Source organism: Suncus etruscus, chromosome 2 (genome assembly GCF_024139225.1).
Source record: "Suncus etruscus isolate mSunEtr1 chromosome 2, mSunEtr1.pri.cur, whole genome shotgun sequence".
Taxonomy (NCBI): Eukaryota; Metazoa; Chordata; class Mammalia; order Eulipotyphla; family Soricidae; genus Suncus; species Suncus etruscus.
This window is the reverse complement of record NC_064849.1, coordinates 70,074,121-70,135,068: the sequence shown is the minus strand read 5'-3', so window position 1 is coordinate 70,135,068 and position 60,948 is coordinate 70,074,121. Positions and strand designations below refer to the sequence as shown.

Here is a 60,948-nt window from a genome sequence, read left to right as displayed (position 1 = left end):
CCATTGCACTCCACAATTACTCATAGGAAAAAAAAAAAAGACACTACAAGCATGACAATAGGGAAACAATGCGGGCCAAGTCTATGCATAGAGAATGAAGAGGGCAGTTCTGAGGACCCAAGAAGAGCCAAACATCTTGTTAGACTCTCAGATAAGGAGTTTAGAGAAGAAATATAGAAGATGTTCATAGGTATCAAAGAAAGCATACTTTGAACACAAATAAGAATCAAGAGGATATAAAGATATGGGATGCCAGGGAGGGATAGAAACTGAATCAGCCACATGCAAACCAGACATGTGACCCACTGTGCTATAGCTCTGGCCATACAAAAGATATTGTCAGGGAGCAAAGAATTAGTACAGCAGATAAGACAATTGTCTTGCATATGACCAACTGGAATTCGATTCCCCACACTACCTGAGTGACCCTTGAGCACAGAACCAGAAGTAGACCCTGAACACCAAGGGTGGTACAAAATAAAAACATAACAAATGAAAGTTTTTCAAAGAATCTTAATTTAAGAAAGAAACTACTTAGTGATTTTAGTATATTGCTTTAGGAATGATGTGACAACCTAAGAAATATAAGAACTGGTGACATAATCTAAGATTCTATTCTTTCTGTTCTGTATTTACCAAATTTATTCATCAAGGTCTTATGATTAAAGACTATGATAAAAAAATACAATAGTAACATATACGTTCATTACAAACATAATAAAAGGAGTAAAGATTTGTGTTACCTTCTAAGAGTAGTCTAAAAGTCCAGCTTAGAACCCACATGTCGGTTCCTTAGTTTTCTCATGGCTTCTTTTACATCTTTATTCCTCAGTGTGTAAATCATAGGGTTGAGGAAAGGAGTAAAAACAGTAAAAAACACAGAGATAAATTTGTCAATTGGGAAGCTTTCAAAGGGCCAAATATAGATGAAGATCAAGGGTCCAAAGAACAGAATCACAACAGTGACATGGGCCGACAAAGTGGAAAGTGCCTTGGATGTCCCACCAGAGGCTTGTCTATGGACAGTAGCAAGGATGATAGTGTATGAAATAAGTAAAAGAAGGAAACATATTAGTGAAAGCAATCCACTGTTGGTGAGCACCAGGATCTCTAAAATGTAAGTATCCAAGCAAGCCAGCTTGATTACAAGAGGAAGGTCACAAAAAAAATTGTCTACTTTGTTGGGTCCACAAAAAGGTAGGTTGACTGTGAATACCAGATGACTGGCTGAATGCAGAATGCCAATGGCCCAGGAGAGACCCACTAGAACTGCACATACCTTTCGACTCATTATAGTCATATAGTGCAAAGGTTTGCATATGGCAATGTATCTGTCATAAGCCATGGCAACAAGAAGTACCATCTCACTCCCCCCAAAAACATGCAAGAAAAATATTTGAGACATGCATCCCTGGAAGCTGATGGTCTTGTGAGAGCTGAGAAAATCTGCAATCATTTTGGGAGTAGCAAATGTAGCCTGACACACATCAATAAAGGAGAGATTGCTAAGTAGGAAGTACATTGGGGAGTGCAAGCGAGAGTCTGTTATTACTGTCAAAATGATAAGAATGTTTCCCAGCACTGCAGCTCCATAAAACACAGAAAAGATGAAGAAAAGGAATAGTTGTAATTCCTGGGAACTGGATAGGCCCAACAAAATGAATTCAGTAACCACTGACTTATTGCTCCATTCTTTAATTGAATCTGGACTGCTGGAGTTGTCTAGAGAGAAAAAGAGAGAAAAAGAATTGAAATGGATATGTATTAGTCCTCTATTTTTCAGGTAAAATAGATCTTTATATTATAATTAATATAAATAAAGTCTAGTACATATGTATATTTATAAATATATAAAGTAATGCATACTTGAGCCAGAGAGATAGCACAGCTGTAGGGCATTTGTCTTGCACAAAGCTGACCCAGGACTGACCTGGGTTCAATGCCTGGCATCCCATATGGTCCCCTAAACCAGCCAGAAGCGATTTCCTGAGCACAGAGCCAGGAGTAATTCCCTGAGCACTACTGGGTCTAGCCCCAAAACCAAAAAAAAAAAAAAAAAGACAATGAATACTAAGTCAGAGAAATAGAACAGCATGTAGAGAACTTGCCTTTAAGGCAGCTAATTCAAATTAATTTTGGGCACCACATATGATCTCCCATGCCCTGCCATGAGTTATCCCTGAGTACAGAGCCAAGAATAAGTCCCGAGCACTGACAGGTTTGGTCCCAAGAAACAAAAGTCATTTTGTATATTATGAATATACAATCTCTATTATTTATATAACTATACTGAATTATCTAAGATTGCTTTGAAATTTTATTTCTAAAACAATATTAAATTATTTAGAATTTTTCTAACACATTCAAAATTGAATAAAAAATAGCTTAATACTTTTTATGTATTCAAATGTGTTTATAAAAATATACAAGATACAGAATAGGAAGATAACTCATGCAGTAGGGCACAAGTTTGGTATGTGCAAAGCTTTTTACTTATCCCCAAAGCTGAATGGTTCCCTGAACACTGCCCCTATAAAAAAAATACATGATCTCAATAAGGCTTACTATTATATACCATACTTACACATTTAGATTAAATATAGATGAAAATGAGCAAATAATACTGGCACCTTTCTTAGGTCAATTGGGAAGATAGAAATAAACCAGTTAAATGGCATTTGAAAAAGAAGTGAGATATGGCCATGTATTTGAGATATCTGCAGTAATAAGACAAGAGAAAAATAATATTTTAACAAATTAAATAATCGTGAGAAACAAATTGCATTTTCCTTTCCATCTTAAAAAAATTATAGGACTGTTAGGTCATTTAGCAGCAAATGTATCTTCATAAAAAATTAAAGCATACCTACTTTAAAATCCAAAATTCTTCCTTTAACATCACATTTTTCTTTTAATTTTTTAAACAATTTTTATATAAGTTGGTTTGATACTATTTATTTTGACCAGCTACCATTTCTTCAAAGATAGGACATTTTATAATCTAGTTAAAATTTATATATATAAGTTTAATTTATTATTATACTTGGTGATTTATTCATCTTTTTACCAATTAGGTTAATATGATTATAACAAAAGTAATTTTCCAAGTCTACAAAACTGCACATTTTATTTAATTGAATAATTCATCAAGTAATATTGAATGTACACAACAAAATTCTAAATCTGGAGAAAAAGAAAGAAAAGAGAAAGAAGGAAATGCTATTGGCCCCCTTTATGTAGCTTAAATATGAGAAAGAGCATTAAAGCTGACAGATATCTTTATTATTAATTTGAAAAGAGAAATAAATATAAATTAAAGGTAAGTGTTATAAAGGAAGCCAATTAGAGGATAGAGAAATGAACCAGGTAGTCAAAAAAAGTCTCAACAGGCAGGCTATAATTCAGCAAAGATTATGAGAAATTAAGAGCAAGTCTGACACAAAAAAGATAGTAAAACATGTGCAATAATTTATTTAGATTAAATAGGCACTCTCTTGGGAAATGGAAGAATTATTTTTGTTTATCAGAAATAAAATGAATGTTTAACATTGTTATTGAATTTACACATGTTTTATTCAGCTTTTTGGAATGATATTCTACTTCATATAAATGTATCTTTAAAGTAAGAAAGTAAATTAAAAACTAGTAATTTAGTTTTCTAGAATATAGATATAACATGTCCATTCCAGATCCTATTCCCCAACTCCATGTGGTCTCCCAAGCACTGTAGGAGTAATCCCTGAGGGAAAATCCAGGGGTAAGCCCTTAGCACCATTGGGTGTGGCCCAAAAACCAAAACCAAAAAACTATCTTCCAGTTTCTAGACTTTTTATATACATCTATGTGTAATTTTGAAAAGCATATTTATAACTATAAATTTACATATTTATAAATGCATGATGGATATTTTATTATTAAAAATAAAATTAGGGGCCAGAGTGATAGCATAGTAGATAAAAAGTGTTTGTCTTGCACGTAACTGATTTCATCATGAACAAATCATATAGTGCCCTGAGCCTGCTAGGAATAATTTCTGAGCCCAGAGTCACGAGTAATGCCTGAACATTGTCTGCCAGGTGTTCCTCCTCAAATAACAAAACAAAAATAGAAATATATAAATAAAAGCAAAATTTAAATAAGTCATTTCCAGAAAAATCTATAAAATACAACTTACGTTATAGCTCACATTATTGTCTTCTTATGAAAACCGGCTGATCTTAAACAATGAATAGCCATATGATTATTGGCACCTGGTTGGTGCCAGGGTGGCAATTGGGCCTCCCCAGGAGGGAGTTGGATTCCTGGTGTTGGTGCCATAAACTGTGCCTAGGCAATTCATTGATGATGGGGATAAATTTTGCTATATAAATTATTAGATTGTGCATGGAGCATTCTTTGAACAATCATACTTTTCCCATCAAGGGTACTAAGTAATATGATAGTGATATCTGTAAGAGGAATCTACCCCATGGCATGTGGTATACCATGTCTCCAGTATCCAGATTCCTTTCTCAGAATCAAACTGACAATGTGGACCTTGCCGTTTAATAGTAAACTAGCTTAGTTTAAAAACAGAAACAAAACCAAAGTTTATGGTGTGCAGTTGCTTATTTCAACAGTCTCTGTGGACATAAGGGCCCGAGCGATGGCGCAGTGGTAGGGCGTTTGCCTTATACGTAGCTGACCAGGACAGACCACAGTCTTTTTCTCTGTCTTTCTGTCTTTCTGTCTTTTTGTTTGTTTTGATTTGGGGCTACATCTGGGGATACTCAGGTGATAACATCCTGCTCTGCATTCAAAGATCATTCCTGGTGGTTTTGGGAAACCAGATGGGATGAGGGAATCAAATCCGGGGAGTCTGCTACATGTGAGACAAACTCCCTAATCACTTGTGTGCCCCTAGTCAGCCTTAATGGAAAAATATACACTTCTAAGATGATCAATGAGATACTTAAAAATAAAATTAAGATTAGAATAAAATAATTAGAATTAAGTAGATTGTAAAATACTAAAATGATGCCAAGCAAGATTCTTTATTGTTATCTTTATCCTTACCCTTGATTACCTTTAGTCTTTTTATTCTTTAGTTCTTACCTCTAAAGAAAAGGAAGTAGGGTGAAGCAGAGAGCAATTTAATTATCTCATGCTAGCTTCTGTAGGTCCTTCAAATTGCTCAGTTTTGACTCACAGACAAAATAATTTACAGGTTTGGTTTATAAAGATGCAAGGCTTGAAAAAGAGTCTATCAAGAAAAAGAAGCAGGATGGCAATAAGTAAATATTTTTATGAGAGGCTGGCTTTTTGTCTCTGTGTCAATTAGTCTGAGTGATGTAACAGCAGCTCTGGTCCCAACCTTGGGTGCAAATGAAGGGATAAGTTGTATTTGTTTATTTTAAAATGTTAGATTTCCATGGTGGGCACTGAATCCTTTTTTTTTTTCTGGAGGGGGACTAGAGTTGGCTAAATAAGTTTGAGGACTTTTAGATGATTAGTCAATGTGGATAAAAGTTTTGGGAAAGTAAAATCTTGATTTTTGTTGCCTTGCTTGTTATGTCACCAATAAATACAAAGATACATTTGTAATTCTGATGCAAGGACATAGAAAATAATAGGAGCTACACAAATATGCTCAAGAGGGAAATAAAAAAGATAAAATTATATTTGATCATTCAGTGTTTATAAAATGCTTAAACAATGATTAGTCATAGAAGAAAGAGCTTCTGCTACTATAATTATACCAACCAATATTTTACAAGCCAATTTCATATGCATTCACACATATAAACATAAATTTAGGCTTAGAGCAGTACCATAAATTAAATATAATTATTATACTATAATAGAGGAAACTTAATCTCAACAGTAAAGTAAGAATCACAAGTAAATCAGCACCAGTGCCTGAATAGCAGTTTAATACATATTTAGCCACATTGTAATGTATAATTAAGGACCTGGTCCTACTTTAAAAATCATATTTTAAAACGGCCTGGTCATAAGACTAAAATTCATAGCCCATTTTTTCTTTAGTTGTTTCTTATTTTTCAGAACTAAATATTACCATGTTTACCTTTATCCCTAATTGGATTTCCTTATCTATCACCTGTGTTATAACTGACAGTAATATACTTCGTTCGAATTTTAAAAATTCACATACAAATTCCAAGTTCTCAGGTTAAAGAACCCACGCTGTCTAAATTATGGTAGTAACTTTAAGCTAGAATGTCTTTAACTTTTTGAGTGATAACATATAGATTCAATTTTTATTTGATTTATTTCAGATTAAATTCTCTTACCAAGTTTGAGAAGAAACCCAGAGGAGCAAGAATAAGTGTAAGAAGAGAAACCTTCAAAATCCTTTCTAAACACACAAACAACTTAGTGAGTCATAGAGTTCATAAAATAAATATATTAAAAGCTATGCCACATATCACCAAATCTTAAATAACCAATCAATATCTTGTGATAGCCAATTAAAAAATACCCTTTGTGAAGTGAAGTCATTTTGCCAGGGGATTTATTAATACAATTCTGATTGCTTTTTCCAAAAACAAGATGGCAACAACTTCTAATTTGCTCCCCTATAATTGTGAGGCATATATCACAGAGGGGACTTGAAAAATAGTTTTCCAAATGCTCACATGAGTACATTTGCTCTCCCAAAATAATTTCTCTCCCTCCGTGATCCATCATTATTGTTTTAAGTTATGGTGCCCATAACAAGAAGCATATATGTTCAGGTCCTGAAGGAGATTATATCAGAATAAAACAAATCTGTTAGCAGGCCTAAGACAATTAGAATTTTGTTTTCTCTAATCTTTCATTTCATCCTTTTCAGGGAAATATTTATTTTTTCAAAAGTTATATCTTGGGGACCTGGAGAGATAGCGGTGTTTGCCTTGCAAGCAGCCGATCCAGGACCTAAGGTGGTTGGTTCAAATCCCGGTGTCCCATATGGTCCCCCATGCCTGCCAGGAGCTATTTCTGAGCAGAGAGCCAGGAGTAACCCCTGAGCACCGCCGGGTGTGGCCCAAAAAACAAAAACAAAAACAAAAGTTATATCTTAATATGCTACATAAATTGAGTAGTTTAATATCATTTATCAATAATAAAATATAATTAACACATTAAAATTATAAAAATATTAGTTAGTTATAACTGGGTAAAATTGCTAAAATACATGCACATCTAATGTTTCTATGTTGTGGAGATATACCTCCAAGTTGTAGTAGGACTGACAAGCCCTACAGAGAAGATCAATAAAAGAGAGAGAAATGCTAATATTGAAACAGTGAGTTTGCAAGAAATTTTGCTGAGTCAATTAAAGAATCCCAGGCTTTGCTGGTATTTTTGTTGGAATAATTAAGTTTATTTTTGACATCTCTTTGTTATTTTAGAGGTATTTAAATTCTTTTGCTTCAAAATCTTTTTTCTTTCTGTCCTTTACTAAGTAATCATATTTCTAATAGCCCAGTGATTTAGTCAGACAACTATCTCCCATCATTTTTCCTCATTTTATTATTTAGTACAATTTGTCTTCTAAAATATCTTGTAATAAATTTAAGAATTTATTAAATATGTTTACTCTAACTTTCTTGTCTAAATCTTTGTTATATTTATCCTTAAATGTTTCAAATTTACTCTCAATATTAGATCTCAAACCTAATAGTAAATTTCTGCACAAAATTTCTCTTGTATGATTTTTAAAGATAAAATAAAATCAGACTTATTCAGGTAACATGAAAATGGTGAATTATTTCATTGTTCTAGGAATAAAATAGAATCAATTTGGACTCATTATTTTACGTTTTATGTCGTAGCTTTCAACCTCATCTCTATTCACTCTGCTCAGTCACTAAATTTTTTAATCATTAAATATCTTATTCACTAAACTTCTAAAATTCTTCTTCACACTACTCCTTTCCAATTTTGTGTAGTTTATTTTCTTTTTGCTATCTGAACTTTTTTCTCCCCTTTGGATCTTCAAAAGTTATGGCCTTCTCATATTTCAGATATTATGTAAGAGATTATTATACCAAACAAAATATTTGGAAAATTCTTCCCACTTCTTTACTTCTAATTTTTCCCGTTCACAGCTTATTTTCTCCTTTTGTAACACTCATCATAATTTTATTTTATTTTATAGTATTTTTTCTTCTCTTATCTACTCCATTACTGGAAGATTTTCATGGGTAAGAACTGAATCTCTCTGGATTATATTGCATTTCTAGTACCTGAAACATAATCTAGGAAGTAGTAGCCTATCAAATAATAATTGTAATTAATTAAATTGAAAACATATATGTGACTATGAGATCTTAAAATGTCGTATAGATGGGATCATGTGTTCTCTTTATACTGAGTTTCTTATTGACTAATGTAGAAGGGGTTATTTTGCCATTTTCATTCAAGCTATTGCTTTAATATTTATTGACTTAATATCTGATTCCTTTTCAAGATATTTTTATTTAAAGCGTTGTGATTTACAAAGTCATTCATAATTGAGTTTTAGACATACAATGCTTCAGCACCAATCCCACCTCTAGTGTAAACCTCGCTTCATCATGTTTCCAGAGTCCATCACACGCTCCCATCATCTTCCCTAGATTGCCATCATAACAGGTCTGTTTTAAAGTTTAGTTGGTAAAGTTCGGTTCTAATAATTTAATTGTTGTTGACTCAGTAGCTTGGATATTTAGTTCTGTCCTTTCTTTTTTGTTTTGCTTTAGTTTGGTTTTTAGGCCACACCCAGTGATACTAAGGGTTACTCTTGGCTCTGCACTCAGAAATTGCTCCAGGCAGGTTCAGGGGATCATATGGGATGCCTGGTATTGAACCCCGGTTCATGCCTGGTCTGCCACTTGCCAAGTAAACACCCCACCAATGTGCTATAGCTCCAGCCCCAGTTCTGTCCTTTCTTAACACCACCAGTGCACCTGAGTTCTTTGACCCTTGTACCCCATTATTTCATATTAGACAAATGTATTTTTATTTCATTTATATTTTATTATTTATTTAAAAGTCAATTTTATTTGAAATAACTGTTCAATATTTTACTGTTAATATGTTAATATGTTTAATATTTATGTGCTAGTATTTAAGCATTTGACACTGAAAATTATTATACACCACCACCAAAGTGTCAAAAACTCCACACAACTATCTCTAAGTTATTCCAAATTCACCTCATCACTTTCATTCAGCTCTCCATACTTGTAATGTCAGTTGTCTTGTCAGCATTCAAGGGTTTGTTTTTACTAGACATTGTCCATTCCCTTTCTTTTTCTTTCTTTCTTTCTTTCTTTCTTTCTTTCTTTCTTTCTTTCTTTCTTCTTTCTTTCTTTCTTTCTTTCTCTCTCTCTTTCTCTCTCTCTTTCTCTCTTTCTTTCTCTTTCTTTCTTTCTTTCTTCCTTTCTTTCTTTCTTCCTTTCTTTCTTTCTTTCTTTCTTTCTTTCCTTTCCTTTCTTTCCTTTCTTTCTTTTCTTTTCTTTCTTTATTTCTTTATTTCTTTCTTTCTTTCTTTCTTTCTTTCTTTCTTTCTTTCTTTATTTCTTTCTTTCTTTCTTTCTTTCTTTCTTTCTTTCTTTCTTTCTTTCTTTCTTTCTTTCTTTCTTTCTTTCTTTCTTTCTTTCTTTCTTTCTTCTTTCTTTCTTTCTTTCTTTCTTTCAATATCACATCCAAATGAATAGATGTTGTATTTATCCTTTCTATACAGGGATATATTCTTGCATATGGCCCTGGGTAGATATACCTGTTTTTTGTTTGCTTTTTTGGGGGGTGTTTGGTTTTGGGGACACAACCGGTGATGCTTAGGGGTTATTTGCCGCAGATCGCTCAGTCATCGGAGGGCAGCACCAGGGTCCTCCTCTGAAGACAGGTGGGCCAGGGCTCAGTATAACAAAAGACTGTAAGTATTGGGTACTGAAAAGTGGCTAAGAGCTTTGACCTGAGCCTCTGCTACAGAGCAACTGCATTTATTTCTCTAGGTTATTTATACATCTATCAGCAGAATATTGGCAAAAAATTAAAATACATCAAATTGCAGGTTCCTCATTTTGACATATATTTAACACATATTAGCAATTTTCTAGGCATGCTAACTTTATCAAGAATTAGATCTAATCTTATGATTTCTAAGCAATGGCACTCTGGTGGTTGTCCTTATTTACTATATGACCTAAGACTAGTGGTTAATCTTTGCTTGATTTTAGAAGCCTGGCCAGCCTGAGCTGTGAGTAAGATTTTTGTTATATTTTAATATATTATAGATCCACCATTTTAAATATATGTCTGGGGGATCCAAGTTTAGGTTTCCAATCATGCACTACCTTGGTCCAAGCCTTCCACATCCTTCTTTATTTGCTTTTTTTTTTTTAAAAAAGCTCCTGTGTAAGATTACCATAAAGAGCCCTTGCTCTTTTTAATATAATAGGACACTCTTTTTCCTTCATGTGCCACTCATCTTACACTCCTGTATAAGGTAAGGGATCAGATGTACTTAATTCTATGGTAAGTGGGCCATAGTTTAGACATATAGGTGGTTCCCATCATTCACCCTGTATTAGATATAATCATTGTGTGCCTTGCTTTTTCTTAGGAACATAAGAAATCTTGTTTTCTTTTACTTATCTATTTCTGCCTTATTATAGGAATATCCATATGAATCAGTCACAGTCCTTAAAGTGTCTATGAGAGATTCTTCTACTTGTAACTGATTCAAATCTAAATGATTCTTACTTTTATTATTCTTAAAAAATATTAGTGATAGCTTTTAAACAAAATTCCTTTATTTTTTTCTATAGGTTTTTTTTTTTTTTTTTTTTTTGGTTTTTGGGCCACACCCGTTGACGCTCAGGGGTTACTCCTGGCTATGTGCTCAGAAGTTGCTCCTGGCTTGGGGGACCATATGGGACACCGGGGGATCGAACCGCGGTCCGTCCAAGGCTAGCGCAGGCAAGGCAGGCACCTTACCTTTAGCGTCACTGCCCGGCCCCTAAGTTTTTTTTTTTCTAAGAAATCACTTTTAGGTGCTTCTGTGATTCATAAGATTATTAACGAGCTTTCGAATGGTTATATTATGAGTTTCTATAGAACCCAGTATTCCCAGTTTACTGTAGCATGGAATAAGAACAATCATCATCATTGTTCCCAGAAGCAGTTAATGACGTGGGGAATATTTTCTTGTTCCAGGACCGCCTATGACTGCTCCAGGAGACTAACTTTCTTGAAGCTTTTGCCTCAGGTTCGAGAGCATGACTTCCACCACGTCACATGGACTCCACTGGAGCTGCTGTGGCAGTTACTCCTGACTATGCACTCAGAAAATGCTCCTGGTTTGGAGGACCATATAGGATGCTGTGGGACCGAACCGCAGTCCTTCCTATGTCAGCCACGTGAAAGGCAAATGTCTTACTGCTGTGCCACTGCTCCAGACCCAGATCTACCTGTTATATTATCTTTCTGGCCCCGATTTTGCTCTTTTTATACTTGCACTTTCTTATCAGATTTTATGCTTATTTATAGTTCTAGTGTCACTTGCATTATATTAACAGAAAATATATTCATATGCTTTGTTCAGTTTTCTTCCAGCTTATTAGTCATTTACTAATTAGCTTGAAATAATTCTCTTCCAGAGAAAGATTTTTAAAACATTATTTTTTACCTAGTTTGACTTTTCACTCTATTAGTTGTAAGATTTTTTAAAAAATGTTTTTATAATTTATTTTTATGGAACACTTCATGAATTTGCTTGTCATCCTTGCACAGGAGCCATGCTAATCTTCTCTGTATCGTTCCATATACTAAAATAGTATACGTGCTGCCGAAGCAAGCACTACAATTTATTTTCAAAGTTAGTTATATGTTAGAGCCATGCAGGGAGATTAAAAGTAAATATATATCCAATGGTGTAGAGAGAATTAAAATGTAGTTAAAAACTGGAAGACTCTGTAGTGCTATGAACAATTGACTAAATAAAACTTTAAAAATTTATAAATTTGGGGCCAGAGAAGTGGCGCAAGTGGTAGGGCATCTGTCTTGCATGCGCTAACCTAGGATGGACCCCGGCCTCCCATATGGTCCCCTAAGCCAGAAGTAATTTCTGAACACATAGCCAGGAGTAACCCCTAAGTGTCACCAGGTGTGGCCCCAAAACAAACAAAATTTAAAATTTTTAACTTTTCTTCTCTTCCTTTCTTTTCATTCTCTTTTGTTTGTTTTGACCCACATATGGGCTTATTCTTTTCTTTGCACTCAGGGAATCAAATCTGGATTAGCCATATGCAAGGCAAGTGTCCTTCCTATATATAACCCATCCAAAATATTTTTATTCCCCTCTAACTAAACCTTTCTCTCATAGACCATTCATTTAGCATACAATTACTGAATCAGAAAGTATTACTTGATATTCATGGGTATTATCAAAACCTTTCCATTTTTACAGCGAAAAAATTTTAAAAGAAAATTTAAAACCTACTAGCAATATAGGGTCTGGAGCAATAGCGCAGTGGTAGGGTGTTTGCCTTGCACGTGGCTGATCCAGGACAGACTGAGGTTCTATCCCCCAGCCTTCCATATGGACCCCCAAGCCAGGAATGATTTCTGAGCACATAGTCAGGAGTTAATACCTGAGTGTCACTGGGTGTGGCCCAAAAACCAAAACCAAAACAAACAAACACCCTACTACCAATATAATGACTTTCTTAATGTTTATTGTACATATAAAATGCTTTTGTCACTTTATGAAAGTAAAAATATTAGTAAAGCTAAAAAAATTAAACAAGCTAAAAGTGAAATTTCAGCAAGAGTTAGACAAATAAAATTATAGCTCAAAAATGGTATGTGTATATTTAAAATGCAGCTCATATAATATTTTCATGGCTTAGCATATAGAGACAATATCTATATGTCTATATATATACACATATAAACAGTACTGAAATATTATAATATAGTTGTAATACTGAGTTTGATATATTTTTACTATTTTGGGGACACAAATCTTTTCTTGTAGTTTATAATGCATTTATTTTTGTCAGAATAAAATTTCCAAAATGCAATTTATAGGGAAGATACATAAGAAAAAATTGGCTAGATAGTGAAAAAATAAATGGTAGGCATAGAAATTTTACTACAAAAAATTATAAAAATGTTACATTTTATTCATGGCTTAAGAAAATACAGATAAACAAATTTTAGATTTGTTTTGAGCTGTAAATAACAATAGCCAATTTATTTCAATTTAATCTTAATGTAGAGATGAAATTAATTTTTATATAAACTTAATGTGCAGACTGAGATAAGATTGGCATGACTTTATTTGTTGTTTTTGGTTTTCTTTTTCTTTTTTAAAAAATAAAATCTCTTAAATTATTTATTCAAAACATGATGCCTTGCAAAGAATTTCACAGGTGTAGATTTCAGTAACTGATCCAAATACTTTCAACCAATTTATCCTACTTAAAAACAAGTAGAATCCAAAAATAGATGCATATACTGCTGTTATCATTTAAAAGTCTTGATAAAGAATCATAATGAATATAAATATATGTCAAGTTATATAAAAGAAAACAGAAAAGTTCTAAAACATAGTACCATACAGTATTACAATTAAGAACATGACAAAATATTAAGACAATGTAACAATTGTATATTAATGAGGTAAAATTCCATGTTTATAACATGACTTTTCCAAAGAAGTCAACATTTGAAACATATGAATGACAAGATAAAAATACCACAGACTTAACTTGATTGTTCATTTTAATAGCAAATCACAAAAATATTATGTATTTAATTAATGAGAACCAAGTTTGGTAGCACATAACAATGTTGATTGGAATCTAAATTATTTTAGTGCTTTTAGATTTTAATTCATATTTTTAATTTACAACTTTGAATTATAAATAAAGATGAATAAATTAAATGTATAAAATAAAACAAAATTGAATTGTTATAAATTTATTAAGACAAAAATACAATTGAACAACTCAATACCCATATCATTGGCAAAATATTGCCATAAGTAGGCACCAGTAGAGGTACTTCATTCCTATTTAGGATCATGGATCTTCAGTGAAAATCTTAACTTTTCCAGGAACTCACATGGCGATTCCTCAACTTTCGCATGGCAGATTTAACATCTTCATTCCTCAGAGAGTAGATTATAGGGTTCAACAAGGGTGTACAAACAGTGTAGAAAACAGAAAGGTACTTGTCCACAGGAAGTCTGCTAAAAGGCCATATGTAGAAATAAATACAAGGCCCAAAAAAAAGAATAACCACTGTGATGTGGGCAGTTAGTGTAGAAAGTGCCTTGGAAGAGCCACTGGAGGATCTGCGCCTGACAGTTACCAAGATAATGGTGTATGAAACAATTAAAGCCAGAAAACAACTGAGTGATATTAGGCCACTGTTAGTTAGGGTCAAAATTTCCATTTCATATGTATCCATGCAAGCCAACTCTATCACCAGAGGGAGGTCACAAAAAAAGCTATCTACCTCATTGGGACCACAGAAAGGTAGGTCAACTGTAAAAACCAAGTGACTCACAGAATGAAGAATACCCACAGACCAGGAAATAATCACAAAAATTATACAGAGTTTTTGAGTCATAATTGTGCTATAGTGCAGGGGCTTACAGATGGCTATAAAATCTGTCATATGCCATACCTACAAGCAGCATCATCTCACTTCCAACAAAACTATGAAGAAGGAAGATCTGGGCCATGCATCCTTCGAAGGAGATTGTTTTGTGTTCCACAAAGAAGTCTATAAGCATCTTAGGTGTGGCGAAATTGGATTGGCAGATATCAATGAAAGAAAGATTACTGAGCAGGAAGTACATAGGAGAGTTCAAGTGGGAGTCAGACAAAATAATAACAATAATCAGAATATTTCCCAGAACTGATGCCACATACACTATAAAGAAAATGAAAAACAAAAAAATCTGAAGTTCCCATGAATTAGAGAGTCCCAGAAGCACAAACTCAGATACCACTGATTCATTTGTATGAGCCATGAATCCAAGCTAATCACCTAAATAAAAAAAATGAGTAAAATATCACAATTATTTGTACTGGATATAATATACAACATAAACATACATACAACATAAACATGATAAAATTTGGATTAAAATTTAAATATTATGTATGTATATAGTTAACTACATCCTAATTAATAGTTTTAGTTTCTATGGAATGTGTCAGAAGAATAAAAAGAGAAAACTGATTATGGATTCTATCATAATGTAGAAGATAGAAATCCCATATTTAAAAATAAAATTATTAAAATAGAAACAACCCAAATACTAGACGAAGTAATATCCTCTTTATTACTGAGAAGAAATAACTATGCCAAATTGATAATAAAAATTAAGGTATCACTGACTTGGTAATAGTTAAGCTAAAAATTTACAAAAAGTTGGAGTTTTTTAGAGAAATACTAAAGCTGAAAAATATTTCAGGAATAACAGGAATAAAGTAAAAATTTGAAAGACTTTCACAGATGTAACCTGAATGGAGGAGAGAGTACACTAAGGATCAATAAAATGCAATTTCAAAAGCAGTTCAGGAGGAAATCATGTATGCAATTGGCTTGTAGTACAGCATAGAGTGGACTAGATATTCTTGAAGCATCAGGCCATATTACTGAAGGAGATAAATAGATGCTTAAATTTCTTGATGATAACTCTAATTTGTTATGTATCTCTTCATGACAATTAAACAAAATCCACCTTTTGTCATATAACACCAATTAAAAATAATCCACCAATGCTGTTTCCCTGATCTTTCCTTTACTCTTATTCTAAGCATACTTGACACATCTAGATATACCAAAATCAATGTTTTTACAAGGACTACATTTTTCAGTATAATAATATTGATTCTAACTCTATTGCAGGGAACTAACATAATGTATTTTGAGTATATAATAGATTCTCAAAGAGTTACTTGAAGTGCTGTTTAAACTTTATCTTTTTAATTTTAGGGCATTTTTCTTATTATTTTGCCCTAAACAAAGGCCCTACTCAAATGTAATGGCTTAAGAAACATTTTAAACTCTGTACTATATACCACAGTAATCATTTGTTATTTAATTAGACATACTATAATAAATATTTAAACATTTAAAATAAATTTTCCTATAGGTAATAATATTAACTTACCTAAAATGCCTAAAATATTTTTCGTTATTCAGTTTTTCTTCAGATATTGAAACACCAAATCTTATTTTTTCAAGTTTTCCATGTTTGCATTAGAGTTATAATATCTATTTTTAAAGTAGATTTAAACATAAACAACATAAGTTAATTTACTCAATTATATAACTTTTCAATGAAGAATGATATCTACCATCACAAGATTATCTTTTGAGAAAATTTTGGGCCAATCTTGGCATGTATTTATTTGGTAAGGTGAGAGAAGAAGGTAAACATTAGAAAAGAAGAGAGTTTCATTCTGAGATTTCCCAAAGGGGGGTTATGTTTGTTTTAATATAAAATTTAACAGCCGAGACCCAAACAATACTGCAGCAGGTAAGATATTTGCCTTGCACATGCTTGACCCAGGTTTGATCTCCCACATCCCATATGGTCGGTGCCCCTTAGCACCACAAGAGAAATTCCTAGTGCCAGAACCAGGAGCACTCCTGAGAACACAGAGTGTGACTGAAACCAAAATCAATTTTTTGACATACATAAGTTGCTTATTATAATAACCAACCCAAGGTAAAGCAATGTTGTACTTTACTTTTCTCTTAATAATTATAATAATAATTTATGAGGTGTCCTTCATAAAGATATATAATATTCCACTTAGTAGCTATGTGCCTTTCCATTAATAAGATTAAACTAGTTTACCAGAGGGGAAATTTCATCTTTAAAATTATAAGTGTAACAGTTACATGTGGAGTTTATAGAAAACTCACTAAGACTTTTTTGAGCCATGTACCCCACATGTACAGAGCATCCAGAAGGTTCTTCCTTTGTGAATCTTTACTTTTTCATTGGAATTATACCTCAAAGGTGGACATAAACTTTATATCAACAATTACCAAGAGTAAATTTTCTCATTTCTGGTGTAAGACCAAGTTAGGTAAGTGATGCTAACGTAATAATAATAACATTAGTATATTTATATCATGTCAACTAAATTGAAAATCATAATTTTAGGGGCCAGAGAGTTAGCATGGAGGTAAGGTGTTTGTCTTGCAAGCAGAAGGTCAATTGCTCAAATCTTCGACATCCCATATAATCCTCTGAGCCTGGCCAGGAGCAATTTCTGAGCATAGAGCCAAGAGTAACCCCTGAGCGCTGCTGGATATGACCCATAAATCAAAAACCAAAAAAAATAGAATAAAATAAAATAAAATCATAATTTTATAAGGCAGAATTATTCTTTTCTTTAATGTGTCTTATAATAGTTGTTACCTATTGCCTAGCATAACAAAACAAATAAAAACAAAATATAAAGAATACCCTTGTTAATTAATACTCTGTGCAGTTACTCTCATTCTGAGCAAATCAGCAAATTTTGATAGACAATGTTTATTTCATAACTGATTAACTATACTCCAGGTAAAAAGCATAAATGGAGTACAGAATAGACAAATGTAGAGGCATAATGACTCCTTATTAATTAGATGCTGATCCAATTACTATTAAAGCTGCCCCATACTGATGTAGAGAGATAAAGATACCGAAAAGGTAAATTGGGGACTTGTATTTTTAAGACAGGTTCCTAGTTGATTAGACAAGAATAACACCCCCCTTTGCTATCTTCTAATGCTGTTTATTTTTTTCTAAAATATACTTTAGCAATGAGTCTTAGAATGGAATAATCTTTTCCTTCAAAAATATCTCCCAATTGTTCCTTATTTTTCTCTAAATTTAGTTTTTCATTGTTAGAAAAGTAAATTTCATAATTTTTGCTATAAATATACATACCAAAACATTTGCAATAGTCTTCACTTCTTGAATTTAGCTTAACCCTGGCACTAAACTGTGCAGTAGTTAATAGATCTTTTCCTGAGCTGGTGAGAACATCAATCCTCTTACCCTGGTCCATACAATTAAAGTATCTGTAGATAAGGCAATATAAGGCCTTCCAAGTTATTTCAAGAAACAGATTTCATTGGGGAAGTGAAAAGTTCTCTTCAGAGAGCTGAACTCAGACTGCAGTGGGGATAATTATGTTTTAACAAAGAAAAAAATTAAAGTGAGGGGACAGTTCCTTGAAAAAAACAACTATTGGCACAAAGGCATACAAAAGATAATTTTATTTTCAGTGCCTTCTATTCAACAACTAGTTCTCAGGACCCAACTTTTCTGTCAGTAAAATTATTATACAATAAAATACTTAAAAATGATAGTTTCTCCTAGTGATTTTCTCCAATTAAAGAATTCACTACATTAAGACACACTTAGCCTATTAAGAGTTTTTTGCATGGTCGTAGGGTTAATAAAACAAATTTGTACTCCAACATGAAGATTCTTCAAATGTTTGAAGATGCTCTAATTTTTTTCAAGAATAAATCTTCTGTTCCTCCAAGAAATTTATCAACAATAACTAAGTCTAAGTCTATACTGTAAAGGTCTCTCAAATTCTGAAGACTGTGATGTTTAAAAGTTTAAAAAAAATTAGGAGCCAGAATAGTAGCACAAATGGTAAGGCATCTGCCTTGCCCAGGCTAGCCTAGGACGGACCTCAGTTTCATCCCCTGGCATCCCCCAATTGGTCCCCCAAGCCAGGAGCGATTTCTGAGCACATAGTCATGAGTAACCCCTGAGTGTCACTGGATGTGGCCCAAAAACAAAATAAAAGAAGTGAAAAGTAAGGGATCAAAAATGTTTCCTTTCACACAACAAAATTTTGAGTGGAAGGAACTTAAAATGATTTAATAATACTGTATGTGTTTTACAAATATAATTAAGGAAACAACACATTCCATTCTCAAAAAATAACGGTAAAACACAAAGAATCTGGAAATTCTAATTATAAAGATACAGAAACATAGAATAACAAAATTTTATGCAAAACTATTAAGGTGGTTGAAAAATCTTTTTTGGCTCAGGAGTCTAATTTTGGGAGAAAGAAAGTATATCTGAATGAAACTCTAACTAGACTAGAAAATGGCTCAGTAAGTTCAAGGAACTCCTGGCAGAGTTGGATCTTGAGCTCAAACCTCAGATATATTTGCATATGTTTAGGTAATCCTGACATTTCTGGAGCTCCAGTAATAAAAGAGCCTAAAAGAATGCTCAGTACTCTTTCCTTCCTGGGAGCCAAGCCCAGAGGTCCTGCCAGCATGGCGTTTGGCAGCTCTCCGCCATGCCAAAGGCCTCTGTAACCAGGCCTAGGAAGGGGTGTGGGACATGGGTCACCCCAGCACCCCTCTACCTCCTTCCTCCGGTACTCCAGGGCTTTGCTTGGCCACATGGCTGGGCAAGCCAGCAAGGTGGGTTCCTTGGAGAAGTTTATTGGTTTTCCTAGGCTTTCCCCATTTCCCTCCCAGCTCCAAAGGGAGGGTCTGAGGTGGGGGCTCTGACCTTCCGGCATTTTGGCTCCGGAAGGATCTCTTTCCTTCCTGGGAGCCGAGCCAGGAGGTCCTGCCAGCATGGAGTTTGGCAGCCCTCCACCATGCCAAAGGCCTCTGTAACCAGGCCTAGGAAGGGGTGCAGGACATGGGTCACCTCAGCACCCCTCTACCTCCTTCTTCTGATACTCCAGGGCTTTGCCTGGCCACATGGCTGGGCAAGCCAGTGAGATGGGAATAGAAGCACAATAGTTTCTGGCATTAGGACTTACCAGGGTATTTTTCTGATTAAACCTGAACATTATGAGAAATATATGGATATCATTATTTTTCATGTGCTTGTCATTATCTGAACGCCATCCAGGAGCTCGTTTTATTCCTTTACTCCCTCACTTCCATCTCTTGTTACCCCACATTTAACCGTTTTTCAGTACTAATGATTTTTGTTTAGGCCAAGGTAGATTACATATCTTTCACAATAATTTTTGTGTGGAGTCTGAGCTTCAGCAATCAACATGTCATGGCAAGGTTCCATGCTGTAGGCTTTTTTGCCAAGATAAGGTGAAGATGCAGCCTCGGCTGCCCCCCACAGCCTTCTCTCTCCTTCCTCCCATCCTCAGGGTTATTCTTGAACAACTGCTCTGGGTCCCAGCAAGTGGGTTCCGGTGAGGTGCAATTTAAAAGAGACCCCAGGCTTCCTTGTTCCTGCAAGGGGCTGGGAAGGGACTGCTGAACTTTCAACTTTCAACAATTAGGAAGCAAACGCCTCTCGGGGAGTCAGAAGCTTCAGCAAGCAACAAGGGGAGGACATGGCTCCATGCTCTCTTCGCTTGTCCAAATCACAGATCAAAGTGGTGTCTTGGAAACACCTCCTCCCTCTTGACTAGTTTTAAACAAAAAAGGGTCACATGTATCTCCTTTGTATATCTCAGATGTATTCCCTTAACATCTATAACTCTTTTCGAATATCCTCATATAGTGACAATTTTGCCTACTGGATTTGTTATTTGATTGTTTGATTTTTTCCCCCTTTGAGATCTGTAGAAGAGTATCTCTGTATAAATTTCATGTATGTACCAAGTTATGGGGAATGTTGGACTTTATTCGTCGGCCCCAGATGCACCAACTATATCTTGTGGCATTGCTTCTCTTTTGCATAAGCACATTAAAATGGGAAAATAATACATATGCAAATAAGTTCTTATCTAATAGAGATGGGAACACAAATTTGGTAATGTAATTAGGCCTTTTACCCTGAGCATTGGCATAATGATTTGGCTCAGGCCTCAGAGAATGGGCATCGCCCACACACACCTGAACAATGGATACCATCTATGGAAACAACCACAATTGTCTATAACATTACCAGGATCCAAGCTTCTACCAGGGAAGACCTACCACTGCTTTGGCATTGACTTACTCCAAAGAGTGCTCCCAACACCCAGACGACTCAGCAACAGTCTGCATGCAGGGCAGATTGCTCCGCATTTAATGGTATGCTGAAAATAGAGGATGCTCCACATCAGCCTAACATCAATGAGAGAAATGAACAAAATCTAGAGTCTTTAAATATAAGAATCTAATACCAACAATAGCTAAAATGTGAAAAAGTTTCACCGGGACGGACTGGCATGCCTGGAACCCAGAGTCGGTCTTACACCAATAAACTTCTGTGGTGAGGCTTTTTGTAATCAGGTCAAAGATTTTTTTCCATTTCCCCCATTTTTCTGGGCCTATGCAAACAACGGCGATTGCCACTATCACACCTTTACTATACTTTTTTACTCTTATCCTTTAAGGGAAAAAAATACAACTTACTGAACTTAAAAACAAATAACTGTAGTAGAATGCCTGTCTCGGATACAGACAGGGGATGGGAAAGGGTGAGGAGGTAATGTTACACTGGTGAAGGGGGGGGGTTTCTGGTTATGACTGTAACCCAACTATGATCATGTTACTTAAATAAAAAATATATTAAAAAAAGAATGCTCAGTAAATTAAGAAGTAATCAGGAATTGCAAGAAGGAACATTGAATATCTTTTAAAGTAAGAGTTGATAATTCTGAAAATACACTACTACTATGAGGATTTTATAGGCCAAAACATTGAAAGCGAAGAAACCAGAACCATTAATTTACATGGACATAATCTGCAAAGTAATACCAAATAACACATAAATAAAATCTAAGAAGCATTAACATATAAACAAAGTCTGAATAATAAAATAAACCAATCGTTGTTATCTCTGCTCTGTATTTTCTGCTTCAAAAGCTTTCTACCTACATCCCAAAATAAAACCTGAGTAATATTTCAGTATTTATCATTCTCTATTTACTCACATTTGTGCCTACTTATTTATTGTCAGTACAAACTATCCTTAAGACCTCAGAATGAAGGGGAAGATTTATCTTCCTCTATTACGGCTAGGAAAGAATTATTCATATCTGAAAACTATGGAGTATCTCTACAGAGTCTATGCATATTATTTTTGTTTGTTTGGGGGGCCACACCCAGTGAAGCTCAGGGGCTACTCTTGGCTAAGCACTCAGAAATCTCTCCTGGCTTTGAGGAACCATATGGGACACTGGAGGTCGAACCAAGGTCCGACCTGAGCAGCTGCATGCAAGGAAAATGCCCTACCACTGTGCTATTGCTCCAGCACTAGATTGTGCATATTTTTATTTAAATACATGTAGTGAGCCTCAGCAAGTCATCCTCACTAATGAATAATTTTTCAGGCCACTTGGGATATGGAAATCTGTTGTTTATAAGCTTTAAGGAAAAAATAAATATTCCAACACTAATAATTGAATTCTACTTTTCTCATTCTTTAACATTATCATGCTAGTTGTTAGTGTGGTTATTTTTCTAACAGCATTTACCACTGTTTGTGGTGAGCTTCAAATTGTGAGCCTGTCACAAATACAGGTGGGGGATGGTAGGAATGTTGCACTGGTGAAGAGTATTCTGTTTATTACTGAAACCCAACTACAAACATGCTTGCAATAATGTACTTAAATAAATATTTATTAAAAATAAAATAATTTCTTTAGTTCTGTAAATAACTTGTGTTCATAACTAAAAAATATATTATAAATTAAAAATTATTACATATATTGCATTATATATACATATATATGTATTGGCTTTTGCAGCACTCAGCACAATAGTCAAGATATGAAAGCAACATACATGCCCAACAACAGATGAGTGAATCATGAAGATGTGGTATATATATGCAATGGAATACTTCATAGCAGTTTAGAAATGATACAATAATGCAGTTTGCAGCAAAATGGATGCAACAAGACACTATTATATTCAATTTCTCTATATATACATTATATAATTTTTTAATTTCACTTGTTTAAGTTCTGCTCAGAATGAAATTCTAAAAGGAGAGGTGGGTTTGGGAAAAAGAAAGAAAAAATCTGGCTTGGCATAAAAGCTCAGTTCAAAACCAGAGCACAGAGATTGTATAGCCTGTCTTTCTTACCCCCAAATGCACCAGCAATGTATATGGCACTATTCCCTTTTACAGAGGCATACTTAAAAAGGAAGAATCTTATGTAAAGAAAGAAGATCTTATCTACTAGGGATAAGAACCCCTACATTTTATAACACAGGAACACGTCCACCCTGAACATGTGTCATGGAGACTTGACTTAGACTCCATGTGATAGGACAGCAACCATTCAACCCCGAACACCAGATCCCAAACATAGAACCAACACAGCTCCCTGCAACAACACCAGGAAACAAATTTCCACAGGGGAGTTCCTAATACCACTCTGGCACCAACTTGAGCCAGGCTGTTAGACATCTTGACCATGAGGCAATAGCAAGAACTTGATCTAAGAGCAGGTTGCCCTACCTCATCACCTAATGGCAAGATGAATTCAGAAGACACTCTACATCCTTTGATCTCAGCAAAAAGCAAGATCACTAACTATAGAAGACTGACTTTGACGACCATGACTGGCAGTACTTTTCCTGGGACCAATCAGAAAGTCTCTAGCCTGGACTTTGTGCTAGGATTTGTAAAAATAACCAAGATCAATAATTCCAAAGGTCTGACTTTGTTTACTGTGACTGAGCAGAACTTCTGGAACCATAAGTAAAGACTCTATCCTAAGCTTTGTCCTAGGATCTGTGCAAAAACCAAGATCACTAATTAAAAAAGATGATTATAACAACTGTGATGGAGCAGAACTTCTAGAACTATAAAGAAAGACTCTATCCTAGACTTCGTCCTATGACCTGTGCAAATACCAAGACCTCTAATTACAGAGGACTGATTTTGTCAATCGCAACTGAGCAGAATGTTTCCTGTCACCATAAGAAGACCTGGGGGTTCAATAACAAGTATGTCTGGAGCCTGTAGGTTAACAAGGCAATATACTTCAAGGGTGAAGAAACCCTGTATTTCTGAAACCAAGGAAAATCTCTTTCTAATTTCCCCAATACTTGCTGTGCCTTTGCAAAACAAAACAAACAAAAGCACAAACCTTGCCACACCAGCCTCCTTCCCTTTTCTTCTTTTTTCTTTCTTGTTGTTTAGTCATTGTTTATTGTGGCTGTTGTGTGTTTTGTCATTGTTTTTTTCCATTGTGTCTTTTAAATTGATAAAGATAGCTCCCAGGAGTTTGCCACCTTTAAGAAATAAAGAGCCACTTGGAGTCATTTCCGAAGGGGGGGGGGTATAAAAACCCTGGGAGCCACAACTGAAGAATAAAAAACATGGAAAAACATGGGATGGGGCCAGTGTGGTGCCGTGGAGTGGTAAGGGATCTGCCTTGCAGGTGCTAGCCTAGGACGAACTTTGGTTTGATCCACCACCATCCCATATGGTCCCCCACACCAGGAGCAATTTCTGAACACATACCCAAGAGTAACCCCTGAGGGTTAAGGTGTGTGACCCAAAAATAAAACTAACAAAGAAACAAGCAAAAAACTGGGAGCTGCAAACCATCAAGACATTTAAAACAAATATAGCACTACGTACATTGTTTCTTATCTTAATGCTATATACAGTATCATGCAGTTAGCTTTCAATCTGAAGGAAAAAACTTTTTCTCTTAATAGTGTAAAATATATTTGTGCAAATTAATAGCTGATTAAAATATTTAACTTACCTGTTTAATCAGATTTTTGTTCCTGAATCTCAGTGCATTGTCTGCACATCAGGGCTGTAAAACATAACCTTTATTATCACGCAGGCTTGTAAGCTATCATCTGTGAGGCATGTTTAATGTTTTTTTTCTGTTATTATTTCTTTGTTTGATCCCCTCAGAATTACTCCTCCTCATAGAAATAAACATAAAATTAATAAGTAACCTTTTTAAAAAAAATTATCAGGCCCCCAAATTTTGTAAATTAATTAGTTGAGATTTAAAAGGCAGTGGAGGTAAGTGATACCTCTCTCCCCCTCTTCCCCTACTATCAGCCCTGCTGTCAGAGCCACCGCAAAGCTTCAAAAGAGCCGCATGTGGCTCTGGAGCTGCAGGTTGCTGACTCCTGTGATAGATGGACTCCTCCTAGCTTTCTTTTATTTCCCATAACAGAACCACAGAACTTGAATCATCTTATTTTGCCTCATAAATTGAGGGGGAAAGAAAGTGAATGGTACCAAGAGCAAACAGTCACATGAACATTTAATAGAAATAAAAAATGATCAGGCCTAAATACCCAACCCAAAGTCGATGACAACAGAATCAAGACCTACAAGTTATTTACAAAGGGGACCTGTTACACTAGCAGTCCAGGGACAATGGTGGGAATAAGAGATGCATACTGGGAACAGAGGCAGAGAGAAGACAACACTGGTGTTGAAAATAGCCATAATTTACTGTCACTATGTATCTTAAATATAACTGTAAAAGACTTAAAATTTATATTGGTCACAAGAAAAATTAAGAAATAAGAAATCTATGTAAATAAAACTATTAAACTGTAAAATAATTGTTACTAAATTTTATTAACTGAATTATAAAATACCTTGAGAGGAGAAACATTTATTTTAGTGAAATTAGCAGGTATAACTGGTATTATTATGCTTTATTGAGAAATATGAACATAAATTTAGAAATTGATATTAAAGTCTCCACACATTAATTGATATTTAGATATTATGCTAGTTAATTCTGAATATTACACAAAAATATGTCCCATATGTTAAATTATTGCTAAGGTTGTCTTGGTGAGTCTAAAATTATTCTGACATTATTAAATTAAATTAGTAAAAACATTTAAATGTTATTATTGAATAAAAAATTGACATATCTATATATTTATGAAAACTGAGTTGTTAAATGATGGATATTGTATTTCTTCCGATTTTCTTACCAAGATATAATCATAGAATATATTCTAAGTAATATACTTTTTGTCATCTATCCCCAAGATTTGAAAAAATCATTAAAAAATATATATGGAGGGCACAGTGGTGGTGCAAGCGGTAAAAAATCTGCCTTGTCTGCACTAGCCTAGGATAGACTGTGGTTCGATCCCCCAGCATCCCATATGGTCCCCTAAGCCAGAAGCAATTTCTGAGCTCATAGCCAGGAGTAACACCTGAGCATCACTGTGTGTGGCCCAAAAACAAAGAATAATATTTAAAAATATATATATTTACACTACCTTATTGTAGTACATAAGTTCACTACCAAGATATGCAAAGAATGCAAGTGTTCAATGACAAATGAATAGTTAAATGCTATACTGTTATGTGCACAGTGGAAAATAATGCAGCCATTAAAAAGATAAAATAATAGATTTTGATGTCAAGTGAATGGAACTGTAGATGTTAAGTGAAGTAAGTCAGAAGCTGAAGAACAAATGTCAAATAATATGATTAACCTGTGAAATATAGAAAGACTAACCAAGAAAAAAAAAGCTGTATTGAGCAACAAAAAAAACCTTCGCTCTGTATTACAAATTTAAACAACAAGAAGAGAGGGGAGGAAACGTGGAAAGAACAATGGACTGTAGTTGATATGTAATAGTGATGGAAGATTGCAAAACTTTGGTAGTGGGGGTGCAGTTATTTTGTACATTAATACCATAAATTTGAACACTGTTGTAGCCATTTTACCTAAATTGAATTAAAATTAAATTAAATTGAAATATAAATAAACCTGACATTTTATGGGGCTGTTTATATTTTTAGGTTTTTTATTTATGTAAATATCTTGATTACAAATATGATTGTGATTAGGTTTCAGTCATGTAAAGAACACCCCCCTTCACCAGTGCAACATTCCCACCACCAATGTCCCAAATCTTCCTCCATCCCACCCCACCCCCACCTGAACTCCAGACTGGCTTTCCAGTTCCCTCATTTATTCACATGATTATGGTAGTTCTCAGTGTAGTTATTTCTATAACTGCACTCACCACTCTGTGGTGAGCTTCATGAAGTGAGCTGGGAGTTCCAGCCCTCCTCTCATTTTCTCAGGATTGTTGCAAAGATGACTTTTATTTTTTTTAAAACCCATAGATGAGTGAGACTATTTGTGTGTCTCTCTCTCTCCCTCTGACTTATTTCACTCAGCATAATAGACTCCATGTACATCCATGTATAGGAAAATTTTATAACTTCATCACTCCTGACAGCTGCATAATATTTCAATGTGTATATGTACCACAGTTACTTTAGCCATTCGTCTGTGAAAGGCATCTTGGTTGTTTCAGAGCCTGGCTATTGTGAATAGTGCTGCAATAAACATAGGTGTGAGGAAGGGGTTTTTGTATAGTAAGCTTGTGTTCCTAGGGTATATTCCTAGGAGTGGTATAGCTGGATCGTATGGGAGCTTGATTTCTAGCTTTTGGAGGACTCTCCATATCGCTTTCCATAGAGGTTGGACTAGACAGCATTCCCACCAGCAGTGGATAAGAGTTCCTTTCTCTCCACATCCCCGCCAGCACTGATTGTTCTCATTCTTTGTGATGTGTGCCAATCTCTGTGTTGTGAGATGGTATCTCATCGTTGTTTTGATTTGCATCTCCCTTATGATCAGTGATGAGGAGCATTTTCTTATGTGCCTTTTGACCATTTGTATTTCTTTTTTATCAAAGTGTCTGTTTATTTCTTCTCCCCATTTTTTGATGGGATTAGATTTTTTTCTTGTAGAGTTATGTTAGTGCACTGTATATTTTGGATATTAGCCCTTTATCTGATGGATATTGGGTGAATAGTTTCTCCCACATGGTCGGTGGCTCTTGTATTCTGGGCACTATTTCGTTTGAGGTGCAAAGCTTCTCAGCTTAATGTATTCCCATCTGTTCATCTCTGCTTTCACTTGTTTGGAAAGTGCAGTTTCCTCCTTGAAGATGCCTTTAGTCTCAATGTCATGGAGTGTTTTACATACGTGTTGTTCTATATACCTTATGGTGTCAGTTCTGATATCAAGGTCTTTAATCCATTTGGATTTTACCTTCATACATGATGTTAACTGGGGGTCTATGTTCGCTTTTTTGCAAGGGGCTAACCAGTTCTGCCAGTACCACTTGTTGAAGAGGTTTTCCCTGCTCCACTTAGGATTTCTTGCTCCCTTATCAAAAATTAGGTGATTGTAAGTCTGGGGACATTGTCTGAGAACTCAAGCCTATTCCACTGATCTGAGGGTCTGTCTTTATTCCAATACCGTGCTGTTTTGATAACTATTGCTTTGTAGTACAATTTAAAGTTGGGGAAAGTAATGCCTCCCATCTCCCTTTTCCCTAGGAGTGCTTTAGCTATTCATATTAAATAGTTCCTTTTAACATTACTTGAAATAAAGATCTAGTATTGGCAAATTCCTTTAGTTTTCAGAAGGCTTTATTCTTTCCACACTTGAAGAAATGTCTTTCAGAAAGTAATACACTCTAGTTGCAGATTTTATTATTGTTATTTTTATATAACCTTTAATTATGTACTGGTCTGCTAACAAATATCATAAAAGTTGATGGAAATAAGTTTCTAGAGTACTTGCATATTTTTATCTCTCACTCTTTCTCTCATTTTTTTTGTGGGGGGCCCCACACCTGGTGATGCTCAGGGGTTACTCCTGACTATGTGCCCAGAAATAACTCCTGGCTTGGGGCACTATATGGAACACCAAAGGATCAAACAGTAGTCCGTTCTAGGCTAATGTGGGTAAGGCAGATGCTTTACGATTCTGTGCCACTGCTTTGGCCTCTATCTCTCACTCTCTTAACTATTATTTTCTTTTTCATAAAATATTGATAGTTTCACTAATTTATGTTTTGGTATAGGTCTCTTTTAAATAGATGGGAATTTTGTTATCTTAATTAATATGTATATTCACTTGCTTCTATAGTTTAGAAAAATTTATTCTAATATTTATTAAATAAATGTTCTGTTCACTTTTTTTCTTAGTTACTTATTATTTTTTGTACCTTCAAATGGAGCAAAAAATTCATGTATTGTGTCTTTATTTTTGTTTTCTTTTCTATTTTAATCTTTTGTTACTACCCCATTTATTTTTAAAAGTATTTTATTTTAGCTAAGGAAATATGGTTATCATAGTGTTGAAGTTTATATTATTGATGTACAAATTTACTATGCTTCATCACCACCAAAGTGCTATAGACCACTTCCCAACTATAATCTCTGGTCTTATCTTTATTCTTCATAAAACTGCCTTCATTATTTATAATTTTATAATCTTATTATTAAGTCTATATTTGCTATATAATGTCTATTTCTTTCTTTTGTATCTCTATATTCTGTAAGCAAGTAGAATCTGGTACTGTTTTTATCCATATGACTTCTTATGTTTAACATACTATACTCCAGTTTTATCCACATTGCAGCAAATTGCATGTTTTTGTTTTTCTTTTTGTTGCATAATACTTTATACATATACACAAAACTTCTTTTTTAATTAAATAATTTTATATTGACCAAAATAAATTACAAACCTTTCACAGTAATATTTTAGACACATAATGACATTGAATCAGGGGCATTCCCACCACCAATCTTATCCTCCCTCCACCCCTGTTTCCATCATGTATCCCAAATCCCCTTCCTTTGACCCCAGGGCTTCTAGTATAAGTGATCCCCTCTGCTTCTAGCTTGTTGTAGATTGGGTATCAATTCTGTTGTCATTGGCTTTGGATGTGGTGTTTTAGTATGATCATTTTTTTATTTCTACTCAATGTTAATACACCTGTTTGGTCTTCGTATCCTCCATTATTTCCCCCTCAATTTGTGAGACAGAACAAGATGGTTTAAGTTATGTGAATCTATTTGGAGGGGACGAAAAAAGAAAGAGAAAAAGAGGGGGTTAAAAATCAAACAAGAAAGAAATAGGAGGAGTTCTTCTAGAGGCTATAAGTATCAATTTAAGAAAAAAGAGAAAAAGGAAGAAAAACATAAAAACTATATCAAAAAATCAATCAAGAACCCAAAAAGCATCACAGCAATAAAGACAACAACCAAACGATATCCAGGATTTTGAAATAAAAACAAACAAAGCACAAACAGAAAAAAGAAAAAAAGAAACAATAATAACAGCAATAACAAAATTTTTTAATTTGTGCTTTTATATGCATAGGCACAGTAAATATTGGAGAGATTAGAAAGGGAATTCCCTTGGCCTAAGAGATAAAGGGTTTCTCCACCCTTGAAGCATACTGTCATGAGAATAATTATAGGCTCCACACATGCTCTTTTTCTCTTCTCTAGGTCTTCTTGTGGTGTCTGGAAACCTTCCGCTCAGTCGTGGATGATAAAATCAGGCCTTACTAAAGGCATCTTCAAGGAGAAAACTGCACTCTCCAAGCAAGTGAAAGCAGAAATTAACAGATGGGAATATATTAAACTGAGAAGCTTCTGCACCTCAAAAGAAATAACAGCCAGGATACAAGAGCCCCCCACTGAGTGGGAGAAACTATTCACCCAATACCCATCAGATAAGGGGCTAATCTCCAAAATATACAAGGCACTGACAGAACTTTACAAGAAAAAAAAATCTAATCCCATCAAAAAATGGGGAGAAGAAATGGACAGACACTTGACAAGGAAGAAATACATATGGCGAAAAGACATAAAAAAAATGCTCCTCTAATTATCAGGGAGATGCAAATCAAAACAACTATGAGGCACCACCTCACACCTCAGAGATTGGTACACATCACAAAGAATGAGAACAAGCAGTGTTGGCGGGGATGTGGAGAAAAAGGAACTCTTATCCACTGCTGGTGGGAACGCCGTCTAGTTCAACCTTTATGGAAAGCAATATGGAGATTCCTCCAAAAACTAGAAATCAAGCTCCCATACGATCCAGCTATACCACTCCTAGGAATATATCCTAGAAACACAAAAATACAATACAAAAATCCTTTCCTTACATCTTTATTCTTACATCTTTATTCATTGCAGCACTATTTACCATAGCAAGACTCTGGAAACAGCCAAGATACCCTTCAACAGACGAATGGCTAAAGAAACTGTGGTACATATACACAATGGAATATTATGCAGCTGTCAGGAGAGATGAAGTTATGAAATTTTCCTATACATGGATGTACATGGAATCTATTATGCTGATTGAAATAAGTCAGAGAGAGAGAGAAAGACGCAGAATGGTCTCACTCATCTATGGGTTTTAAGAAAAACGAAAGACATTTTTGCAATAATAATTTTCAGGCACAAAAGAGAAAAAAGCTGGACGTTAAAGCTCACCTCATGAAGCTCACTGCAATCAGGGATGAGTTTAGTTAGAGAAATAACTACGTTTTGAATTATCCTAATAATGAGAATGTACGAGGAAAATAGAAAGCCTGTCTAGAGTACAGGCGGGGTTGGGTGGGGAGGAGGAAGATTTGGGACATTGGTGATGGGAATGTTGCACTGGTGATGGGTGGTGTTCTTTACAAGACTGAAACCCAAATACAATCATGTATGTAATAAAGTTGGTTAAATAAAAAATAAATAGTTCCAGGTGAAAGTTGTTAAATATGTAAAAAAAAGAATCAGGCCTCAGTAGCTAGAGATCTCGGTATTTGCACATGTCATTGGATGGCAACTGGAGTGAAGTCTTTCTTTACGTTTCTAGAAGTTCTGTTCTAACACTGTAATTTTAATCAGTCTTGGTTTTTGCACCAATGCTGGTATGAAGCCTAGGATAAAGTCTTTCATTATGTTTCCAGAAGTTCTGCTCAGTTGCAGATATTTCAGCCAGACCTCTGGGATTGGGGGTCTTGGTTGTTGTACAGGTTGTAGGCCAAAGCCTAGACTAGGGTCTTTTTTATTGGTTCCAGGATAAGTTCTGCTCAGTCATGGTTGTCATGGTCAATCTTCTATAGTTAATAATCTTGGCTTTTGCACAGATCAAAGGATGACATGTCTTCTGATTTCATCTTATTGTTAAGTAGTGAGGTAAGACAACCTGCTCTTAGACCTAGTTGTTGACATTTCCTCATTGTCAGGATATCATATCAAAACTGGCACATATTGGTGTCCAAGCAGTATTAAGAATTTCCCAGGGGCCGGGCGGTGGCGCTAAAGGTAAGGTGCCTGCCTTGCCTGCACTAGCCGAGGATGGACAGCGGTTCGATCCCCCGGTGTCCCATATGGTCCCCCAAGCCAGGAGCAACTTCTGAGCACATAGCCAGGAGTAACCCCTGAGCATTACTGGGTGTGGCCCAAAAATAAAAAAAAAAAAAAGAATTTCCCAGAGGGAGTTTGGTTCCTGGAGCTGTTACAGAGAATGTGGCAGATCTATGTCTGAGATCTATGGTTCGAGGTTGGATGGTTGCTGTCTAATTACATGGAGTCTAAGTTAGGACCACATGACATAAGTTCAAGTTGGGAGGCACCCTTGTACTGTAATATGTATGAGTTCTTATCCCTACTAGATAAGAGCTTGTTTCTATATGTAAAATTTCCCCTTTTTTAGTATGCCTTTGCAAAAATAAATGGTGCTGTATTATATTGCTGATGCATTTGGGGATGAGAGTGTCAGGATCCATTATCTCTGTACCCTGATTTTAAACCTGAGCTTTTTATCCCAAGCAAGAATTTTTCTTGTAGGTTTTGTACCTAGAAGAACCCAAACATGTGAAGTTAAGGAAAAGAAGAAAACAAAACAAGATAATACACAAACACACACACACACACACACACACACACGCACGCACGCACGCATACACACACTCAAGTGTATAAGGAAAAACATAAAAAATGAGTTTTAAAAAGTAATTAAGGGAACAAAGTGATGCAGGAGACTACCTTACATTTGGGGATATACAGGTTAAGAGGTAATATTAAAGAGGTCTTCAAGTTACAAAGGAAATAGAGGCTTCCCCATTGTCTTTTGAGATATTCTTGTGGGGGTAGAATCCAGGGCACATTTTCATCACACACCCTGGTCTTGTTGAGTTTGAGAAATGATTTGCAGCCAAAAAGGCTTGGGTAGAGTTCTTATACTGGGAGTCCTTTCAGAGATGAATATGGTATCAAACAACAGTCCACTCTTGGGGGGGTGGGTGAAAAGGAGGGCCACAAAGCATGAGTAAGCAGGAGTGTTGGTTGTGGTTTTTTGCCAGGGGACGAGATGTGGGGCTGAGTGGGTGTCCCTTCACTTGGGAGCTGGGTGATGACTTGTTGGGGCAGGAGGTCGATCTTGATATCTAATGGGTTAAGAACTGAGTGTAAAGAGCATTAATAAGGCAGGATATCAAATTGGGATTGGGGGGTGAATGGATAGTAGGATTTCTGGAGGGAGGAGGGCTTGTTCATAGGAGGGGTTATATACACTATAGGCATGGTTCTTTTACAATTTAGGTTTGGCTCTCATAGAGGAGTCCTCTCCAGTCTACATACTCATGCCCACATAAAGGCAAACATTAATGATTTATTTTTAAGGTGTTGTTAGAGAGGTCTCACCCTACTAGGATGGGTCTGAGTTCTTAAAGACTGGTTGAATTAAGACAAATAATTAGCTTATGTATAGATTAAGGAAATGATGAAGGGAGAGCAAAAAATAAGAGAGAGAACAGAAAAATAAGTAAATATAATAAAAATAAATTTAAAAAATTTAATGAATATAATTAAAGAGATTGGGTTGGTGGGTCGCAGTTGGGAGGTTTTTCCATTTTTAGGCATTTCAAAAGTAAGTTCATAAGTAAGTGAAATCAGGTACTTTTTTATCCATATAACTTCTTATGTTTAACATGTTATACTACATTTTATCCACATTGCAGCAAATTGCATGATTTTTGTTTTTCTTTTTGTTGCATAATACATCATACATATATACAAAACTTCTTTATCCATTCGTTTATCATTGATCTCTTCCATCTTTCACTTGAATTAATCATATATTTATTTTTGAGATGATTGATTCTTTCATTACATTTATTCTGTAACATTAATTTTTTCTATATTGAGCTCTTTATAGCTTGAACCTGATATTTTTAAAATAAAAGTTTAATTTTAACCATTGAATTTATTTTTTATATTATAAATTTGTTTTTCATAATTTTGTAATATCTCTTTGGCACTTCTCTGAATTAACCTCAGTACCTTTAAGTTGCCTCTATGAGGTTTTTTATTCTGTATGTCAAATTTATTTAATATAAAAATTTGTATTCTCTCTCTGAGAAGCAGTTATTTTTCCAAATATTTGAATTAAGATAAAAAGTGTTTTTTATTTTTATGATATTATACCTTCTTGAAGTCTAATAGTGCTGTGTACAAATTTTTGCCTTCTGAATTTAATACTTTTTACATACTTATTTACATTTATATAAGTTTTTCTTATAATAGATACAATGTTTGTTTTATAAAATTATATCCCCCTCCCACAAAAAATTTCCCTGAAGATTTGGGGGAAAGTAAACAAAAGGCAAACCTTTGCTTATTATATGAAAATCAATATACCAGCATAGAAGAGAAATTGGAATATTAAACAGTGAGAATACAGATTATATAATCCACATTGATTTTTATAAAATTGTATATATTTCACTCATGTATAAATGCTTATACACATACATAAGTATCCAACAACTTTTTATGCTTTAATTTAAACATGCTTAAATGTTTCTGTATAAGTCTATATTGTCATGACATGGAGTTCTGCTCTTTTAAACAGGGACTATTTAATTTATAGATTTAATAACTGATAAAGACAACTAGCTACTAAAAGGAGCTTAAAAGAGAAATCTGAGTAATCTTCCAATGAAAATTAAAGAATCCAAGAAAATAAATCATGTTGGAAGGGGCAGATAGGTCAGTTTCACACTAATGGGGAGGATATAAATGTCCCCAAGGACAATAATTCCTCTAGTTTACCTTATTGGTTTACAGATGAAGAATTAAAATTAGGGAATAGATATTTTATTATTTTATTTTATTTTATGCTTTTGGACCATAACTGGTGGTTCTTAGGGCTATTTCTATCTCTGTTCTCAGGAGTGATCCTGCTCAAGGAAGCATATATGGTATTAAGGATTCAAAAGAGGGTCAGCACTTGCAAAGCAAGTTCTTTAACTCCGGTCCTATCTCCAGCCTGGAATAAGAAACCTAAGGCTAATACAGGCAGCATAACTTTCTACAGGGTAAATGCCATTGGGTGTCTTGAATAGCACACTGGCAGCTATACTTTGAAGCAAATAATTTCGCTCTCAGTACTCAGTAAGTAGAAAGAAAGCAGTTCTTCTTTCTATCATATTCAGCAACCTCTCAAGACAAAGCAAAAGAATTGAGTTCAGTTCCATTATCAAAAAGAAAGACAACAAAGGGTAGATTTGATGTCAAGATGCAATAACTTGATAACTAATATAACTTCTTTGTCAAGATAAACACAAAAAATGAAACATAATTCTTATTAAATGAGATAGATTTCTAGACCTCTCGCCAAGTAGACCATTATATATTTAAAAGTAGGACCTTGAATGTCCAGATTGTTAGTAAATTATATAATTAATAATAAAAACATCTTTTTCTTTACTTTCATTTAAAATATAAAGAGCACTTTGTGTTTTCACAAAAAGGTCTTTTAAGAGATAATTTTCTTGTTAAAGCAATATTAGTGAGTTCAAATAAAAAGAATATTTTGAGAAAATATTTTAACCCAAACATAACCTTTTTGTGAATATTAGCTATGAGTTCATATCCATATCTTTGAATTTACTATATTTTAAGAAGTTTATAAAGTTAAATATGTAAGTTATTTCAATATACCATGTATGTTTATGTGGCAAATATCTTTCTAAAATATCTTATTCAAACCCAAACCAACAATCTTCATTTTAGAATGTACAATTAAACAAAAGTATAGTCTGCAAGAGTTATATATTTACTAAAATTTTAATTTTTTAAACAAAAGTCAAGTAGAAAGGAGATCATTTCTGAAGTATTCTACATTTGGTGTAACTGAAATAAAACATTTTAGTTTTATTTAGTTTAGCACAGTAGTAGAATGTTTGCCATGCACGTTGCTGACACTAGACAAACCCGGGTTTGATCCTTGGTATCTTATATGGTCCCCCTAGATTGCCGGGGGTGATTACTGAGTGCAGACCCAAGAGCAGCCTCTGAGGGCTGCTGAGTGTAGCCCAATAAACAAAATAAAAATCACTTTAGGAGTAATAAATATTCTGTATGTGTAGTATTATTTTTTTGTAGTATTATTTTTAAGAGAAGAAAATATAAGGTCTCAGAGGAACTAGAGTGCTATGGAGAGAGTAAAATTTGGGGTAGGGTGAGAAAAGAAGGAATTCCACATGTTTCTTCAAAATTTTCCTAATGATGTTTCTATTAGGGATATAATCAGCAAGTAAGAGCTGAAATTCAGAGGATAAGAAAAACAATCACAAAGTACAAAACTAATGTTTTTAAAGAATAGAATAATGCTGACTTAACCTAATTGCTTTTTACAAGTTGAGAGATTAGTAAAGTAATCCTAAAAATGCTAATTTCGGGCCACAGCTGTTGTAGGTTTCTTGCTTTGCACAGAGCTGATCAGGGTTTTATCCCTGGAATCCCATATAGTTCCTTGAAACCATCAGGAATGATTTTTAAGCACAGAGCGGAGTGTGGTCCAAAATAAAAAAAATACAAATATTCTAATCTACATAAATAAATGGTCGGAGGTCACTAGCATCAATGATATAAAAATCTCAAAGGTCCTGTGGGATCTAGATTGCCAATAAAGACGTATATTTAGCATTGGTTTATTTTGAAGGACTCTATATTTTTCCAAATGCAAAGTAGAAAGCCAGTGCTGAAATGTTAGCTTTTAGCTAAAAATGTAGCTTTAAAAAAAAAAATCTCTTCTGGTCATCATTTTTTTGTGTGTGTAATTACCTGTCTTATTTTATACCAATTATCAGTAGCCATGATTTTCTAAGATTTTTGGTCATCTTTAACTATATAAAGTAAAGATTTAATTTCTTTAAAAAAACAAAACAAAACAAAACAACCCTCTTCTCTTCAAATTTAGGGGAAGCTACAATTATGTTAGCTCATCAGTGAATATCTATAAATAAAAATCATTAATGCAAATTTCTGCTTATATATAACTCCATATTTAAATTGATATTAATCAATATAAAATAATGTGAGGTAGACATATGTCATTTTAGGAGAGAAATCTCATGATTCAAAAATGTCCTCTTAAGTCTATACACATTATCTTAAATAATTGGACTGACTTTTCTGGTTAGTAAAATTCTAAATTTTATTAAAATTCTAAATTTTTTTAGAATTTATTGTAAATAAAAATAAGTTAAGCCTAAAGTACTATTCATCTATATGGACAGTTCAGGCAAATAAATTAGGAAAGACATCAAATTTTTGATTGGTAAATAAATCGTTCTTATTTTTACTATTGCATGCATATTTATCTGTAGCTAAAACAATAAATTCATCAATATGTAGTCATTACATGTTCATATTTAATTATTACACATTTTATTTCCAGACTTGGTAAACATGATATATTTTTACAATTTAAATACTTGATAATAATCTTTAACACTCCATTCCTCTCCATTCTTACTTTCTCTATATCATATGATACATTGAAGAATTTTATAGGTAGCAGTGATTCAAAATATTTGAATTAATTATAATTTAATAAAGAGAATTTCTTGCAACTAGTGGCATTTCCAAAATTTTCGTAGTCTTCAGATAACGGGTCAAAATTTTTTTCATGGCAGACTTCATATCTCTATTTCTTAGTGTATAAATCATGGGGTTTAGGATGGGGGTAAACACAGTGTAAAATATGGCAAGAATTTTATCCACAGGGTAAGTAGTAAAGGGCCACACATAGATAAAAATGCATGGTCCAAAGAATAATATTACTACAGCAATGTGGGCTGACAGTGTCGAAAACGCTTTAGCCATTGCAGCAGAAGACTTAAACCAGACAGTGAGCAGAATAATGATGTAAGAGGCAAACAAGACAGAGAAAGTACTTAAGGAGAGAATACCGCTGTTGACAACAATTAATATTTGAATGATGTAGGAGTCCAAGCAAGCAAGTTTGGTCACTCTAGGAAGATCACAAAAAAAGCTATCTACTACATTAGGTCCACAAAAAGGCAGGTTCACAGTGAATGATAACTGACTTAAAGTGTGTATCAAACCCACAGCCCAGGAGATGATTACCATCACAGTGCATGTCCTTCTATTCATGATAACGACATAGTGTAGGGGTTTGCATATAGCTACATATCTGTCATAGGCCATGGAGACAAGAAGCACCATCTCTCCTCCAGTAAAAAGGTGAATAAAGAAAATCTGGGCTATGCAGCCAGTGAAGGAGATAGTTTTATGTTCACTCAGAAAATCTGTGATCATTTTAGGGGTGGCAAAGGAAGCTTGACAGATGTCCACAAAAGAAAGGTTTCCTAGAAGGAAGTACATGGGGGAGTGCAGTTTGACATCAGAAGTCACTGTAACGATAATAAGAAGGTTTCCCAGCACAATGACTACATACAACACAGAGAAGAAAACAAAATAGAATAGCTGGAGCTCATGATTGCTGGAGAGTCCCAGCAAGACAAACTCAGATACCACTGAAGAATTGACTTTATCCATGAATGTAGGCTGCAAACTTGCCCTGAAACAATCCTGAGGAAGGGAAAATAGAAAAGATTAGAGAGAATAGAGAAAAGAACACTTTTAATATGAAGGAACCTGAGATCCCATGAATACAAATTATTTAAAAAAGTATTTAGTATTTTAAAAAGTATTTAGCAATACTATAATGATATATCTGGAGAACAGAACTCTTTAGCAATACTATAAAAATATATCTGGAGAACAGAACTCTCTCAATTTGGAGATAGTAGTAAAAATCTGTTGCACAATGATAAAAAAAATTCTCTCAACATGCTTACTCAGAATGACCACAGACTCAGCAGTGACTTAAAGTCCAGCCTCACCATTGTAGACGGAAAAATTAATTAAAATTGTCTCGTAGTTATTTTCTATTAATAACTATTATTAGTTATAAAATTATATTAATTATTAGTATTAATGATTTTCTGAGTACATAATTCTCTTTATCTAAAAGGCTATAATAATAGATTTGGCATTTATCACATGATGTATGCTAACAAATAAAAAAGCACAAGAAAAATGGCATAGTTTAATCTATACTATATACTACTCTATCCAATATCAGACTATCAAATATCAAAAAATCTGACTAATGTTTATAAACTTCTAAAAACTTTCATTTCTTCATTCTTTCATAGGTGTTTAATTCTAGTGTAAGTACCATCTCATCTAAAACAGGTCTCCAAGGTTTAAGTTGATATTTTTCTTTTTTCTAAAATGTCTATATTGCTTCGACCACACATATGATATCCCAGAGCTTTTCTATAAATACACTTTTGTTACCACATTGAAGGGTCCTTAAATTCTCCTGCTTGTTATATGTCACATATATATACAAGAAGTAGATCAATCAGAGGAATGCTTTTATATTGATAGAAATTTATCTCACCTTTTACTTGTCATTTATACAGCATCTCTATTTTAGTCTTGCTATTCATAAACGCATTAATACTAAATGACCATGCACTCTGTGAACAGAAATGTTTTCTGAAATGAAGTTTAGACATGAACTTCATCTCTGAATGTAACAAGAATATTTATCTAATTAAAAAAGGGCTAATACTCAAATGTTATTTTAAAAACTGTCCATAATTGAACTAATATAAATTGAATAAATCTTTCATGTTGCAGCATAGAGAAAATAGTCATTTTTTTAGAAAATAGACCATACTTAGTTTACCAAAATTTCTAAAGCAGTAAAAGTAATAAAAACAAATTTGTATGCTATGTCAATAAAATGAAATTAATCCTGTCTGATGAACATGAATTATTTATTATAGGAAAAGTAATTTATCATAGGAAGCTAGCTCAGTAGGAGAGCACTTGTTTTGCATATGTAAGACCCAGGGAAGGAAGGAAGGAAGGAAGGAAGGAAGGAAGGAAGGAAGGAAGGAAGGAAGGAAGGAAGGAAGGAAGGAAGGAAGGAAGGAAGGAAGGAAGGGAGGGAGGGAGGGGGGGGAGGGGAGGGAGGAAAGAAAGAAAGAAAGAAAGAAAGAAAGAAAGAAAGAAAGAAAGAAAGAAAGAAAGAAAGAAAGAAAGAAAGAAAGAAAGAAAGAAAGAAAGAAAGAGAGAGAGAGAGAGAGAGAGAGAGAGAGAAGAGAGAGAAAGAAAGAAAGAAAGAAAGAAAGAAAGAAAGAAAGAAAGAAAGAAAGAAAGAAAGAAAGAAAGAAAGAAAGAAAGAAAGAAAGAAAGAAAGAAAGAAAGAAAGAAAGAAAGAAAGAAAGAAAGAAAGAAGAGAGAGAAAGAGAGAGAAAGAAAGAAAGAAAGAAAGAAAGAAAGAAAGAAAGAAAGAAAGAAAGAAAGAAAGAAAGAAAGAAAGAAAGAAAGAAAGAAAGAAAGAAAGAAAGAAAGAAAGAAAGAAAGAAAGAAAGAAAGAAAGAAAGAAAGAAAGAAAGGAAGGAAGGAAGGAAGGAAGGAAGGAAGGAAGAAAGAAAGAAAGAAAGAGAAAGAAAGAAAGAAAGAAAGAAAGAAAGAAAGAAAGAAAGAAAGAAAGGAAGGAAGGAAGGAAGGAAGGAAGGAAGGAAGGAAGGAAGGAAGGAAGGTAGGAAGGGAGGGAGCGAGCAAGCGAGGAAGGGAGGAAAGAAAAAGAAAGAAAGAAAGAAAGAAAAAGAAAGAAAGAAAGAGAGAAAGAAAGAAAGGAAGATAGAAAGATAGAAGAATGTAAGGAAAGAAAGAAAGAAAGAAAGAAAGAAAGAAAGAAAGAAAGAAAGAAAGAAAGAAAGAAAGAAAGAAAGAAAGAAAGAAAGAAAGAAAGAAAGAAAGAAAGAAAGAAAGAAAGAAAGAAAGAAAGAAAGAAAGAAAGAAAGAAAGAAAGAAAGAAAGAAAGAAAGAAAGAAAGAAAAAGAAGGAAAGAAGGAAGGAAAGAAAGAAGGAAGGAAGGAAATAAGGAAGGCAGGCAGGCAAAGAAAATAAGAATTCTATAGCCAGAAGCCTATAAAATGGATATAGTATTTAATAGCTCTGATTTCTAAAAATACTATTAATACCATAAATAATTTTTAGTATTATTAGAGTAACTCCTAATCTCTCCAAAAATGTTTTACTTTCTTCATTATTTTTAAAGTTTTTCTGGCAACTTTGCTCAAACACATAACATCCTCCTCTTAGTGCACGTTGTTTTATTTCTAGTATATTTTCTAACATGTATGATCTACTTACTTCACAACTTCAAAATTGCTTATGTGTCTAAAGTGGGGATTGGTCACAGAGAATGAGAAAAATATATATAAAAAGACAAACATACACGAACTGCTCGAAACATGTAAAATGTTTAATTATTTTTATTGTTTTAAGTTATATTTTTGCCAAATATCACTTACCTTATAAAATGCATATCAGATGTAACTATATTTTCAGTATTTCTCTTGTGGGATTAATATCTTCAAAGAGATGTATATTTATAGGTGTGTTTTCTTTTGTCAAACTGGCATAGTACCATGACTTTATCCAAGTGACCAATAGAAACTTTAGAGATTTGGTAAGATAGCCACAGCTAATCTTCCAGAGGGGATTATTAATATATCTCCATTACACAGTCCCATTGAGGGAAAGTAAATAGCATCCCATGTTTCTGACAGTTATAGTGAGGACTCTGTGACTCAAGCAAGGGGAAAAGGGATTTTTCAGTTCTTAGACATAAGTACCTTCTACACAATTTAATCTTTTTCTCTAGAGGAAATGTGTAGGAAAAAGTACATTATTTTGCCTAAATGAGAAATGTTTTGACTTGGGAATAGAAGGACATCCTATGTCCTTATTTGTTGAACATAGTAATGTGAAAGAAAGAGGAACAAATTTGAAAGGTTATTGATATTTGGTCTTTTTCTCAGATCTGACAATAACCAAGAATAAATTTTTGGAAAAATAATTCTCTGAGACTACATTTATTCTATGTAAACAATGTCTTATATTTTAAATATATTCTATTTAAGCAAATACAATATAAATACATTATATATAAATACATAAATATAAAAAATATATTGTATAAATATATTTGTATGCAGGGGCCGGGCAGTGGCGCTCGAGGAAAGGTGCCTGCCTTACCTGCGCTAGCCTAGGAGACGGACCGCCGTTCGATCCCCCGGCGTCCCATATGGTCCCCCAAGCCAGGAGCGACTTCTGAGCGCATAGCCAGGAGTAACCCCTGAGCGTCACAGGTGTGGCCCAAAAACCAAAAAAAAAAAAATATATATATATATATATATATATATATATATATATATATATATATATTTGTATGCAATATTCAATTTTGTCACATTTTATGATTTACCCTCTTTGTTTTATTTTTATTAGTTATATTTAAAAGGTAGCTGAATATACCTTCAAAATATGTCGCTTTGTTATAAGTGTCATTTTGTATTGAAGGTAAATGAGAAAAAACAGACACAAAAAAACTTCTGTCCTCTACTTGTCTAAAAGTAGAGATAAGTTTGTAAAGGTGATTTCTCTTCCTTCTCTACCAGGAAATAAAGAAGTTAATCAACAGAGACAACTATTGATCCCTATTAATTCAGAAAGGACAGAGAAAAACTATATATATAATGAACTTTACTAAGTGGTTAGTGTATTTAATTTCCTTTAGTTCCTCTGTATATTTGTGCTCGAATAATTTGTTGGCCAACTGACAGCCCCTTTTCTTAAACTTGTCACTGCTTAAAAATGTATTGATCCATAAGAGTTTATGTAAGTCTAAGTTCTAACCACTTCTTTAAGTTACAAGTTCCTGAGTCTTCAAATGTACATGTTAATAAACTTCTGTTTGTGCTTCTCTTGCTAATACAACTATTAATATTTTTTTTTTATTTGTCTGTTTCTTTGTTTGTTTTGGGCCACATCTACTGATTCCAGGGGTTACTCCTAGCTATGTGCTTATAAGTCGCTCCTGGCTTGGGGGACAATATGGAGTCGGGAAATCGAACAGTGGTCTGTTCTAGGCCAGCTGCTCGCAAAGCAAACACCCTACTGCTGTGCCACCGCTCTGGCCCCAAACTCTTAATGTTTTAATTTACAAGAACAAATAAACTCAAAATGTGAGAAGAAAAAAAGAATTTTTTCTCGCTTATACAATTCATTATATAACTACACAAATAGATTTTCCATGGAGCTGGAGAAATAGTATAATAGGTAGGATACTTGCCTTATATGCAGTTTACCCGAGTTCAGTCTCTAGCACCGCCTATGTTCTCTTAAAACCCAATAGGAGTGCTTCCTGAGCTCAATAATAAATAAATAATATTTATATTGTTAATAAGTATATAAAAATAAATAAATTATTAAATAAACCTTGAGACAGCTAGACGTGGTCCAAAAACAAAACAAAAAATTCCAGTATTAACTTATAGCCTGCATTTTGTATTTATCACTTTCATCATTTTTTATTTTTTATTTTTTTTTGGGTTTTGGGCCACACCCGGCAGTGCTCAGGGGTTACTCCTGGCTGTCTGCTCAGAAATAGCTCCTGGCAGGCACGGGGGACCATATGGAACACCGGGATTCGAACCAACCACCTTTGGTCCTGGATCGGCTGCTTGCAAGGCAAACACCGCTGTGCTATCTCTCCAGACCCACTTTCATCATTTTACATAGAAAATTTACTAACTATGTTCTACTAAATAAACATGCAGCTTATATTACATATTTATTTAATAATTCTACAGTTCACTATTTACATTCAATAATTTAGAATAATTATTAGTAATGATATACATAGATTTTATTTATTCATTTTAATATTGTGGTTTCCAAATGGATAGATACATTGCTTATTTGTCTGTTTTTCACAAATAGGCACAAGCTTTTTCTAATTTTTGCTTCCTTGAACAATAAAACAAACATTTGTATGAACAAATATGTACTAAAGATTCTCAGAAGATGTTCCTAAGAGCATTATTGCTAAGTTTAAAAGACATTAATTATGACTAAATCAGTAGGTTTTTCCAAATATGTTATAAAATTGTTTCAATTGTTTGCACTTAGTTTTAATTTTCAGCTTATTTCTACTTGGCTTTAAATGTATCTTTTGTGATAAGTTAAACATTCCTTTATGTAGTCCTTTTTTAAAGTGAGTCTAACAATGTGATGGTGGTGGGGGGGGTAGTGGTGGTGGTGGTGGGTTTTTCTTTTGGAATGGAAGGAGAATCATATCTGGAGATGTTCAGGGGTTATTCCTGGTTCTGATTAAGAATCAGACCTAGTGGTACTCAGAGGACCATATGGGATGCCAGGAATCGAACTTGGGTCAGGCTTGTGCAAGGCAAGTGCCTTACTGCTGTACTATCACTCTGGCCCCAAAATGAGTCTAATATTAACCTTTCACAGGGAAGAGAACCAGAAGCACACTGGAATGAGAGCACTTTCCTATAAGTCCAGGCGTGGGTTGAGTCTGTAATGAGGGTATTAATGAATGAATCCATCCAATGAAACCAGTTCCATGAAGGATTCAGAGAGACTATCTCTTGATTCACTCTAGAGTTAATCTTTCCACAGTCCTCTCCATATCAACACAAAGCTCTTCACTCCAACTTCGAAATGTTCTTTGTTTTCATGTAAATGACTTCCCATGCACATCCTGTAAGCACAATGAGGGAGTTCCCAAGAAAACCAGATAAATAGAAAAGTGTGAAAAAGACAAAATAGAAAAACTGGAGCTCTTGAGGCCCTGAAAGACTATCCAACACAGATTCAGTCACTTCTGATTTTTTTCCTTGATTCATGATTTTCTTTTTTTTTCCTTCTTTTAAATGATATCTTTATTTAAGCACCATGATTACAAACATGATTGTAATTGGTTTCCATCATGAAAAGAACAACCCCCTTCACCAGTGTAATATTACCACCAATGATCCATGATTTTGAATTTCTGGAACTCCATCAGAAATGCATCTTTAAAGTGAAATGGAAATAACATCATAGTATTGTGAAAGGTAAGTGCCAAGCTTTGATTGGTGTCAAATTCACCTAATAAACTTATGCATTTTAGTAAATCATAATTGGGATGCAAACTATTCAACTACTCATCACATCAAACTATTTTGTAGTAGCTAAATAAAACCCAACATCATACATTCTAGAATCATTCTAAAAATACAAAAATAATACTATTTGCTAATGCTATCACTCTATAACCTTATAAGTATACATAAATACATTTATTACTCCAAAATAAAATGCTGTATTTTACAATTTGATTTTTTCCATTGCATATTGGTCATAGATGAAGTTCAATATTTATTGGTACAAATATACCCCAGAAGTCAATTTTTAATTTTATATAAGCAAAGTATTATTTATTTTATTTTATAGGCTAGTTTTCTCTGAAAATTTTGGATAAAATAAGAATAAAAACCTGTTCTGGGATGTGTTTTTCCTCTAAGAAAGAATTCTATTTTATTAAGTTAAGTTTTAAGTTTGTCTTTTTTTTTTTTTATTTAACCAACTTTATTACATACATGATTGTATTTGGGTTTCCGTCATGTAAAAAACACCACCCATCACCAGTGCAACATTCCCAACACCAATGTCCAAAATCTCAAGTGAAAAATATTTATTAGACCTCTATTTTCATCTGTTCCCATTCTTTGAATAATTTTTCCATTGTCTGTTCATTTGTTTTAAGTTAGAAACAACTAAAGAATCATTGGAGTCCCAGAGACCCACGAAGAAAATTTCCAGGAAGAATCAACGGTCAAGAACATCATTAAAGAGAAACTTCCAGAGCTAAAGAATATAGGTCATCAAATCCTGCATGCTCGAAGAGTACCAACCAAAAGAGACCCCAGAAAAACCACCCCAAGACACATCCTAGTCACAATGACAAATCCCACAGATAGAGACAGAATTCTGAAAACAGCAAGATCAAAAGGGGAAATTACATTCAAGCAAACATCCTTGAGATTTACAGCAGACCTGTCACCAGAAACACTCAATGCCAGAAACCAGTGGTGGGATATTGTGACAAGACTGAATGAAATGAATGCTTCACCTAGAATACTGTAACCAGCAAAACTCACTTTCCGGTTTGACGGAAGAATACATGGTTTCACAGACAAACAACAGCTCAGAAACTTTACAGACTCAAAACCAGTCTTAAGAGAAAAACTGAAAGACCTAATTTAAAACAAGACTAACCAAAAGACACACCAAATTTCGATATAAAGATGGCATTAAATCCCAGGACAATTCTTTCTCTCAACGTCAATGGACTAAATGCACCAGTTAAGAGACACAGAGTGGCTAAATGGATCAAAAAAACTCAATCCAACCTTCTGCTGCCTACAAGAAACGCACCTGAATAGTCAGAACAAACATAGACTCAAAGTAAAAGGCTGGAGAAAAATTATCCAAGCAAACAACACCCAGAAAAAAGCTGGAGTGGCCATACTAATATCAGATAATGCACACTTTATACTCAGGAAGGTTGTAAGGGACAAAGATGGACATTTTATATTAATCAAGGGGTATGTAGAGCAGGAAGAAATAACTCTCCTAAACATATATGCACCAAATGAGGGGCCAGCAAAATATTTAAAACAACTGTTGACAAATCTGAAAAACAATATCAATAACAACACAATAATTGTGGGGGACCTCAACACTGCTTTGTCAACACTGGATAGGTCAACCAGACTGAAACCCAACAAGAATATACTAGACCTGAGGAGAGAAATGGAAGAAAAAGGCCTAGTGGATATATATAGGACACTCCATCCCCAGAAACCTGGATACACATTCTTCTCCAATGTACATGGGACATTCTCCAGGATAGACTACATGCTGGCACATAAAACATACCTCCATAATATCAAGAGGATAGAAATTTTGCAGATTATCTTCGCTGACCACAAGACTCTGAAATTATTTGTGAATTCCAAAGGGACTCAGAAGAAAAACTTTAACACCTGGAAGTTAAACAGCCTCATACTCAATAATCAGTGGGTCCAAGATGAAATCAAGAAGGAAATCAAAAGGTTCCTGGAAACAAATGACAATAAAGACACAAACTATCAGAACTTATGGGACACAGCAAAAGCAGTACTGAGAGGAAAATTTATAGCTTTGCAAGCACACATCAGGAAGGAAGAAGGAGCTTACCTGAGTAGCTTAATGACACAGCTAATAGAACTAGAAAGTACTCAACAAAAGGACCCAAAAATAGGAAGACAGAAGGAAATAACAAAGCTGAGAGCAGAAATAAACGAAGTGGAAACCCAAAAAACAATTCGAAAGATCAACGAAAGCAGAAGTTGGTTCTTCGAAAAAATAAACAAGATTGATAGACCACTGGCAAACCTAACAAAGAAAGAGAGAGAGAGAAACTTGATAACTCGTATTAGGAATGAAAAAGGAGAGATCACTACTGATATGACAGAGATTCAAAGGGTAATCAGAAACTACTTTGAAAAACTCTATGCCACTAAAAATGAGAACCTGGAAGAAATGGATAAATTCTTGAACTCTTATAATCTTCCACGGTTGAAGGAAGAGGATGTAGCATATCTAAACACCCTCATCACCATTGATGAAATAAAAATGGTAATCAAAAGTCTGCCGAAAAACAAAAGCCCAGGCCCAGATGGATTCACTAATGAATTCTTTCAAACTTTCCAAGAGGAACTACTACCAATCCTGGCAAGACTCTTTCATGAAATTGAACAAACGGAAACACTCCCAAACAGCTTTTATGAAGCCAACATCACCCTAATACCTAAACCAGACAGAGATGCTACGAAAAAAGAAAATTACAGACCAATATCACTGATGAATGCAGATGCAAAGATCCTCAACAAAATCCTGGCAAATAGGATTCAATACCTCATTAAGAAGATCATACACTACGATCAAATAGGTTCCATCCCAGGAATGCAAGGATGGTTTAACATCCGTAAGTCTATCAACATAATACACAACATCAACAACAAGAAAAATAAAAACCACATGATTATATCAATAGATGCAGAGAAAGCATTTGACAAGGTCCAACACCCATTCTTGATCAAAACTCTCAGCAAGATGGGAATGGAGGGAACCTTTCTCAATATAGTTAAGGCCATCTACCACAAGCCAGTGGCAAATATTATCCTCAATGGATAAAAACTAAAAGCCTTCCCTCTAAATTCTGGCACAAGACAAGGCTGTCCTCTCTCACCACTCCTATTCAACATAGCACTGGAAGTACTTGCTATAGTGATTAGGCAAGAAAAAGATATCAAGGGAATCCAGATAGGAAAGGAAGAAGTCAAGCTCTCACTGTTTGCAGATGACATGATGCTCTACTTAGAAAACCCTAAGGACTACAAAAAAGCTTCTAGAAACAATAGACTCATATAGCAAGGTGGCAGGCTACAAAATTAACACACAAAAATCAATGGCCTTTCTATACACCAACAGTAATAAAGAAGAAATGGACATTAAGAAAACAACCCCATTCACAATAGTACCACACAAACTCAAATATCTTGGAATCAACTTGACTAAATATGTGAAGGACCTATACAAAGAAAACTATAAAACTCTGCTCCAAGAAATAAGAGAGGACACACGGAAATGGAAACACATACCCTGCTCATGGATTGGCAGGATTAACATCATCAAAATGTCAATACTCCCCAAGGCATTATACAGATTTAATGCCATCCCTCTAAAGATACCCATGACATTCTTCAAAGAAGTGGATCAGACACTTTTGAAATTCATTTGGAACAATAAACACCCTCGAATAGCTAAAGCAATCAATGGGAAAAAGAATATGGGAGGAATTACTTTTCCCAACTTTAAACTGTACTACAAAGCAACAGTTATCAAAACAGCATGGTATTGGAATAAAGATAGGTCCTCAGATCAGTGGAATAGGCTTGAATACTCAGAAAATGTTCCCCAGAGATACAACCATCTAATTTTTGATAAAGGAGCAGGAAATCCTAAATGGAGCAGGGAAAGCCTCTTCAACAAGTGGTGTTGGCACAATTGGATAGCCACTTGCAAAAAATTAAACTTAGACCCCCAGCTAACATCATGTACAAAGGTAAAATCCAAATGGATTAAAGACCTCGATATCAGCCCCAAAACCATAAGATATATAGAACAGCACATAGGCAAAACACTACAGGACATTACAGGCATCTTCAAGGAGGAAACTGCACTCTCCAAGCAAGTGAAAGCAGAGATTAACAGATGGGAATATATTAAGCTGAGAAGCTTCTGCACCTCAAAGGAAATAGTGCCCAGGATACAAGAGCCACCCACTGAGTGGGAGAAACTATTCACCCAATACCCATCAGATAAGGGGCTAATCTCCAAAATATACAAGGCACTGACAGAACTTTACAAGAAAAAAACATCTAACCCCATCAAAAAATGGGGAGAAGAAATGAACAGACACTTTGACAAAGAAGAAATACGCATGGCCAAAAGACACATGAAAAAATGTTCCACATCACTAATCATCAGGGAGATGCAAATCAAAACAACGATGAGATACCACCTCACACCCCAGAGAATGGCACACATCACAAAGAATGAGAATAAACAGTGTTGGCGGGGATGTGGAGAGAAAGGAACTCTTATCCACTGCTGGTGGGAATGCTGTCTAGTTCAACCTTTATGGAAAGCGATATGGAGATTCCTCCAAAAACTGGAAATCGAGCTCCCATACGATCCAGCTATACCACTCCTAGGAATATACCCTAGGAACACAAAAATACAATACAAAAACCCCTTCCTTACACCTATATTCATTGCAGCTCTATTTACCATAGCAAGACTCTGGAAACAACCAAGATGCCCTTCAACAGATGAATGGCTAAAGAAACTGTGGTACATATACACAATGGAATATTATGCAGCTGTCAGGAGAGATGAAGTCATGAAATTTTCCTATACATGGATGTACATGGAATCTATTATGCTGAGTGAAATAAGTCAGAGAGAGAGAGAAAAACGCAGAATGGTCTCACTCATCTATGGGTTTTAAGAAAAATGAAAGACACCCTTGTAATAATAATTTTCAGACACAAAAGAGAAAAGAGCTGGAAGTTCCAGCTCACCTCAGGAAGCTCACCACAAAGAGTGATGAGTTTAGTTAGAGAAATAACTACATTTTGAACTGTCCTAATATTGAGAATGTATGAGGGAAATGTAGAGCCTGTTTAGGGTACAGGCGGGGGTTGGGTGGGGAGGAGGGTGATTTGGGACTTGGGTGATGGGAATGTTGCACTGGTGATGGGTGGTGTTCCTTTTATGACTGAAACCCAAACACAATCATGTATGTAATCAAGGTGTTTAAATAAAAAAAAATTAAAAAAAAAAAAAAAAGAAAACCCTAAGGACTACAAAAAAGCTTCTAGAAACAATAGACTCATATAGCAAGGTGGCAGGCTACAAAATTAACACACAAAAATCAATGGCCTTTCTATACACCAATAGTAATAAGGAAGAAATGGACATTAAGAAAACAACCCCATTCACAATAGTGCCACACAAACTCAAATATCTTGGAATCAACTTGACTAAAAATGTGAAGGACCTATACAAAGAAAACTATAAAAGTCTGCTCCAAGAAATAAGAGAGGACACGCGGAAATGGAAACACATACCCTGCTCATGGATTGGCAGGATTAACATCATCAAAATTGCAATACTCCCCAAGGCGTTATACAGATTCAACGCTATCCCTCTAAAGATACATATGACATTCTTCAAAGAATTGGATCAGGCACTTTTGAAATTTGTTTGGAACAATAAACACCCTAGAATAGCTAAAGCAATCATTGGGAAAAAGAATATGGTAGGAATTACTTTCCCCAACTTTAAACTTTACTACAAAGCAATAGTTATCAAAACAGCATGGTATTGGAATAAGGACAGACCCTCAGATCAGTGGAATAGGCTTGAATACTCAGAAAATGTTCCCCAGACATACAATCACCTAATTTTTGATAAAGAGGCAGGAAATCCTAAATGGAGCAAGGAAAGCCTCTTCAACAAGTGGTTGGCACAACTGGCTAGCCACTTGCAAAAAATTGAACTTAGACCCCCAGCTAACATCATGTACGAAGTTAAAATCCAAATGGATTAAAGACCTCGATATCAGACCCCAAACCATAAGATATATAGAACAACACATAGGTAAAGCTCTCCAGGACATTGAGACTACAGGCATCTTCAAGGAGGAAACTGCACTCTCCAAGCAAGTGAAAACAGAGATTAACAGATGGGAATATATTAAGTTGAGAAGCTTCTGCACCTCAAAGAAATAGTGCCCAGGATACAAGAGCCACCCACTGAGTGGGAGAATCTATTCACCCAATACCCATCAGACAAGGGGCTAATCTCCAAAATATACAAGGCACTGACAGAACTTTACAAGAAAAAAACATCTAATCCCATCAAAAAATGGGGAGAAGAAATGAACAGACACTTTGACAAAGAAGAAATACAAATGGCCAAAAGACACATGAAGAAATGCTCCACATCACTAATCATCAGGGAGATGCAAATCAAAACAACAATGAGATACCACCTCACACCACAGAGAATGGCACACATCACAAAGAATGAGAACAAACAGTGCTGGCGGGGATGTGGAGAGAAAGGAACCCTTATCCACTGCTGGTCGGAATGCTGTCTAGTTTAACCTTTATGGAAAGCAATATGGAGATTCCTCCAAAAACTGGAAATCGAGCTCCCATACGACCCAGCTCTACCACTCCTAGGAATATACCCTAAGAACACAAAAATACAATACAAAAATCCCTTCCTTACACCTATATTCATTGCAGCACTATTTACCATAGCAAGACTCTGGAAACAACCAAGATGCCCTTCAACAGACAAATGGCTAAAGAAACTGTGGTACATATACACAATGGAATATTATGCAGCTGTCAGGAGAGATGAAGTCATGAAATTTTCCTGTACATGGATGTACACAGAATCTATTATGCTGAGTGAAATAAGTCAGAGAGAGAGAGAAAAAGGCAGAATGGTCTCACTCATCTATGGGTTTTAAGAAAAATGAAAGACATTCTTGCAATAATAAATTTCAGACACAAAAGAGAAAAGAGCTGGAAGTTCCAGCTCACCTCAGGAAGCTCACCACAAAGAGTGATGAGTTTAGTTAGAGAAATAACTACATTTTGAACTGTCCTAATATTGAGAATGTATGAGGGAAATGTAGAGCCTGTTTAGAGGACAGGCGGGGGTTGGGCTGGGAGGAGGGAGATTTGGGACTTGGGTGATGGGAATGTTGCACTGGTGATGGGTGGTGTTCCTTTTATGACTGAAACCCAAACACAATCATGTATGTAAACAAGGTGTTTAAATAAAAAAAAAAGAAAAATATTTATTAGATATAGGTACAAAAAATCTAAATGGTGCATTATAAAGAATACCTGAAAATATCAAAAGGAACCTTACCTTTAAAAATAGGGTTTCCTTGATACTGGAGCAATAGTATAGGACACTTGCCTTACATATTGCCAACACAGATTTAGTCCCGTAATACCACAACAGGTTCTAGCCCCACCAGTGTGATTTCTGCATGTTGAGCTAGGAGTAAGCACTAAACACAGCCAGATGTGACCCAAATAAATAAGGAAAGTGGTGTCAGCATATTTTTATTAAATAACCCTATAGCAAATGGATTGTGACCATGAATATTTTATTGTCTATAATCTATATGCACATATAATTGCATTAACATGTGTAATATAACATATTAATTTTTAAAAATTATTATATTTTATACATTTAAAAAAGAACTCTAAATATTTTTCTCAGTTTCCAGATACTAATCTAATTAAGTATTCATTCCCTGCTTTGGGTTATGATCAAGAAAAGTAGGGACCAGCGGGATAGCACAGTGATAGGGCATTTGCCTTGCACACGGCTGACCCAGGATTGACCTCGTTCGTTCTCCGGAATTTCATATGGTCTCCCCAGACTGTAGCCATTACTGAGTGCAGAGCCCGGAGTAACCCTGAGCATCACTGGGTGTGGCTCAGAAACAAAAACAACAACAACAACAACAACAAAAAAAAAACAGAAAAGAAAAGAAAAAAGAAAAAAGGAAAGAAAAGGAATGTAGGTGCCTGTTTTCTTGAAATGAAATTGTTAAAAAAAAAAAAAGAGAGAGACTATTTTTTAGGAAAGAATTAACTTATTGAACATGTCACTCACACATCTGAAAAGAAGACTTTTCATGGTAGACAAATGTTGTCCCACTTTGGGCAAAGTAATCAAAATAACAAAATCTAGTTTCAGTTTCTCTAAATGTGTTTTGTTTAATAATTCAATAGACTTCTCCTTCTTTTGATTACTCCATTATAAGTCTAATATGTCCCATTAGCTTGACAGCTGGTGAGACTTGTAGTTAGATAAAGAAATATTCTTCACTGTTCAAATCTCTGAGTTTTTAATCTGGAATTAGGAAAAAGCACATTATGCATTCCAAATAATTTGCAAATTCGCCTCATTTATACAAAGAAAAACTTTTTCAGAATACCAATAAAAGAATTTCATGAAATTTGTTTCAACTCACTGATAAGTTCTCCTAAAATTAAACTAAGAAAGTCTATAAATATCCTTTTGAATTTTTCTTCATTTTTAATTAATATATTTATTAAGCAACATGATTATAAACATATTTGTAGTTGGGTTTCAGTCATAAAAATGTACACACACACACACCCTTGGGGCCAGAGAGATAGCATGGAAGGTAAGGAGTTTGCCTTTCATGCAGAAGGTCATTGGTTCGAATCCCGGCCTCCCATATGGTCCCCTGTGCCTGCCAGGAGCAATTTTTGAGCATGGAGCCAGGAGTAACCCCTGAGCACTGCCAGATGTGACCCAAAAACTACAAAAAAAAAAAACAAAAAAAATGTACACCCCTTTCACCAGTTCAACCTTTCCACCAGCAATGCCCCTCATATCTCTCTTCCCCGACGCCCTGCCTAAAGATCTTTTGCATTTTTCTTATAATAATAATATTATTTCTAACTGTATTCTCTTAAAATAAACCAAGTCTTACCACAAAGATTAAAGTGAATGATCAAATTTTCAGAGATTTCATCTCTATGATGATATCCTAAAACAGATTAACACCAAATAAAAATTACCTTAAAGTAATAAAAAATTGTTCTTCATTAATGGCATTTTATGTTCAGATAAGGATATTGAGTTTATTATTTTTCAAGTTATTGAATTTGATTATAAACTTTTATAAATATTAATTTATATTTTCTCATCACAGTAAGTGCATGCCTCACCAAAGGCTATGAAACAGGTTTATAAATAAAAACAAAATTAGTTTTATGTTGAAGAAAATATTCAAGAATTATTATATGTAGAACTCTAGGTACAATTTAATCAATGCTTTGTGGATGTATAGACACAATAATAACTATTTAATGTAAATTTCTATTACTATTATGATCTAACTTATAGATAAAAGCAGACAGTAAGATAATTTATTCATTTTGATTCATTAAGTTTTTGAATAATAAGACATTAAATGGTTTTAAATTCAACCTACATTTACTCTGACATCACTGAAGAATTAAAAAATAATGGCTAAAAACTGTGGTATATATATACAATGGAATATTATTCAGCCATCAGGAGAGACGAAGACATGAAATTTTCCTATCATGGATGTACATGGAATCTATTATGCTGAGCGAAATATGTCAGAGAGAGAGAGAGAGAGAAAGACACAGAATGGTCTCAATCACCTGTGGGTTTTAAGAAAAATGAAAGATACTCTTGCAATAATTTTCAGATGTTGCAAATCAGCCCCTGATAAGGTTTATTGATGGAGGGATGGAGGATGAGGCCTTTCTTCACCAATTCGGACCACGCATCTGTTACTCTGTTCAGCTGGTGGTTCTAAAGTGAATGTGGCGGAAAGAATGCCAACAGGCAGTCAGGCTTCTGAAGAAAACAGCTCTTTATTCCCTGAAGAGGCTGAAGCCAAAAGGCCTAAGAATAGGCCCTAGGAAAAAAGCCCCTCGCCTTCCACAGACCCTTGCTTTTATGCCCCAGAATCAGGTACCACCCAATGGTGGCAGAATCAGGTACCACCCTAGGGAGGGAGCAGAATGCCAGGTCACACCCTATGGTAGGGCACAATCACCAATCAGGGTAGGGTCAGTAACATAATAATCCCATTGAAATGTTTATATACACAACATCAGAGACAAAAGAGAGGAAGGCTGGAAGTTCCAGCTCAGGACATGAAGCTCACCACAAAGAGTGATGAGTTTAGTTAGAAAAATAACTACATTGAGAACTATCCTAACAAAGAGAATATATGAGAGAAATAGAAAGCCCGTCTAGAGCACAGGCAGGTGGGGTGTAGGGTGAGGAGGAGGGATATTTGGGACATTGGTGATGGGAATGTTGCACTGGTGATGGAGGGTGTTCTTTACATGACTGAAACCCAACCACAATCATGTTTATAATCAAGGTGTTTTAAATAAAATAGTATTTAAAAAAAGAAAGAAAATAAAAAAAATAAAAATAATAATGAGATGTAGCTGAGAGAGAGAAAGGAAAAAAATAAAAGAGGAAGCAAAGAGAAATAGAGAAAGAGCATTTCAGACTGATTATATACATTTTTCTCATCATTCTATTGAATATTGGTAAAAAAATAATTAAAGATATGAATGAATTCATTAGGTTCTTAATGTTCAAGAGTATATGTTTCCTATTTTGTAGTTTAAATAAATGTAAAATTAGAGATAATTAAAAGCTCTAAGAGTTAATCCTAGGTCCCAGGAAAAGTATTGTCCAGTCGTGGTTGTCAAAGTCAGTCTTCTGTAATCAGTGATCTTGGGTTTTGCACAGGAGTGCAATGGAGTGTCTTTTAATTTTATCTTACTGTTAAGTGATGAAATAGAGCAACCTGCTTTTAGATCAATTTGTTGCTGTTCCCTCATTGTCAGGAAGTTGTATCAAAACAGGCACAAGTTGGTGCCAGAGTGGTCTTAGGATTTCCCCAAGGGGAGTTTGGTTCCTGTTGCAGAGAACTGTGTTGGTTCTATGGTAGGGATCTGGGGTTCAGGGTTGAACAGTTGCTGTCTGATCACATGGAGTCTAAGTTGGGTCCACATGACACATGCTCAAGGTGAGAGGTGCCCCTGTATTATAAAATGTATGGGTTCTGATCCCTACTAGATAAGAACTTGTTTCTATACATAAAAATTCCCCTTTATTCGTATGCCTTTGCAAAAGGAAATGGTGTCATATTAAATTGCTGGTGCATTTGGGGGTAAAAATGACAAGTTACACAATCTCTGTGCTCTGGTTTTGACCTGAGATTTTATTACAAACAAGACTTTTTCTTCTAGGTTTTCATACCAACAGAACTAAACAGAACTAAAGCAGGTGAAGTTAAAGAAAAAAATATATATATACATATATATATAATAGAAGAAATAAATAAAAATACATTTAAAAGTAATTAAAGAAAGAAAAAGGATGAAGAACACTACTTTTACATTTGGGAATTTACACTCTAAGAGATATTGCTATACAGATATTAAACATACAAAGTGAATATAGGTATCCCCACTAAGTCTTTTCAGATATTCTTGTAGGAGGTGAAATCCAGGGCACATTTTCATCCCACACCATGGACTTACTGAGTTTGAGAAATGATTTGCAGCAGTAAGAGATAAGGTAGTGTTCTTGAGCTGTGGGTCCCTCTGGAGCTGAATCCAGTATCATGTAACAGTACACATTTAGGGAGGGTATGGGAAGAAGGGCCACATAGAATGAGTGAGCAGGAGTGTTGGTTTCAGTTTCTTGCCGAGGCATGAGATGTGGGATTGAGAGGGTGTCCTTTTGCTTTGGAAGCTGAGTAGTGGTGTATTGGGTCAGGAGGTCAGTCATGGTAAATAATAAGTTAAGAACTGAGGGTAAAGAGGGCTAAATAAGGAGGGAAAACATATTAGGATTGGGGGGGGGGGATGAGAGGGTAGAGGAATTTCTGAAAGGAGGGAGAAGGAATAATATATGAGGGGCTATATATACTATAGGCATGGAATGTTTACAATTTGGGTTTGGCAGGCAAAGAGAAGTCTACTGTATACAAAGTCATGCCTTTATATAGACAGATATTAGAGATCTATTCTTAAGTTATTGTTGGAGGCCTGGCCTTCATAGACTGGATCTCAGCTCTTAAGAAATAATTGAATTGGGGCCGGAGAGATAGCATGGAGGTAAGGCGTTTGCCTCTCATGCAGGAGGTCATCGGTTCGAATCCCGGCGTCCCATATGGTCCTCCCGTGCCTGCCAGGAGCAATTTCTGAGCCTGGAGCCAGGAATAACCCCTGAGCACTGCCGGGTGTGACCCAAAAACCACAAAAAAAAAGAAATAATTGAATTAAGAAAATTAATAAATGGCTAAGATATAGATTAGGAGAGAAAGAAAGGGAGAAAACAAAGAATGAGGGAAGAAAAAATAAAATGAAGTAAATACAATAAAAATAAGTTAAAAATTTTGGGTCAGTGCCTCAAGTTTGGAAGGTTTTCCAATTTCTAGGCACTTCATCAATAAGAAAAGTGAACTTTGCTAGATAAATATTTCAGGGTTAGATAGTGGCTGGAGCATTTTAGGATAAGCAGCTAGAGTACTAAGCAATATGATAGTGAGGACTATAAGAGGAGGACTATAAGAGCTGTTTACCATATTCCGCTGAGTCTTATGCATCAAGGTTCCTTTCCTAAAAATAAATTGACAGTGTGGGTTTTATATAACATAAAGAAGAAAGAAGAAAGGAAGAAGAAGAAGAGGAAGAGGAAGAAGGAGGAGGAGAAGAAGAAGAAGAAGAAGAAGAAGAAGAAGAAGAAGAAGAAGAAGAAGAAGAAGAAGAAGAAGAAGAGGAAGAAGAAGAGGAAGAAGAAGAAGAAGAAGAAGAAGAAGAAGAAGAAGAAGAAAAAAGAAGAAGAAGAAGAAGAAGAAGAAGAAGAAGAAGAAGAAGAAGAAGAAGAAGAAGAAGAAGAAGAAGAAGAAGAAGAAGGAGGAGGAGGAGAAGGAGAAGGAGAAGGAGAAGGAGAAGGAGAAGGAGAAGAGGAGGAGGAGGAGATAAAAAAGTAGGGGATAAAGTGAGAAGAAAAAATGGAAATGGAATTTGCTAAAAAATCTATTCAGTGAGTGGGAACTGTAACATAAGTCTGTGGTGTGCCATTGACTGTTTCAGTGGTCTTAATGATCACATGCTTTAGGCCATAATAGAAGACAAAAACAAAAATAAATGGGTATATTGAAGTATTTTATTATGACATTATCATAATGAGCAATGTATATAGTGTCTAGAATGATTGAGCACTGAGTTGCAAAATTAGGGTGTCCACCCTATGTTTCCAAGAACTGCTGTGGACAAAGAAGCTGAGGGATTATTTTATGCCTAATAAAATTAAGTAATTAAAAACATAGTGTTAGTAATCATTGTAGTGGGAGTCCCTGGCTTCCAATCATATTCTGCACTGGGTTCTGTGAATAAATACATTAAAACATTATTATAGGCCTTTGAGTGAGAGGTTGATTGCACAGCCGTTCACTCTAAACAGCTGTTTCCGTTGTTGCTAGCTTCTTTATGATATAAGGATAGTCGAGGCTTTGTGTTTCCCCTCTTCTGCTTGATTGAATACTTCTCCTCACTCTACACTAACACCTATAATGTTTGGAGTTTCTACCATTTAGACTGCTGTGTTTCTTCATGGAGTATTATATGTATATATGGCATATATTCTAAATATCTCATATAAGTGCTATTATTTATTTTTATTCCTCTGGCTTACTTCATTTAACATAATATTTCCTAGTTTCATCTATGCTGCTACAAATTGTATGATTGTGTCATTCCCTAATGCTATGGAGTATACATATCATATATTCATGTATACGTATCATATATTCAAGATCCACTCATCTGTTGTTGGGCATGTAGGTTGATCTCATTTCTTGACTATTGTGCTGGGTGCTGCAATGATTAGTGGTGTGCTTTTGATGAATATCTTTCTATCGTGGGGATAGATATCCAGAAGTGCTATTGCTGGGTCATATGGCAGCTCAATTCTGAGTTTACTGAGCACCTTTCATACTGTTTTACATAGGGATTGAACCAGGCAGCATTCCCACCAGCAGTAGATGAGAGTTCCTTTCTTACTACATCTCTGCCGACAGAGATTGGTCCTGTAATTTTTGATGTGTGCCATCCTCACTGGTGTAAGGTGGTACCTCATTGTTGTCTTGATTTGGATTTCTCTAATGATGAGTGATAGTGAAAATGTTTTCATGTGTCTATTGGCCATTTGTTGATCTTCCTCAGAGAAGTGTCTATTTATTTCTTCTCCCCATTTTTCTATGGCTTTATTATATTTGGGGCACTAAACTTTCTGAGTGATATCCTAGATAACAACCCTTTATCTGATTTGTTGAGTGCAAAATTTTTTTACCATTCCATTAGCTGTCTTCTAGGGTTTTTTTAATATTAATAATTTTTATTTTGACCAAAGTGGATTACAAATCATTCACAGTAGTATTTTAGGTACATAGTGACATTGAATCAGGGGTATTCCCACCACCAATGTTGTCCTCCCTCCACCCCTGTTCCCAGCATGCATCCCATATAGCCCTCCTATGCCCCCTTCAGGCTGCTAGTATAAGTGGTCCCTTCTGTGTCTAGCCTGTTGTAAATTGGGTATCAATTCTGTTGTAATTGGCTTTGGATTTGGTATTCGAGTCTGATCATTTTTTATTTCTACTCAATTGTCATACAACTGTTTGGTCTTGGTGCCCTTCATTAATTCCCCCTCAATTTGTGAGGCAGAACAAGATGGTTCAAGTTATGTGGTTCTGTTTGAAGGTAAGAAAAAAAAGAAAAAGGGGGAAATATTCAAACAAGCAAAAAATGGGAGGAGTCCTTCTAGAGACTATAAATATCAGTTTAAGAAAAGAAAGGGGAAAAGGAAGGAAAATATAAAAATAATACAAGAAAAATTAATCCCCCCCAAAAAACAAAAACAAAACAAAAACAAACAAAAAACCTGTAAAGCACCACAGCAATAAAGACAACAACCTAACACTAACCACGGTCCTGAAATAAAGACGAAGCAAAGCACCGGGAGGGGGGGGGGGGCAAAGAAAAGATAACAAAAGAACAAAACAAACGAACAAAAATCAAGCAACAACATTTACAAAAATAATTAAAATATTAATTTGTGCTATTTTTTTTGCATAGGCACAGTAAAAATTGAAGAGATTAGAAAGGAAATTCCCCTGGCTGAAGAGATACAGGGTTTCTCCACCCTTGAAACATATTGTCATGAGTGCAACTACAGGCTTCATACATGCTCTTTTACTCTCCTCTAGGTCCTTTTATGATGTCTGGAAGTTTTCCACTCCATCGTGGGTGATAAATTCAGGCCCCTGTAGCTGGTGATCTTAGTATTTGCACATGTCATAGGATGGATTCTTTACAGTTCCAGAAGTTCTGTTCCATCAATGTTGTTTTAATCGGTCTTCTGTAGTTGTTGGTCTTGTTTTTTTTCACTCATCCCAGGATGAAGCCTAGGATAGAGGACTTTCATTATGCTTCCAGAAGTTCAGCCTCAGTTGCTGTTGTCTGAGTCAGACCTCTGAAATTAGAGGTCTTGGTTGTTGTACAGATAGTAGGCCTGTCTTCTAGTTTTAACCAGGATTTTATTTGCCAATGCAGAAACTGTTTAATTTTATGTAGTCCCATTTTTTTTAGGTTTGATGCTAAAGTTCTTTCCATTACGCATTCTATCATCAAAGAACTATTTTTGATATATCGTCTGAA

At 34.9% G+C, this 60,948-nt stretch overlaps 3 protein-coding genes and 1 pseudogene across 3 annotated transcripts; all 4 read right to left on the bottom strand.

Moving 5' to 3' along the window:
* Positions 1 to 757: 757 nt before the first annotated feature.
* Positions 758 to 9,262, bottom strand: LOC126001770 (olfactory receptor 4K1-like). Its single transcript, XM_049769004.1, has 2 exons — positions 9,211 to 9,262; positions 758 to 1,722 (listed from the first exon to the last, which is right to left on the bottom strand). Exons 1-2 carry the CDS (start codon positions 9,260 to 9,262, stop codon positions 758 to 760), a joined length of 1,017 nt encoding a protein of 338 aa, XP_049624961.1.
* A 2,456-nt stretch (positions 9,263 to 11,718) lies between these two features.
* Positions 11,719 to 11,831, bottom strand: LOC126002322 (uncharacterized; annotated as a pseudogene).
* Positions 11,832 to 14,079: 2,248 nt separating this feature from the next.
* On the bottom strand, positions 14,080 to 15,016 carry LOC126001402 (olfactory receptor 4K1-like). The gene is given in 2 exon segments (XM_049768662.1): positions 14,080 to 14,649; positions 14,651 to 15,016. Coding segments are annotated over 2 exon segments (936 nt in total).
* Positions 15,017 to 37,624: 22,608 nt separating this feature from the next.
* LOC126001380 (olfactory receptor 4K5) lies at positions 37,625 to 38,596 on the bottom strand. Its single transcript, XM_049768640.1, has one exon. It carries the CDS (start codon positions 38,594 to 38,596, stop codon positions 37,625 to 37,627), a length of 972 nt encoding a protein of 323 aa, XP_049624597.1.
* Positions 38,597 to 60,948: the final 22,352 nt, after the last annotated feature.

Bases quoted from the DNA above. Each gene is read 5' to 3' on its own strand.
- LOC126001770 (XM_049769004.1), bottom strand. From the start codon at position 9,262: ATGTCTAGTAAAAACAAACCCTTGAATGCTGACAAGACAACTGACATT. The intron at 1,723-9,210 runs GTATGGAGAGCT...TTTTCTCTCTAG, and splicing joins CAAGACAACTGACATTACAA to ACAACTCCAGCAGTCCAGAT.
- LOC126001380 (XM_049768640.1), bottom strand. From the start codon at position 38,596: ATGGATAAAGTCAATTCTTCAGTGGTATCTGAGTTTGTCTTGCTGGGA.